The sequence below is a fragment of the Stegastes partitus genome, unplaced genomic scaffold (assembly GCF_000690725.1).
Source record: "Stegastes partitus isolate 25-593 unplaced genomic scaffold, Stegastes_partitus-1.0.2 Scaffold2829, whole genome shotgun sequence".
Taxonomy (NCBI): domain Eukaryota; kingdom Metazoa; phylum Chordata; class Actinopteri; family Pomacentridae; genus Stegastes; species Stegastes partitus.
In genome coordinates, this window is record NW_007580560.1 from 1 (window position 1) to 60339 (window position 60339).

The 60339-nt window shown below is 42.1% G+C and overlaps 4 protein-coding genes across 6 annotated transcripts in view; all 4 read right to left on the reverse strand.

Moving 5' to 3' along the window:
* Positions 1-562: 562 nt before the first annotated feature.
* Positions 563-14673, reverse strand: LOC103375731 (AFG3-like protein 1). Its single transcript, XM_008306046.1, has 17 exons — positions 14459-14673; positions 10779-10869; positions 10616-10675; positions 10411-10529; positions 9391-9540; positions 9228-9302; positions 8072-8196; positions 7331-7601; positions 7030-7167; positions 6684-6828; positions 6481-6588; positions 4326-4451; positions 4103-4213; positions 3500-3615; positions 3192-3392; positions 2807-3001; positions 563-2502 (listed from the first exon to the last, which is right to left on the reverse strand). Exons 1-17 carry the CDS (start codon positions 14576-14578, stop codon positions 2275-2277), a joined length of 2379 nt encoding a protein of 792 aa, XP_008304268.1. The 5' UTR covers positions 14579-14673; the 3' UTR covers positions 563-2274.
* A 1119-nt stretch (positions 14674-15792) lies between these two features.
* On the reverse strand, positions 15793-30316 carry def8 (differentially expressed in FDCP 8 homolog). 3 transcript variants are annotated; one of them, XM_008306049.1, is made up of 12 exons: positions 30198-30316; positions 28278-28400; positions 25837-25928; positions 25553-25702; positions 24312-24453; positions 23068-23232; positions 22021-22148; positions 20717-20830; positions 20399-20479; positions 18637-18777; positions 18293-18402; positions 15793-17275 (listed from the first exon to the last, which is right to left on the reverse strand). In XM_008306049.1, the coding sequence occupies exons 2-12, from the start codon at positions 28384-28386 to the stop codon at positions 17182-17184; spliced, it is 1326 nt and encodes a 441-aa protein (XP_008304271.1). In that variant the 5' UTR covers positions 28387-28400; positions 30198-30316; the 3' UTR covers positions 15793-17181. The 3 variants fall into 3 exon arrangements, with proteins under 3 accessions (XP_008304271.1, XP_008304270.1, XP_008304272.1); XM_008306048.1 differs by having other exon boundaries at positions 25837-25931; XM_008306050.1 differs by lacking the exon at positions 15793-17275 and having other exon boundaries at positions 18317-18402; positions 18603-18777; positions 25837-25931.
* Positions 30317-38874: 8558 nt separating this feature from the next.
* On the reverse strand, positions 38875-40811 carry mc1r (melanocortin 1 receptor). Its single transcript, XM_008306051.1, has one exon. It carries the CDS (start codon positions 40264-40266, stop codon positions 39289-39291), a length of 978 nt encoding a protein of 325 aa, XP_008304273.1. The 5' UTR covers positions 40267-40811; the 3' UTR covers positions 38875-39288.
* A 4204-nt stretch (positions 40812-45015) lies between these two features.
* The window catches only part of tcf25 (TCF25 ribosome quality control complex subunit), a 23587-nt gene continuing 8263 nt past the window's right edge, over positions 45016-60339 (reverse strand). The window contains exons 8-18 of the mRNA XM_008306052.1: positions 59540-59770; positions 57437-57530; positions 57227-57319; positions 53754-53859; positions 53497-53656; positions 53222-53309; positions 51831-51989; positions 51512-51602; positions 50903-50982; positions 50731-50806; positions 45016-46072 (exon numbers count right to left, since the gene is read on the reverse strand). Coding sequence (XP_008304274.1) covers positions 45905-46072; positions 50731-50806; positions 50903-50982; positions 51512-51602; positions 51831-51989; positions 53222-53309; positions 53497-53656; positions 53754-53859; positions 57227-57319; positions 57437-57530; positions 59540-59770 — 1346 coding nt within the window. The 3' untranslated portion in view covers positions 45016-45904. The remainder of the gene's footprint in view (positions 46073-50730; positions 50807-50902; positions 50983-51511; positions 51603-51830; positions 51990-53221; positions 53310-53496; positions 53657-53753; positions 53860-57226; positions 57320-57436; positions 57531-59539; positions 59771-60339) is intronic.

Here is a 60339-nt window from a genome sequence, read left to right on the forward strand (position 1 = left end):
CAGGATGTAGTATATAGTGGGAAAAGTGTCCTGAATGTGTTTAAAGACAGCTTAGGAAGGTACTTCCTTAAAAATGGCACATTATGTATTTGCACCCTTTGGTGCTCGGACCCTAATTAATCTCAACATGTTTTTGGACTGTGGGAGGAAGCCGGAGAACCCAGAGAGAACCCACGCTGCACGGGGGAGAACATTCGAACTCCACGCAGAAAGATCCCGGGTGCCCCCACCGGGACGCGAACCGGCGACCTTCTTGCTGCGAGGCAACAGTGCTACCAACTGCACCACCCTGCAGCTCACTTTTATACTATGTTAAATAAATTTTCTGATAAGTTGACGTATTTTTGGTTCCAAATGCATGACAAACGTTCCTCTTTTTAGATTTAAAAAAAAATCTTCAAAAATAATAAAACAATACCTGTCACCTAAACCAAATGGCCTGAGGTCCACAAGACCCCAAATGTCCTGAATAAGGTTAAAACAGTACCTACAGTATGCTTGCATTTGTAGAAACTGTTCCTGAAGAGAAGCTGACCGAGCACTGAAATGAAAACAACACACATCAGCGGAGTATAAAAACTGTTTATTGCTGTCGTGAGCCACAACAGCCTCACATTTCATTTGTCTTCACATCTCAATAAAATCAATACTCATCACTGACACGTAAAAAGAAATATTCATCAATCAGAAACAGAACACCGTCAAACATATACATCGATACGCAGCCAGCACGCTCCTCATCTACTGATGTTCGTCATCATCCGGATGCCGTGCTGGTTGTAAGTGTTACTGGAAATCCTGAGTAAAAATTCTACAAGAGTCCACACTGCTTACATTGCAAGGCATCAATTCAAGTTTAAAATAAACCTATTTACCGAGCAGAGGAGCCACTGGCATGTTTTAAACACCATTAGATAACAGATAACCCCTGTAGGGAGCGGTTCTCATAAACATGAAGCGGCAAGATTTCTTGGCTCACAGTAAAGAAAACAATCGACGCACAGTTGGCTGGAAAAAAAAGAAAGATTTCCTCAATAACCACAATTTGTTGTCATGTTAATAAATGTTCAGAGAGAGTTTAAAGGTGTTGGGATGGAGAAAGCCACACAACCTGTTTTAAGTCTGTTAGTCACACTCAGTAAAAGCACAATGACCTGCACACAAGACATTTTAAAAGTATTATGAGAGAGTGAAGTTTAAACTGAAGCAATATGTGATTTTGTTAAGCTTGTATTTCATTCACGCTGAGCTCATTTGTTCCCAGCGTTAAGGGCAAATTAAAAATAGCTGCCTTTACTGATGAATAAGAGACAACCAGGTTTAGGGAGGTTGAGGTTTGCAGGAAGACTGAAATGGGTTCAAATGTGAGACAAGGCTTCCTTATGCACAATAGTGTGAAGAAACATCTAAACAGTCAGAAAGTATACTCAGAGTAATGTGACTGTTAAACATCTGAAAAAGAACAGAAAACAAGAAAAAAAAACCCCAAAGGAAGTCACATTTAGTCACCAACACAATGGATTAATGGCTGGAAACACGCAGACTACACTGCAAATCATCTGGGACTTGCCAAGCTTTAAAATCTTATTTTTTTTGTTAGACACGACAGATAATTTTGGCTTGTTTTAAAAGTTATTTACTCATTTTTAGTCCTTGATGTTACAGTACAATCTTAAATTGAGCATTAAATATCAAGTAGAATTTACTTGCTGCATGAACAGATAATTTCACTTGTTTCAAGTCATTTTCTTCTCAAAGTTGGTGTTTATATCTTATATTTGGGCTACACTTTCTTGCAGTGTAAATGTATTTATCAAACTGAAATGGAGTCAAACATAACAAGAATAAAACTGGACTCATGTCCCTGCTTCTGACACGAGCACAGCATGCCGGCTATTACACAAACAACCCAGAAATCTTTTGTTCTTTCTTCACTGTGAGCTTATTACCTTCACAAACCAAGACTACTGATCTAGTCGTTGCACTCATGGATCAGAGTGTGGAAGAAAAAGGCCGTGGAAGGCACCGCCAGCAAGAAGACAGAAACCGCAACTTCACGTTAAAAACTACAATAAAAAAAAATAAATTGCACATTGCATTATCTCGGCCATGAAAGACCCGTGCAGCGCGCCACCGTCCTTCGTGTGGAGGCTGTCAGCGAGACGCGCCTCTATCAGAACCCCCAACAGGCTGCAGTCTGGACCAGATGGTGCGGCACTTCGGCAAAAAAAAAATGGCTGCACTGGAATATTTACCTCAAAGCCACATGTCCACTTACAGGTAAAAGGTTGATTTGTTCTGTCGGTTTTGCGGATACTTTTCACCTCCTTTGTTTCTATTCCAGTTCTTCAGCCCTTCGGGAAGCGAGGTGTCCTCTTCAAAGTCACCCAAGCCTTCGACTAACTCCTCATACGAGGACTTCTCTTGAAAGGGACGAGGTCCCAGCAGCTCCAGCATGTCGGCTCTGTCCAGCATCTCTTTTTCTAGAAGACGTTTTGCGACCTACGACACATGAGCAAAAATATTAAACAACAAGCATTTTAATCAGGACATTAGAGCAGCGATGCATCTCTGATTGTTTCATATTCAAACATCAAACAGTTGTGGAGCAGTAGTGTTAACAATTACAGTGACTACGATTATAATATCACAACCAGCAGCTTAACTTGATTTAGTTGAGGTTAACCATCTTATTCACAATTCTTTCTAAAAATATTCATATCAAAGTAGTGTCATAAACTTCAGTGAGCTGATTTGCTGTCCCCATCTCTGAGACAACTCTCTGCAAAGACAAAACAGTTCACACCTTCTCCACCATTTCCTTTTTGTCGACGACGAGCTCAAGCGTTCGTTTGAAGGCAGTGTCTATGAGCGAGCGGACCTCCTGGTCTATAAGCTCGGCCGTAGATTCGCTGTAGGGTTTCTCGGTGACTATGTTGCCCGGCTGAGGGAGGTCAAAAGAAACCTGGCCCACGGCCTCGTTCATTCCAAACTGTACAACCTGACACATGAAGAGAAATGACAAAGCAAACATTTAGAGTCAATGAAAATATTCAGTGTTTTCATTTGTAGTTTATCCTCTAGTAGTTCAATCATTTCTGTTTCAGCGACGGTTCTGTTTCTCATTTTCTGAGCAACATCTGGTTCGGTTAAGTTCTTTGTACGAGCTTATTCTGGTGTGTGGTGATTACCTGTGCATATGCAGACTGAGTGACCTTCCTGAGGTCGTCTTGTGCCCCGGTGGTGATTTGACGAAAGAAAACCTGCTCAGCCACTCGACCACCCAGCATCACGCACATCCTGTCAAACAGCTGTTCCCGGGTGAACAGGTACTGCTCCTTAGGTAGATACTGCGCATAACCCAAACCTTTCCCTCTAGGAACAATGGACACCTGTTGGAGTACGTTATAATTAATATGGGAAGATCCTACTTTGATTATAGAAAGCAAAGAAAAAGAGAGACACATTCTTGTTGCAGCATTTACACAGACAGTGATACCTTCAGCAGTGGGTCTGCATGTTCGAGGAACCAGCCGGTGACAGCATGCCCAGCCTCATGATACGCCACGGTGGTCTTCTCTGGACGCTGCAGCACCTGACTCTTCTTCTCCAGACCTGAGAGCAAGTAGGATGTCCTATCAGACTACACTGTGAGCATTCTGTACAGCAGACGGAGCTAAAAACATCCTTAAATTGGTGCACGACAGACGTTATCAGAGTCCAGTCAACGATTCTCTATATCAGGGGTGCCCAATCCTGGTCCTCGAGAGCCACAGTCCTGCATGTTTTAGATGTTTCCCTCTTCCAACACACCTGATTCAAATGATCAGCTCATCATCAAGCTCTGCAGAAGCCTGATAACCATCCTGATCATCAGGTGTGTTGGAAGAGGGAAGCATCTAAAACATGCTGGATAGGGGCTCTCGAGGACCAGGATTGGGCACCCCTGCTCTATATGGTCTCACCGAATGTAAAATTATTACGATAACATCCTGACAGAATAAAGCCAGATCAATAATTTCCTGGCTTCATTGAGGTGCATCACACTGAGCAAACCCAACTGATGCCAGATTACTTAGACGTGCACAAATGTGCTTGTTACCTCCAACAACTCTCTCAACCGCCTGCTCAAAGTGCTTCATATCGATGTGATGGTTGAGGTGACGAGCAGCGATCAGGGCGGCCTCGTTACACACACTCGCAATGTCGGCCCCTGAGACAAACCAGGAGAGATCAGAAGCTCGTTAGACTGTGATGTAACGGAAAAAGCATCTGCAAGGAAGTCAAACCATAGGTGACACTGAACATACATCTGTTGTTCTTACCAGTAAAACCTGGGGTTAGTGCCGCTAACTTCCTGGCCAAAGCCTGTGCATCGATGCTGGAGTCCAACTTCAGAGGTCTCAAATGCACCTTAAAGATGGACGCCCTGCCTTTTAAATCTGGTGCGCCTGAAGAGGAGAAGAAACAAGAACGCCATCATTTTTTTTTTTACAGGACATCGAGCATGCAGCCGTGGTTTGTTAAACATCTCTTTGTCGACTCTGACCTACATTACAATGCTGTATTTACGGACCTTACAGAAGATAATGGAGCTCATCATTTTGCCTTTTTCTTTTGCCAATGAGCTACTAAAAGTTGTTTACAGCCAGTTCACATTGAGAGAAACAAAGGCTGTCTGTGCACTTTGGATTGCTTTAAGTCAAACCGCAGAGATGCAAAAGCAAAGGTCAAACTTGTTAAGCGAGAAGCACAATCGATTATTCATGAAAACTACATCCACGCTTGTTTTCCTTTTATCGATATCAAAACATTATGATGTAACCAGTTACATAACTAATTACTGATCAAATTAGTTGTTTGAAGCAGCTTCATCTGCCTGTTAACTGTTTACCTGGGACAGCAGCCAGACTAAAGGACAGGAAACCAGAGGAAATAAATGTGTTCTGTCCCCTCGTGCTGGCCTCCAGTTATCTAATCCTTCCTTTATAGAAAACCGGCTCTGTCATTTTGACCCTGTTTTCTTTGTCAGAGAGAAAACTGCTCTGTGCACCCACCCCGCAGTGCTGACGACAAGCAAATTAGATCTTCGCAGGCAAAACCAGATCATCCGTTTTAATAAAAGATTAAAGCGCCACAGTATGCAACTGATGCTTTTGATGACATAACAGGTGAGCAGGCTGGAAAAAAACAGACGCACATTTAAGAGACTTGTTTTTCATGGAAACAGCTGGTCCAAGATATGAACCTAAATAAGGTTAAGCTTAGCACCTGGTCTGAAGCAGGCAAACAAAGTAACAGAGTTAAGTCTGCATGCATATTAGAGCCAGTTTGTCGCATAGTGTCTGGTTGTAAACAACTGAGGGGGTAAAAAATTCATGCATCAACAAAACACTTTGGAAAACACTCAAGGGAGGTCCAAAGCAACACAAACTCCATCACAGAAAAAGGAAAAATCAGAAAATATATAATATATATTGGAATAAAAGTAAGAATTTGAATTTATCTCAGTTTAGACAATGATAAAAATGTTGATACATTTACAGGAATGTTGAAAGACAAACTCGACAACCTTGAATGTCATAACTGAGGACGTGTGTAAAAGTGAATACAGCGTGACTCGATAATCCGACCCTTAACAATCCTAAACCTTGCTATCCGACAGGTTTTTAGGAAAAACCAACGGAACCCATTAAAAACAGCCTTAACATACCGACAGCCTTGGATTCTGACTCCAACATGACATTTAATGTCACCAATCAGGATAACAGCGTATTATCTGACTGAACAATCCCACAGATTGGCTACGTTCACACTGCAGGACTTGATGCTCAATGAGGATTTTTCTGTGAAATCCGATTTTTTTCGTTCCCATTTCTAGTTAAATGCGACTTGTATGTGATCTGCTGTGTGAACTTCATACGACCCAAACTGAGCGTGCTCAGTGTTTATGGAAGTAAACATGGATGGTAACGGTGGAGCGTATCTGCCACTCCCCCGCCACCGCCGATGGTGGAAACAGAAGTGTGAGCGCTAACTAAACTAGCATCAGCAGCCAGGTACTGCCTGTACGTTCTGACCACTTCCACCCCGTCGGAGCGCTGCCCCGAGGTGGAAGTGTCCCCCGACCGGGACAAATATTCATCATTAATTTGTACCTGAATATCCGGAGACCAGAAAGTGCTATTCAGACCAGCCCTACTAGTTATTATAACAACTATGAAGAATAAATCTTAACAACAAATGAGCCTTCCAGCATCAAGCCTCCTCATATCGCGACCTCCGTCTTGACAATCCGACAGCCTTGATATCCGACATAAAGGAAGGTTTTACATTTAGTGTTGGATTATCGAGTCACGACTGTAGTTACAAACTGAAACCAGCTATCAGACATTCATGTAGGAGCAGGAAATTGACTGAAAAAAAATAGAAATGCGCAATACAAAAGAGGTAGAGCTCAGATGAGTGCGTATATTTTACCCATGTATATGTGTCGATCAAAGCGTCCAGGCCTCATCAGAGCTGGATCCAGGACATCAGCTCGATTTGTGCCAGCCAAAACCACGATGTCAGTGCTGCTGTTGAAACCTGTGGAGACATTCAGCACACGAAGAGCTCGTGAAACATGGCACCAAGAACAGGACAGTGGCATGAGCGTTGTTAAAGATGACATAATCGCCCACCGTCCATCTCCACAAGCAGCTGGTTGAGGGTGTTTTCCTGCTCGCTATGACCACCGAAGCCTCTCTTCCGGCCGATTGCATCGATCTCGTCAATAAAAAGGATGCAAGGGGCAACTTTCCGAGCTGTGGCAAACATATCCCTTATCTGATCCAGGGCAGAGAAACGAGAGCTCACATGAATAATCCTAACACAATTATAAATCAGAACTCATTCACTCCCTGCAGCGCTAAAATTAAACCGACTTCTATTTTTGTATCTTCAATCTGCAACAATTAAGAATCCAAAGAATTATTGTGTTCACAGCTGATGGGGCCAAACAGGGAGAGCATTCAGCTCAGCTCTTACCCTGGCTGGGCCAACGCCAACAAAAATCTCCTGGAACTCGGAGCCGTTGACTGTGATGAAAGGGACGTTGGCCTCTCCCGCAGTGGCCTTAGCTAGCAAGGTCTTCCCGGTGCCAGGTGGACCCGATAACACTGCACCCTGTAAACAAAGAGTGCTCTTTAAATAAGGTAGCACATGTAACGTTTGCTCTCTGCCCTCAGGGGGTTTTCATTACAGTGTGTGAGCTCAGATTATGACTGACCCCCTAATGGCCATGAAACATCTGCAGGAGGCTACAGTTAGGGTTGATTCTATTACAAACCTTGGGGATCTTGGCTCCCAGGCTGTGGTACTGACGTGGGTTCTTCAGGTAGTTGACAAACTCTAGGATCTCGACTTTGGCCTCCTCGCAGCCTGCAACATCCTTGAAACGCACACTGATGTTGTCTTTAACTATTTTGGCTTTGGATGTACTCATGCCGAAGAGATTTCCTATCCCCCCGCCGCCGCCTTCACCCATTGGTGCATGCCGTGAGGCAAAAAGAAAAAAGCCAACCAGGAGGAGCGCTGGGAGAGCGCTGTAAAAGAGTGACCTGTGGGTATAAAAGAGAATCCTAATTAGAACATGATCCACATGGGAACATCCATTCATCCATTATCTATACACCGCTTAATCCTCACTGGGGTCATGGGGGGCTGGAGTCTATCCCAGCTGACTCAGGGTGAAGGCAGGTTCACCTGGACAGGTCACCAGTCTATCACAGGGCTACACTTAGAGACAGACAACCAAGCACACTGACATTCACACCTACGGACAATTTAGAATCACCAATTAACCTCAACATGTTTTTGGACAGTGTGGGAGGAAGCTGGAGAACCCGGAGAGAACCCACGCTGCACGGGGAGAACATGGAGACTCCATGCAGAAAGATCCCGGGTGTCCTCACCGGGACGCAAACCAACGACCTTCTTGCTGTGAGGCAACGGTGCTAACCACTGCTCCACCTTGCAGCCCCACATGGGCAAATCCAATATGAATAAAAGTCAAGTTGCATATTCTCACCCATCAGTCTCACTGCTGTACAGAACGGATATTTTCTGTGTGGCTTCCAGACCGATTTCCTGCTGAGCCAACTCCAGGTTGTACTCAAATGCGTTCACACTGCCAATGTAGAACCACAGATAGTTCTGAAACATAAAGGACAAAAGAAAACATATAATATGCAGCATATGCTTGTGTACTATTCTATTACTTTAATGACTCCCCAACTGGACTGCAGCTGTTCTGAAGGAGCCCTCAGCTGTGGTAGGTGGGGTGCACATAACGAGGGATGTCAAGTAAAGCTACAGTGCCTATAAAAAGCATCAGCTCCTTTTGTCCTTTCATTGCTGTTCAACATTTAATCAGTCAATACAATTTTTGAAAAGAAGTTATACACAAAGATTTTTTTAATGTCACAGCAGAATTCTACAAAGTAAATGTCAAAATCTAAAATGTCAAATAAGCGGCAGCATGTAAGTCACATAATGAGTGAAATGGAAATCATCTGAGTGCAGTGAACGTGTCCCAGGTAATTGTAGTATAAAGACACCTGTATTAGTCACGTTGGTCTGAAGCACGGCGGTGGCAGCATCATTATATGCACAGGCTCAATGCTGGGATTAAAACCACTTATTTTATCTGGATTATTTTTAGTTGCTGACAGTATTTTGAGGAAATCTGTTTTCAGTTTGACATGAAAAGGTAATCTTAGTAAATTCTTAGATTAAATTGACCATGACTCAATGTTGAAGGAAGGGTAATAAAAGGGTCAGACTTCCAAGGCTGAGAATACTTTTTATCGGCACTGCAACTCTATTAATGGATGAACCGCATGCGACTAATTACTGGAAAAGTTTGATGAAGCGTTATTAGCAGCCCATGTGCTTTTCTTGTGGCAACTCAAATGCGTACAGTACATCATGTTCTTCGTTCGGATTTATGTGAAAACAATGAACAAGTGCTCAGACGCCAGCAAGACAATCAAGACTTTATGTTAGCGAGCTATATGTGAGGAGAGTGGAGAAAAGCAACGCAAGCAAACACATCGGATGAGTCCAACATGTAAAGACTTGCTAAGATTTGGGTCTTTTAGGACTAAAGCTCTTGGATTTTCAGGAAAGCAAGAAACATGCGGCGTTAAAACAGAAAGCAAAAAGGGGATTTTTACGTGACTAACCGCTTCTGATGTGTTCACTCCTTGGACGGGGAATACTTTGACATACTGGTTGTTGACGACCTCCAGGTAACTCACCTGCGTAGAGAGCACAAGAACTAATGAGTTCACAGGGCTGCAAACACAGAGAGACAAAGATACCACGACAACAAAGTCTGCCTCTCACCAAGCCTCTGTTCAAGTAGTAATGCACAAAGTCCTTCCAGGAGATCTGGACCCCCTTCTCTCTTACGTTCAAGTAAAGAAGAACTGATGCCATGCCGGATACACCGATCCCAAGGTTCAAAACGGTTTTTCTATCCAAAGGAAAATCCTCCTGTGAGATAAAGAAATGTTGTAAGAGAGAGAACGACTGATTGATTTCCACTAACCTTGAACCCGCATTCTGCAGCCTGGAAAAATAACTACGAGCTCCCATTTAATAGCAGTACGACTATTACAGCAACTTGTGTTTTAAGTTAAATTTTTTGATTTATGGAAACACACACACGATCTATATACATAGACATGATAAAAATGAAAATCCATTAAATGTCATAACTAAAGGAAGATATGCAGTAAAATGAGACATATTGCAGTGAAGAGTGGAAAAAGATCCAACTCTACTTATGAGACCATCCATCCATCCATCTATAGACCGCCTAATCCTCACTAGGGTCGCGGGGGGCTGGAGTCTATCCCAGCCGACTTAGGGCGAAGGCAGGGGACACCCTGGACAGGTCAGCAGTCTATCACAGGGCTACACTTAGAGACAGACAACCAAGCACACTCACATTCACACCTACGGACAATTTAGAATCACCAGTTAACCTCAACATGTTTTTGGACTGTGTGGGAGGAAGCCGGAGAACCCGGAGAGAACCCACACTGCACGGGGAGAACATGCAAACTCCACGCAGAGAGATTCCGGTGCCCCCACCGGGACGTGAACCGGCGACCTTCTTGCAACAGTGCTACCAACTGTGCCACCTTGCAGCCCCCTTATGAGACCATTTTAATAATATTATAGCACTTAGCATATTATAGATGGGAACTTTCATATCAAAGGATGCCCACAAAAGGATGTAATATAGAAAATGTTACTTCAACATGCACTAATGACTGAAGTCAGTCTTCTCTTTTACATTTAAAGACCCCAGACACCAGCATTTTAGAAATACTATCTGAACGTGGCCATGTTTCCCACCTGAAAGCGTGTCCACCAGTGAGACTCCTCCTCTTTCCTTCCTCTTCGTCGTTCCTCCTCATCATCACTTGTGTTCTGCCCTTCCCTTCCAGGAGACTCTTCCTCTTTGGCATTTTCATCTAAGCAGCAAAAACAAAACACTCATCCACTGACAGCAGAACTAAGGACACAGGAAGTAGGCACATGCTCGCTCCACTTTTCTCACCTTTAAGTGATTTGTTGACGCCGGCGCTTTCTTCCCTCTTTGGGAAAAACTTTTCGAAACCTAAACCGAGAAGAAAACAGTTATGTGCCTGACACTGACCTAAAAGATTAAGGTCACTGTGTGCACTTGTTTAACTTGTAATAGCATTAGCGGGTTATGCTACCTTTTGGTGGTTTGTTTGAGCTGAGTGACCGAGCGAATGGGAAGCTGTGTTGACGTAATCCTCCACATCTCCTTTGGATGAGTGACGCCCTCTGAAATCAAGATATCGTATAATGAACCAAAAAAACATCTGAGACCGAGATGTACAGCGCAGAGGCCTTAAACCAGCATGTTCCTCGTAATCCACTTCATAAAAAATATAAACACATGAATTCAAGTTTTTATGTAAATAGGAGAAATCTGCTTGGCTGCATGTTTGTTTCCAAACAACACTGTTTACAGGATTACTGAAATCTTATTATAACCTCTGCGCTGTGTCACACTTAACCCTAATGCTATAAACAGATAACTCACTTATTCACAACACTGACCAGTTGCTAGAAAGCTCACATGGCATTTACTTACATATCTTCCCTTATAGTGCACATTAAAAGATGATTCAATTATTCTTGAAGGTAAAAAACAACTTTGGATTCGACCAGAATGACTCCTGCTGGTCAAATCAGTGTTTGATGGCGGAGACGTTTGTCAGATATCCTAAAATTGCTTCATATTTGACTAAAGAAAAGTTTGTGGCTGAGACAAACAAGTGATGTAACTTTCAGAAGGTCACACATTTGCCCCCCTTAAAAAAATCACGTCCCCACGGCATCTTTTAGTCTGAAGAGATCAAAACACTACAAATGCGGTTAATTTCCTCATGACTGTGTAACTCCTGGGTGTATGGCTGTTCTAAATGGACTGTTTTGCTTTTAAAAGCAATGAACCGCTGCTGTTCTCCTCCCTTTGGTTAGTTCTGTGTTACGTAGCACCTGGGTCGCATTCTCACTGGCTTATAAAGGTGGGAGGCAACCGGCAGTGGAGCAGTCGGGGAATGGCAGAAGTAAACCTGCTCATATCTTTTACATTGTTCAGATATTTTATACCTCCAAACCACAAAACACAATAAAAAAGGAATTTTACTATACGTGACTGCTGCAGTGCTCGGAGCACTAACACAACATAAAATATGAAGCCTATGATCCTCATGTGAGGAGCCGCGGAGCACTGGGTTCATTGGAACAAAAGCTGGGTTTGGACGAGTTCCCAGAGTGCGTGGAGATCACTAACCCGCTTGACAGAGGCCAACATGAGGGCTGTTTGGAACGAAAGCACCTTCAGATCTACCTGATCTAAGGGTTTGACTGAATACCACAATAAATAGAACAAAATGGCTGCAGTACTGCCAATAGTCTTTATTTGTTTCAGTACATTTTAATGACACCTAAGTGTCTACTTTAAGGTTTACTCTATAAGCAACCAGCTTTATGTTACTAAATGAGGGAACACCAGCAGCCCATGATGTTTACTGCAGCCCCATTTGTGCTGACTGACAACTAAAATCATTTAAAAATGAGACATTTATATATTTATTTTTCAGTTCATTCTAATTTTCTATTTCAGTTTGAGCAGCTTCTATATACAAAAAAGCATACATAACTCGTCAACTCCTCTCCTCTTCTTCCGTCTATTTTGGGGGAAAAATGCACAATTTACTGTTATTTTATAGATTTTCCCTGTTTTGTTAAAGTACAGATAATTTATAAAATCACAGAAAAAAGTAATAATTTGCACGTTAAATGTAAAAAAGGAGGTCCAAAATTATAAATGATCAAAAATCTGTATTTTCACAGACAGTGATTCACTGTTTTACTAAGTTTACCTGTAAAATTACACAAGTTACGGAGGCGCCCCTAAACCTCACCTAGATGAGCAGGCGACCCATAAATAGGGGCGACATGTCTGTGAAGATTCTCAGCCATCCAGGTCATGGTTATTCTGGTAGATTAATCGTAGCAGCTGGACTTGCTTGAGTTCCTTGAAGACGTTTCATCCAAGAGGCTTCATCAGTTCTGACTGACTAGTTGGGAGATCCAGATACTTATATCCTTAATGAGCCGTTAACCTCTCAGCTTTGAGAGAGGGGTGAAAGAAGTCGTCTGTGTCAAACTAGAAAGACCATCCCTCAACAGAGGTGGAGGTCTGAGGCGTCACCTCTCAGCGGTTTACAATTCAGTGTTAAGATCTCTCCCCAGGAAGATGAAACCTCATTCACACGTCGCCACAAAAGACCCTAACGAACCCCACTGTGGCAGGAGGAGCACTAACGACTCAATAACGAGGAGGAGGAGGAGCAACAAACCCCCAATTGAAACCAAAACTCAGGTGTTAGTGGCTCCTTTAGGATATAAGTATGTGGAACTCCCAACTAGTCAGTCAGAACTGATGAAGCCTCTTGGATGAGAGGTGGAACGTCTTCAAGGAACTCAAGCAAGTCCAGTTGCTACGATTAATCCACCAGAACAACAGGGGCTTTAGTTCCAGTGGTCGTGGGTTCGACTCCCGCTCACGCTCTTATCCCCCTTTCCTGTCTGTCTCTACTGCTCTAAAATAAAGGCAAAAAAGCCCAAACAATATATTTAAAAAATAAAAAATAAACAATTTACCTTCATTAACATCAACTAAAGATGTTATTAATTGGCAGATATATGCTGTTTTTTCAACAAAAAAAGACAAAAAAATGATTAATTAAACTGTCATTTTACAGATTTTCAATGTTTTATAATAACATAGTAACAACATAATAACTCATAAATCATCTACCATTTATTAGGCACTTTTAAAGTCTGATTTTTCATGTTTTTACAGTTTTGTGTTACGGTAGGTTACTGGTTCTGAACTTATTTTTTTTCTTTTGCTGCTAGATTTTCTTTTTTTCTTTTATGTGACAGTATTTTACCAGTAGGGATATACCCTAGCTTTGACTTTCTTTTATTTTCTGCTCACATTAACCTTTTCCACACACCTTTCATTAACCCCCTGTATCCACTGGGTCGGTACATCACATACAGTCTCTCTCCTATATAACACCAGACCCCTCCCTTGGAGACCAGCATCACCACTGGCAGCCAATTGCGTGTTGCGTAATGAAACTGGAGCTTCTGGGGGGCGTTTACGTGAAATACGGAGCGAATGGTATAGATGCATGATGAGGAACACAATGTTCAGTTATGTAAAAGCTCCTCATCTGGTTAAAAAAAAAAATCCTGCAAAAGCAGCCTGTGCATAACGTGCATGTTGAGTTTACTGATGCACAGAGTTGATCAGAAATCCATTGAGGCAAATCTAAATTAAAACATATGAACCTAGATATGAATTAAATCTTAGTTTGAAGAAATAAAAAAAAATCAGTCACCCAGTTTAATAAATGCACAACTTTCACATGTGCAGTCCCATGCCCAGATGCGTTTAAGTTGTTTTAAATAATAAACGCATGTGTATGAATGAACATGTGCTGCTGTTGCCACATAACACAGACACACCCCCTCCACAAAGAACATCGTGGACAGAGGAAACCGGCCCATAATCCGTATTATCAGACGGACATGGCGGCCCGTGAGAGCGTAAACAGGCCAGGAGGACACATAAACAGAGCCGCAGCTTGTTTGTTTGGAGGCCTTACAGGATTATTGGCTTCAAACTCTTGTTCCCACGACGGGACTTTTACACAGTTACACACATTAAAGTCCAAACACCAACACAGGAGAGAGAAATAAAAAAAAATACAAGAAAAAGTTCATTAATTTGGAGAAAAATCACTCAAGGTCTTACACAACAACAAAAACAACAGCGTCACCGTACCGACTTTGGAGCCCCGCAGTGGCGAAAAGTCGCAGAGATCGTGGACAAGTCTCGGCTCCACGTCCGGACCGTCCGAACCCGGTTCCGAAAGGGTCCGACGCTCACAGAAAGGAGACCCATCCTGTCGGTTTCTACGAGGAGGACTCAGCGCTGCAGGATCCAGTCCGTCTGACAGTCCTCCGGCCCATGAGCACACAACCGAGCACCCAGGAACTGCGAAATCTCGCGAGATTTCGGTTACAAAATTGGTGCTGCGTAGAAGCGGGGTTACAAAATTGCAGCCTCCCTGCACACAGGGCTCAGAATTTAGCTCAAAAGAAAGATTTTTCTGTTGTATTTGTGAGCGTGTGGGGTGATTTGCACACGAGAGTTTCCTTTTTTCTTTTTAGACTTTTGCACTACAAGACACAAGGGAGCATTTATATGACTGTCTGTGAGGGTCATCTACTGGATTTGACAAAATATCTGATCAGCAAATAATATACTTGAAATGCAGTGCATCTCCAACATTGTGACCAAAAAGTTACTAATGCATCAAAACGACTTAACTAATAAGGTTATATTGTTGTCTATAGGAAATTGGAAAAACAATTGACCAGGTCAGTCTTTTTAAAGAGGTTTCGATCTCAACGGGTCTCTTATCTGGTTAAATAAAAGTAAAACAAAAATAAAAATGTGTTCACTAAAATTACTTTCTGCTGATGAAATAGTCCTTATTTCTACAGTCTGATCAGTGCAATATCATATTGTACCATATTTTATTTATCTGTTATTTTAAACCATAGTATCAATTATATGGATCTATAATGTAGATATATATATATACATATATATATATATATATATAGTGTGTGTTGTATTGTATTGCATTTCTCAGCTCTTCCTATTTATAGTTTATGTGCTCTTTCCTGGATCTGTACTCCTGCAACAAGTGAGTTTCCTCATTGGTGGTGAAGAATAAAGTGCAATCTAACCTTTTTAAAGATATATTTTTGGGCTTTTCCACCTTTAATGATAGTTTGACAGTGCAGACAGACAGAGAAACATGAGGAGGAGAGTGGGGGAATGACATGCAACAAATGAGCTGCGCCCAAGTGCAATCTAATCTTAACTAATCAGTGAGCCCTGACCTGACTGGACAAGGGCGTCCAACCCTCAGAAATCCCTCTTAACACGTCTAAGATTGCATAACTAAACAGGCCAAAAGGGTCGAGGTGGAATTGTTCTTGAGGTCAACTCCAAGGCCAAGGAGCTCCTCAGGCAGGTCCTGTGTCTGAGATCTAAGTCAAAGGGCTCAGAAAGGCTCATCAACAGGTGAAATCTGACGACGCAGCTTCAATGCATTTCATTATTTTATTCATGCTCATGTTTCACAACAGGGCACGGCTTTGACCGGCACCACGTATGTCCATTAGTTTGAAAAAAAAACAAAATATACAGTACATCATGCTGTTAAAGGATAACACAGCCATAAGTCATTATTTTAAAACAAATACTTTAGATCAACATTTACACATCGCCAAAGTTGCCACTTAACACGTTTGTAATCTCTGGACGTAATGTGCTATAATAGGTAGAGCTGGAGACGACACGTGATGGTACGACGACGTTTGGATAACAGCTGTAGGTAACCTGACAGTCTTAGGCACACGATGTTCATGAGTATCCACGGCTAGTTGCTACGCTGCACTGAACAGAACTGGATCGAACACACGGCAAACTGTACGACATGAGTTCACAGTTTTTGCATGAAAAGAAAGCGTGTTTCACAAAACCCACCCCCCACACGTTATGTTTCTTTTCCGCACTGCATGCTTTGATTATATATCCGTCGCCAAGATATGTGTATTGCAAATTATGGCTTCAAGTGACTATTGATAACCTCAGAGCTGGCCTACACTGGATAGTATAGTATAGTAGTGTTTATTTCTTCTATGATGCTGGAAAGAAATTGGTTTAAGACTTGGCTAACCACATCAATAGAGAGAGAAAATGTGTCAAAAGGGCAAAAAGAAAAGCTGCAGTGACCTAAATCTGTTGAACTCTGACAGATTTAATCCAGATCCTACTGACGACTAATTAATGCATGTTTAGTTGTTATACAAAGAGATGCTTAGAAACGGCAGCTCAGTGAAAAGTACTTAAGCACAGTTTTAGTTTTAAGACATACAACCGGAAAGGCAGATTTCTGGTTAATACAATTTTAGATTTTGTCATCAGAAGCTCGCTGTTATATTCCTTAAAAGTCCAAACCGTTTAACAATATGGCAACCTTAAAGTTTATCGTGTTGCAGAGTTGGCAGTAAAAGTTGAGGCTTTTAAGTTCTTATACAGCCCCCGCATGCACGAGCACCTACTGATGAGGTGGCTTTACTCTATAGGGCGTTTATTTGTACATTTATACAAGCAGACACTCGCACACACACACACGCTAACGTTAAACATACATACACAGTGTTCAGTACATCCAACTTCAGTACGAATGCAAAAGTTTGATAAAAATATATATATATATATGTATGTATATATATATTAACTTCCAGGTGGGCTTGTAAATACCCTGTTTCATTCTGTAGTGCACATGAAAATAAAGACACGATAGCATCGACACAGAACAACTCAAAGACAAAGACGAGAAGCTACTTTTAACACTACGGTCAGACGTCCTTGATCTTTCGGCAAAGTGCAACATCCAGTAGCATCGGCTGGTCCTTCGTTTAGAGCTACGCTTCCTTCACGTCCGGCTCGTCGTCTTGTTTGCGTTCAGTCATTCGAGCACATCGAGGACAAGTCGTGGAGTTGTCATAGTAACAATCTCTAAAAGAGGCAGAGCAAACATCAACATGTTGGTTACATAACGTGTCATAATGACGGTATCCAACTGGGAATGGTGTCGTATTTTAAAATGACAGACAAACACAGAGCAGCCTGTTTTATTTCTCTGAATGCAGTTTATAAGTATGTTAATGTGATGCTAGATTAGCTCAGTGCAGTCGTCCTCAAATGTATTCATAGCCTCCGATTAAAGAAGGAAAAAAACAACAGCTGAAATAAGTTGAAATTGACAAAAGTATGAAAAAATAAAGATTGAATGAAAATGACGACATTGCTTTTGAATTGTGGTTCAACAGAAATATATATATTAAAACAGGGATCTCCAACTCCGGTACTCGTGAGCTACTGTCCTGCAGGTTTTAGATGTTTCCATACTGACCAAATTCTACACAAGTCTGTTAATGATCCATTAATGTGAGTCAGATGTGCTGCAGCACGGAAACGTCTAAAACCTGCAGGACAGTAGCTTACGAGGACCAGAGTTGGAGATCTCTGTATTTTAAAAAAAACACAAAAAACCACAAAAAACAAGCAGACAAGCATGATGGGACCCTTAAACTAGTATTTAGTTGAACAACCCTTTGAGCCAATCACTGCAATCAGGTGTTTTCTGTAACTCTCAGTCAGACTTCTGCACCTGTTCACAGGTATTTTTGCTCTAATTTTTCCAGGCAATTTTTTTTGCACCACAATTCAAAAGCAATGTCTGATTTCGCTAAATTATAATTTAGCAAATTTTTATTTATTATTACTTTTTCCAGTTTCTAGTTATTTGAGTGACTATTGTGAATTTTCCCTTTTCTTTAATGGAGGGGGATGAATACATTTGAGGGCTGGACATCTCAGTAGCTCCACTCAAAACATCTGCAGTGCTGTGAGCTTGATTTAATTTGTTCTTGTACCTGGCATTTCAAAATCACAATCACAAGCAATGTGAAACATTTCAGCCATCAGATAGTTGGCTATGATCTTCAGTGTGACTGGTTGGCGGTGACTAACCTGTGGAAGACAGCGGAGCAGTCGTGGCACACTGAGGTGTGACTGTCAAAAGGGAAGAGGATGTCTCCCTCCTTACAAAGCTCACACACAAATCCTTTGGCCTGACAACGCTGCGTACACGTACACACACACACACACACACATGCACAGCACAGACAGCACAGTGGAGAAAGACACGGTTTCAGAAAGGTTCTCATTTGTTTCTCTGAAAAATGGTGCATTTGCAAGTACGTATCCTACCAACTAGTTCTGAATAGACAGAATATATGAGTGCACACTACAAGATGAGGTGATCCAAAGACAGCCTTACCGACAAAGAGAATTCAAGTGTCATCAGCGCTCACCTCACAGTCTAGTTTGATGTGCTTTGCAAATGTGGTGTGGATCTCTGTGAGGGAACAGCTGAGTCTGCCGCTGGAGATGTCAATCAAATCCTGTAGTGAGTACATGTCATCGTTCTCCACGAAGTGCTGCCGGTCTTGTAGCTGGAGGATACAAACAGTGACATTTATAAAAATAAAAATGATTCAGTGTAGGGCTGAGCAATACTGGAAAAAAACAGCTTTGTATTATTCAGTTTTTTCTTATTCTTAGACTCCATCTGAGAATAATTATTCATTTTACAATGATTAGACTAGATTAGGGAGTGCGTCTGTGTAGAGCAGAGGTTCTCAGACTGTTTGAGCCACGACCCCCAAGATAACATCAGTTTGCGTTTGTGACGCCCCAGTTTGAATTTTTAATAAATCATGAGTAATAACTGTGTTGTTCATGTATTAATGCGATGAAAATTAATGTGTTCATTCCACAGATTAATCTCTTTACATTAACACGTTAATTTTCTTTTAAATGAATTGAATATATTTCAAACAAATGAAAGGGAGAAAAAAGGAAAAACAAAATAATTTTAAAAAGAGCATTAAAAAAGAGCAAAAAAAAAATAATAATATTGCATATTCAAATCATGATAAGTTCGAAAAAGGAGTGGGAAGAAGTATACACTTTTAATTTTGACCGCCCTAATACACATTTATCTGATAAATATAGGCTTTATTTTTATTTATTTATTTTTTTTTTTACAATGATCTGGCGACCCCCTGAAATTATCTTGGGACCCTCATGGGGGTCCCAAGCCCCAGTTTGACAACCACTGGTGTAGAATATGGAAATAACGGTGTATTGTCAGAAAGTATAAGGAGCAGAAATATAAATAGAATGAAAATAATAGTGACAGAATAATATATGAAATATTGCATCTTAACTAATTAGCAGCAGTGACTGAAATATTGCACAGATAAATAACAGTCCGGGGAAGTGGGGGGTGTTCTTAAAAAACAGTCCGGGGTTATTTAAGCTAAAAGTAAACCTCAGTGTAACCAGAAAGCACTGAATTGGTGTAAACTGTGTTCCATCAGACAGACTTGTTTTATGGATCAGTCAGGGCTGTGGATGAGGTTGCAGCCTGATAGATTACTTTGCATTTCATTGTCATGGAAGGTGACCACTGAGCACGTGTACATCATAATGTTGATGATATATTTTGCAGTCTTTGCTCAGTGCATCATAAAACATGCAGACAACCTGAATACCATTAGCCTCAATTCTGGTGAAAAAATAGATTATTTAAGTATTTGATATGGTAGCAGTCAACAAGCAGCAGCAACAATAAGGTTGAGGCATTTTTTAAAACCTTCTGTGAACACATTTGACTTTTTTTGCCTACTGGAAGGTATTTTTAATTATTTATTGTGGACACGTGGCCAAGTTAGAAAGCTTTGTGGAAAAATATAAAACAATTTAAGGTGATACTGAATTTGCACCAAGTTGATTTATTGAGGCGATCTACTCACATAGAGTGTATGAATAAGCTGTACATCAGCAACCAGTTTTTATAAACTCAGGGCAAGCTCCCTGCTTCTACCACATGCTGGTGCTGTTGCAACACATTACTTCCTCAAACCAGACAAATCTGCCACAACAATAAAACCACCTGCATAAAACTGTGTCGGTGCCCTTCCAGCTGCCCAGGAGTAACTAACACTTGACCTGCACATTGCAAAGTCACTTCTATATTTGGTGTATAGGTGGTGTAAAAAGTTATCCAACCTGTAATAGCAGCCGAGCTTCCATCGCCTCCTTGCAGGTAATAAAATAAGGTTTCATCAACAGAATATCTTGACGAAGTTTCTGCGAAGAAAAAACACAAACACACACGCTGCTGTGAGTCTCATTGAATGCACAGAGCTGCTGTTTATTTTCTCTCTCAGCCCATGAGCTAGCAATATTTGAAACAAAAGCAGTTTTAGTTTAATTCAATAAATCGCCTGCGTGCAAAAATGAAGACAAAGTGTGAGGAGAAGCTGGGTGATGAGACAAGTGTAAGTACGATCAGGGACAAACTATTCTAAAAGTGAATCCACCCACCCTGATCTCCACCAGCTCCTCCACAAAGTTAAAAAGCAGCGGGTTGATTTCTTTCAGCCTCAGCACAGGTCGCGGCATCATCAGTGCCAGGTAGCGCATTGAGGAGCGACAAACCTGAAAAAGAGACGCAGGTCAGATCACAAACACCAAACACACGGAAACCTGTTTTCATCTTAAAACTGTGACCTGGGTTAACCCCGCACTGGTGGACAGAAAGAAAGCATCCTGTGAGCTCTGACATGGATTGAAGTTGAAGGTGGGTCAGATGACGCCTGGCTTTCGTAAACAGATGCTGTGTTGTGTTGGGAGACACAGGAATTACATTTTCTTGGTACTGATGTTTAAACAGAATCAGTCTGACATCCATCCAGTTATTTTCCTAAACCTGACAAAGCTCCTTCAGAGCCACAGAGAGCAACACCAGAAAACACACTCATGGCGAGTAAACTGACTTCCTTGTTGGTGAGGGCACAACTTTTGTTGATGCTTCTGTAACTCAAGTCTGTTTAACCTGATGTTTAGCAGTAGCAAGTGCAACACAAGAATCTTACCAATACAGTTGTGGATGTGAGTCTCTTTGAAAAGGGACTAAGAATAAAATACGTCATGTTTTAGTAAAGTCATTCATTTATCGCAGACTGATTTATATAAGACGAAGACATACGTTTGCATGTTTAGTGTATTTTTTGCGTGACCGTTGAGGCAGGCCTCCCCGCATCCACGGTCAAACGTCTGCAGATGACCCAGAATGCAGCAGCACGTCTGGTTTTCAACCAGCCCAAAGCAGCACACGTCACCTCGCTGTTCAGATCGCTTCACTGGCTTCCAGTTGAATTCAAACCCTGACACTTGCTTACAAAACCACAACAAGAACGGCTCCCTCCTACCTGAACGCTCTCATTCAGATCTATACTCGATCAACAAAAACCTCCTGATCCAACCATCACAACAGGGCCCGAGGTCGATAGTCTTCTCCTCTGTGGTTCCCCTGGTGGTGGAACAAGTTACCAAACTGTGTTCAGTCTGCTGACTCCCTCTCAGTCTTTAAGAAAAAACTAAAGACCAGCTCTTCACTGAACACCTTTGCACCTGACTGCCCAAAAACAAACAAAAGAAGAAGAAAAAAATTCCTATGACCTCCCTACAGCCTGCTATTGGCATCAGCACCCTATCACACCTGAACCTGCTCTATGGCTCTTATCCAGATTGTTTTCTCCTGACTCGATCCTTGCTTGTATCTGCTCTCAGATGTACGTCGCTTTGGATTAAAGCGTCTGCTCAATGAAGCTGTAGAACTGTAGTACCTTGCGTGGTTCAAATTCCCAGTTGTGGATGACGCGAGCCGGGATGATGGCTGTGTCATTCCAGTGGCATGTGCTGCAGTAATACTGGCCCGTGTAGTCACACTGTCTGGCCTCACTGGGGACACCTCCTGCAAATAAATAGAAGCAACATGTACCTCTCACCAAAAATACATTTAAAACAGTCTGAGTACAGATTTCATTATGAGCCTTGGCTCTAAAGTCACTGTAAACTCTGTGCTGTGCAAATGTTTATTTATAGAACACTGACTGACAGGTTGGTTCAAAGAAAGGCAGAACCAAAGATACTGGCTTTTTTTTTTTTTTTATTGAAAGCCTGGTGCTTGTATTTTCCACAATGCAACTAAACTGTCAACACTAAACTGGGACACCGGACGCTAAATCTGGCATCTTTACTGCAACCTGTGATTGTATGTTCATAAATACACACTGTCCCGTCCAAATAAATAAATAGAGAGAAACTGTCAACAGTTCAGTAAGAATCGTGTTGGGTTTTTTAAGTTATTTTTTTGGTCTTTTTTGCCTTTATTGGATAGGGCAGTCAAGTGAGAGAGACAGGACAGAGGGGGAGAAGAATGGTGGAAGAACTTGCAGGAAAGGGCCACAAGTGGGACTCGAACCCATGACCGCTGTGACTATAGCCCCTGAACATGGGTCCCAGCTCAACCAGTTGAGCTATCGCAGCGATCAGAATCGTTTTTTTTATGCTACTGTTGGATAATGTGGCCTTTAGTAGCTAGTCTCAAGCAGAAAAGTTCACTTCTATAACTAAACCAGAGATCTCCAACTCCGGTCCTCGTGAGCTACTGTCCTGCAGGTTTTAGACGTTTCTGTACTGCAACACATCTGACTCACATTATTGGATCATTAACAGACTTGTGTAGAACTTGACAACAAGCTGTTGGAGATCCATTCATTTGAGTCAGGTGTGGTGCAGTACGGAAACGTCTAAAACCTGCAGGACAGTAGCTCACGAGGACCAGATTTGGAGATCCCTGAACTAAACACCGCCAGCACATTTGTACTCACTCAGAGAAATAGGAGTGCGACATTCTGCACAGCGGTAGTCCTGCCGGTCTAGTCCTATTTCAGGGCAGATGCTGAGCTCGTACTCTGACTGGTGGCTGACCTTCGACCTGACGCAGGGCTTGGTGATCAGGTTCATACACTTGCTATGGCAACGATAGTAGCATCCTGAAACAAGAAAGTGATAATTACATTCATGACAATTACATTCATGACAAAGACAACTGAATTTAAAAATGAATCAGAGTTCTAAGTGGTGATCAGATTATTTGGACTTGAATAGAAATTCATTTTAACCCCAAAGTGTGGAGCTTTACGAGAACAAGCGAGACAGTCTCATTTAAGTTCGGTCTCAATTTTAAACAAACAAAAATGTGCCATTTTTTATTCTTTCTGTTGCATCATTGTGGTACAAACATCTCTACAGCGCTGCTATCAGCTACACTCCACAGTAGGGCTGGGCCGTATCATACCGTGCACGGTAATACTGGTATAATGTTAGGGGATGATATGAAACTGAAATAAAATAAAATAAAATTTGAGTGAAACACCCATGTGCAGTGCCGCTGTTTTCGTCCGGTCTAATGCACATGGAGCGAGAAGCACGACGGCTACCGAGGAGGAAGGAGAATGCAGCGCATTGACCGACACAGTCGGGCTGGACCTGAATATTGGAATAATCAGTCGTTGAGGTGGTGTCTGGATAGCAATTTTGAGATCTGAATATTCACCCTCCTCCACCACCGCCGCCACCACCACCCGATGGTGAAAACAGAACTGTGACCGCTATCCTAAACTGGCATTAGAAACCAAGTACTGCCTGTGCATCCCGCCCACTGCCACCCCGTCGGTCCATATACTGACCCACCGCTACCACCCCCCATTTCCAATTGAAATGCCTTTTGATTAAACAAATTGTCAGCAAGCAATTTACAACTTATGCACTATTGATTTTGGTACATTATAGCTTTAATGCACATCAAAAACAGCTGCTTGTTAAATGGAAAAGAAAATGTTTTTTTTTTTTTTAATTTGCACCAATAAAGTTGTGCAGGTTTGAAGTATTTTCTATAGCGTCAATTATATCGTCAGTTACATCGTTATCGCAAATTTTCTCATTCATATCGTGATAAAGCGCTATGAGACGACTTGTTGTTGTAAATATGCGCTATACAAATAAAATTGAATTGAATTGAATTAAATATTTCTGGCCATATCCCCCTGCCCTGCTCCATAGTGTGTCTCACCTGTGCAGGTGTACCAGGTCTGGATAAGGCCCCAGATGATAGTGCTACACTTGTCGCAGGTCTGTTTCACGCTTTTGCTCTTTTCCTTGGAAAAGCGATGCTCGAGAAGTACTCTCAGATTTGGCTCATCCTCCTCTGGGTCCTTTTAAAGGGAATAGAACAGAATAGAATGCCTTTATCGTCACTATACACATGTACAATGAGATTAAGAGCAGCTCCTTCAGTGCAACATAGAATAAAGAACAAAATAAAGAGCAAAAAAATAAAATAGACAAGAGGGCAAAGCAAAGGTCAAACATCCACATGACCTCCAACATGGCTGCAACACAGTTCATGTACAGTTGAACAGGACATGGATAACGGCAAAACATGCGCATTTTAATCTACTCTGACTTAAACAAGCAGCATTTCTTCACTTATGGTCTCGCCATATGATCTTCCCCGAAGCATAAAGGATAACACATTTCTATTTTCCAGACAAAACTTGTCTGTTCAATTTGATCAGATGGCGATACAGCTGCCCTTGTTAGATAACACAGAGCGCTCTGGGTAAATTCCTTATAATTTACAGTACGAGACATAACCCTGAGCTGCTTCACATGATACGGTTCAAAATGACAAAAAAACACTTTATGAAAGAGGATGTGAATGTTTCGCCAGTTCCCAGCAACACTGCGAGCAAGTCACCTAGACAGCTTTATCAGTGACATCAGAGAGACTACAAAGGCGCAGACACTGCTGAGCAACAAGAACGGGCCTGGGAGTAAATGAACACACACAAAAACAAAGCACACAGCTCCAAAGACACACAGACAAGCACTATCTTTTCTATAAAACATATTTAACTGGTTTATTTACTTGAGTGCCATTCAAGATTGGTAATATTGTGCCGTCTTCGGTTTTAAATAATCTCAAGCTACTGTTTTAAACATGAATAAGTTTGAGGAAGTTTCAGATCTCCACAAACTTGTTTATCAACTCATCAGTCTCAGCATTGGGGAAGATGCCAAAAGTGCCAAAAGCTTTTATTTAGGCTGTGTTATAAGCACAGCAGGCTTTCTTACAGTTGTCCCAATTATCTGTCTCATACTGATCCCCACCCATAGGCATCACTTCTCAGCTACAACTACAATTGCTATTAGAATTTCCCCCTAAAATTTCTGCTAAATTTCTATTATTTTCCAAATGCCTTCGAATGCAGCATCAGTTTCAGGAAATGTCTCTTCATAAAAGTCTCCAACCTTGAGTTCCTGCAGTTTGAGACGCAGGTGAATAAGTTTCACCACAGTGTCCTTTTGTCTCTCTGAATGCTCCGGCAGCTCCAAGATCAGCTTCTTGCATTCCTCTATGGCCAGTTTCAGCTGTTCGATGTCTGACGCCACAAAGGAACCCTGTCACAGCAAGTGTAAACAGACAGGGAAGTAAAAAGAGAAAGTATGCACCTTCAGTTTTGAAAGATGACACAGTTTGATTTGTTGTGAAGCATTAGTTTTGATTTGGGCTGAAAAAAAAAAGCATCACTTACCACAGGCCTTGAGAAGTGATCCTCAGCTAGACCGAGGTCCATGGTCCGATCCGAACTGTGGGTTCTGGTCCCCGAGAACAGCTCAGGTCTTGCTTCTGAAAAGAGGGGAATGCAGCATAAAGCGCTGTTCTTCCTGTTAGCGTACAGACTATGCCTCGGCAAGTGCACTCAGTCACGCGTGGTAATTTCATACACATGACTACGGTCATTCAGGACCGATCTGACACACTGACTCACTGCTCAAGAATTCCTGAAGAAGGACAACAGCAGACAATGTGGACAACTGAGGAACACAGAGGTAATCGTCTTATCGGAGCTGGTAATGTGTAACCGGAGCCAGCTGACAAGACATCTGCGTAATATGTCATTAAAACTCACTAGTCAGAATGAACTTTGAAGTGCTGGCCATGGTTCCTCTACATGTTTACAACCAGCCTGTTTCAAAATTATTCATTATTTTTGGTTAGATCTATTATAGATGTGTCTTGACATAATTGTATGGTCATTTTCTAGGGTTACTATGAAACAAAATTCAAAGCTATCCATCCATCCATCCATTATCTATACACCGCTTAATCCTCACTATGGTCGCGGAGGGCTGGAGTCTATCCCAGCTGACTCAGGGTGAAGAGACAGACAACCAAGCACGCTCATGGACAATTTAGAATCACCAATTAACCTCAACATGTTTTTGGACCTGGTGGGAGGAAGCTGGAGAACCCAGAGAGAACCCACGCTGCATGGGGAGAACATGCACATTCCACCCAGAGGGGACAGTACTAACCACCGAGCCACCTTGCAGCAAATTCAAAACTAGCAAAACTTTCCCAACACACAAAATCTGATCAGCCTCTATTCTTTATGCAAATTAGTTTCCTTGTTGGAGAGTACACCTTGTTAGGTTCTGGTTATCGATGTAAAATATGAAAGGAGAAAAAAGAAAGGTTAAAAATGGTAAAACAATATGCAGTACAGGGCTCAGATTGCACATCAAATAAAAGCTTTGCTAAATGAATACCTGAAAGAACCTGTGATCGTACCGACTGGCATCAAGAGTGAAATCTGAAATTATTGGCAATGAAGTAAAAATCAAAGCAACACAGAACAGAGGAATCTAAATGGAGCAAAGTTTGAAAAGATAGAGAAAACACAGGTTTAACTCTTCAAATGACACATTCTAAACTTCACCATCACATCATTTAACAAACCGTCTCTCCATCTTACTACAAAAGTGCACATAACTGCAGTCATTACCTGCGTCCACCTCTAAACAAGACACGTTGAGTGAATCCATCTCGTCAGTGCCACACAAAGAGACAATACTGAAGCAGGGAAACACCAGCAGAACCAGCACAGCTAACTGTGAGTCATACGTGTCTGTCAGAAGGGTTGTAATCACACCAAAAGTATTCGATTCCCAAATCCTAAAATACAGGAAGTGTTACTAAAGCATTGCGTACACTTATGCTTTTCATTTCCTCTGGTTCAGCTGCAGCATTTCCAACTTCCTTTTCCATTAGCTCAGCGTTACTCACAGCAGACCTGTGTGCTTGTTCTTTAGGTTTTAGGATCTGAACATGAAAACACTTTAACTGGAATAAATAGTTTGTTAGTGATGGAGTCAAAGCTCTTCTGTACAGCAAGTAAGTCATACTGATGATGTGAAGTTTTGGCATTAAAAGTGAAGCAAGAAAACACCTCCCACTGTCATTTGTTTGATATTGTAAATATCACCAAAGTATATAATCTACATCAGGTGGTAGAGCGGTTGTCCTCTAATCACAAGGTTGGTGGTTCGATCCCCTGCCCCTCCACAGTCAAAAATGCTCCCAATGGCAGGCAGCAGCTTGCATGGCAGCTCTGTCGCCATTGGTGTGTGAATGGGTGAATGAGAAACACATTGCAAAGCGCTTTGAGTACCACTAAGGTAGAAAAGCGCTATATAAGTGCAGACCATTACCATTTAAGCCAGTAGATAACTAAAATATTTTGACTTTATCCTCATGTTCTTAAAGTAAACCACTCACAGAGAGCCGAGTATTTTACTGTCCTTAGGACAGACCAGAGTCCGGAAACATTTGCACCACAAGGGCTTTTAAAATCCTAAGCTAACCCAGTTGTTTTCCCAATCTACCAAACCAAGACGGACCAAACGCACTCCTTCGTCGAAGCCAATGATGATTAAGATTGAAGATGAAATGCATAATTCCTCTTCTGATGATGCATCAAAACTGAGTTCCCATAAATGACGTCTACGTGACTTTACACACCTCGGTTTGGTGGTTTAGTTAGAGAGTACACAAAACAAACTAAAAGCAAAAGTCCACCACTATCTTTTTCTTTCTTGAATGAAACTACAGGTGTGAAAACAGCCGTAAAGTGAAGTCATATTCCACACTTGAGATGTTTGTGTCACGCTTGATAAACGGAGGAAAACTCACCGTGCTGCGGGGGCGTCTTCCCTCCTTGGGGACCATCTTCTTCCTCTCCACGATCGAATGGATTGAGGCGGGTTTGGCGGAAAAGTGCAAGTCTCTCATCATACTCCATTTTATTGGCTACATCTGAAGAAGACAAAAACACACCAAAGTCACACCGAGCAGTTTGGTAAACTGTCTTCTCTTGTGTTTATGAAGTGACGGAGGGACAGGGGCCTTGGCTGCCTTTTAATGGAAGCTGGTTAGCTCATGTGTCTGCTTGGATATTGCTTATTGTGCAGCGCGATCCCTGTTCAATTGTGCTGCTCTCGGCTATAGACCTAACAAGTTCCAAAAAATACATATATTTACAGGATACATACTGCATGCAAAGCAGTTCCTTATTTTAAGGTTGGTTGAAAGGAACCCGATATGCTCACTGCGCTGCTACAGCACCGAACAGAAAAACACCATCATACACTGTTCACATGGTTAAAATCTGCTCGTCCAACATAAGTTACGATTTAGTTTTGTACTTGGTGGATTTATGTGGTGTGAATGTGAGCCTGGCTTCGCCCTAAGTCAGCTGGGATCGGCGCCGACCCGAGTGAGGATTAAGCGGTGTATAGATTTATGTGGGTCACACGCTATAACAAAAGATAAGATCAACTTTACTGATCCTCACTGGATAGGCATGAAAAAAAGCAGGACAAGAATTACAAAAGTACAGCAAGACTAGAAAAAATAAACATATAATAATAATGATAAGGTCAAAATATCAGCAGCAAGTGGATTAGATATGCCAACCTATAGGGCAGGGGTGTCCAATCCTGGTCCTCGAGGGCCACAGTCCTGCATGTTCTAGATGTTCTCCTCTTCCAACACACCTGATTCAAATGATCAGGATCGTTATCAGGCTTCTGCAGAGCTTGATGATGAACTGATCATTTGAATCAGGTGTGTTGGAAGAGGGGAAACATCTAAAACATGCAGGATTGTGGCTCTCAAGGACCAGGATTGCCCACCCCTGCTATAGGGCCTACTCCCGGTCTTCTAAAATGCAATTCAGTTATACTTTTAATCAGGCCGATCCTGTTTGGTAAATGTCTACATCTTTCAAACTGCGTTGTATTCTTACAACCCTAACAAAGGAAAGCCTGAGTATGCTATCAGGGTTTCCTTGATAACACACTCAAAGACATCAAACAAACTCCCTTTGACAACTAAACTGCCTTTGACATGAAAAGTCTGCACAATCCTCAATGGGATCCTTTTGTTTTTTTGGGCTCCAAATGCTGAAGCTGAATAAAAAACTGTCATGTCAAGACTGTTTTTCATAAACACAGAAAGAAATATTTATTAAAAAGTTAATAATGGATCTCCAGCAAATAAAAAAGCCAAAAGATTCCCCCCAAAAAAGGCTAATTTGACTTCAAATGTGTGTTGATTCAAAGGCATCAAAACAAAAACCACATGAGCCCCAGTGATATCAAAGCACTGTATTTAAATGGTCAACAACATCCCTGTCTGCAGGCTGGAATTTGTAGATAATGATCTTAACAATCCCCACTTTATGCCTTTTTTTTATTTGAAGACTATTAAAGATCAGTAAATGGGGTCAAGAGAGGAAACACTACAAAGCGTGAGCAGCGCTAAGTTAAAGCCTCGCCTCACCAATTACAACCAATCAGGGCTGCTGTTGACAGTCTCCTCTCCAAAGCGCTACCCTTGATTATATTTCGCCTATTACTGCGAAATATGCAAAAAAAAAAAAAAAAAAAACCGGCACCAAGTACATTACAGCCACACAACAGAGCAAATCGATATCAACACACAGACGTTAACAAGCGGCTAACGCTAGCTAGCCGACTAGCTTTGAAACTAGCTGTTGTTTTGATGCTAACGTTGGCTAATTTTCCGCGCCCGTGTCTTTGAAGAGCTTACCCCGTTGTTCACCGTATTATCATCGGGGAACTATCAGCTGTAAAAGTGTATAGTGTGGTCGACGGTAATGGTAAATATGAGCGGCTCTCCCCGTGTTGTTTTGTCCCTGTCATCAGCAACATCACAAGGCAAAGCGGCGTCAAGTTAGCCGATGCTAAGCAGCGGTTTCCGGTTATGGTTTTCAAAATAAAACTACCCATTACGCTAATGAAGTCGTGTTATAGCGCTAGTATGCGGAACTGGGGGACATATAAAGATCGCGTTGAAATTGTACCTGCGTGTGAACATAATATAGCTCTTGTGAGAGTGCGTTGTATTACGCTTCATATTATTTTATATGGAAGCATTGTTTCATGCTTTTACTTTGAAAATCAATTTCATTCATTATTACCTTCCGAGCCATTTCCTCAGTGATGAAACCACTTTCAAAGTGTTGGCTGCATGTGTCAGTGGGACTTCTCTTTTTTGGTTCTTCACATTTCATCTTTTATTGAAGAGTTTTTCATTTGTTTTGTTTTTGTTTTTGTTTTTTTAGTTCTAACTGACTGATGAGGAGTCCCACATATGTTATCATCCCTAAGCACACAGGGGTCCATTTCAGTCAAACTGCCAGATTTCACAATAATATTTGCAGGGTAAGGGGTGACGCAAGATGTTAATGGAGGTAAAACCTTCTGGAGAGAGAACTCAAAACCGCAACAGAAGTATTGCATAAGCAGTGTCGTAGATGCCTTCTGCTTTATAGTGATGACATTACCAGTTTAACATTTTAACATTAATGGATTTCTTACCTCCTGCATCCGTCCATCTGCTCTTTCTGTCCAGAATGTGACCACTGTTGTCCTCAAAGGAATGTCCATTATCCTTTAGATGCACGTGGACCGCTGAGTTTTGTTCTGTGCTGAGCATTGTGAAGTGGTTGTTTTAGTCTCCCTTATGTATAGGTCTGTGCTGTCCTTGCTGCATTGGCCTGCATATCAGTGTTGCTCAGCTTGTGTGGTGGTGTTTTACCATTTCTCACAGTCTGTTTGGGTCAACAGTGCACTGGGTAAGTCGTGTTTGGAGACAATCCCTTTAGGTTTCCTCGACACACCAGATGCAAAGAGATGACGATCCAGGAAACTAGAAGACTGAGAATCTACGCAGATGCTCGTAGGCTTTCTTATCACTTTCCACTGCAGCTAGATCACAGATCAGTTGGGTTACAGTTTGCACCTATGATAAAAACCAAGAAGCAAGGTTTTTTTCTCCAACAAAAAAAAAAAAAAAGCAAGTCCCAAATTGGAACCAAAAGAAACCCCCCAAAAGGAATTTTGGGAATTTTTGGGAAGTTAATGTTTGCTTTCTCATTAGTTTATTTTTCCAAAAGCACTTGGTATGTAAGTAGCTTGTTGTCTGTCTGAAATTTACAAGATGAAGAGGCATTGAGTGCATCATCAGACATTTCAAATCAAACTGGTTCTTGCACGCTGTGAAGGACAAGGACTGTTAAGCTTTGGTGAGGAAACCGTAGGGTCACTCGGAGTGTCAATATTGAATTCCAACAAAGTGATGACTTAAATAAAAAACATAACAGTACTGTCGCTCTAAAAGCACATTTGCCTTTTTAAGCTTTCAAGAAAGTGGGCATTAGTCTCATTACTGCCGTTTAATTGTTCAATTGCATTAGCTAGACTGGTAAGGTCACAGACTTAGTAGATCATAAAGCAAATACAGTATGCATTGTTAATGGAAATACCATAACATTAAACCAGTTTGTCATATTGTCTGCTATGCTGTGTCTTTAGAAACATGATGCAATGAGACCATAGAAAGTAAACAGAAATTTAAGGACTCATTTAGGCAATATATGTATATATATATATATATATATATGTGTGTGTGTGTGTGTGTGTGTGTATCTACAGAGCCTTTTTATTGAGAACACTTAAGAGTTTAGACAACATTTCAGTGGAACTTTTTAATTTAGGTGCCTGAGCTGATGGTCTTCTGAGAACAGTATTCCAATGACGCCATCCATCATCTATACACCGCTCAATCCTCACTAGGGTCATGGGGGGCTGGAGTCTATCCCAGCTGACTCAGGGTGAAGGCAGGTTCACCTGGACAGGTAACCAGTCTATCACAGGGCTACACTTAGAGACAGACAACCAAGCACACTCACATTCACACCTACGGACAATTTAGAATCACCAATTAACCTCAACATGTTTCTGGACTGTGGGAGGAAGCCGGAGAACCCGGAGAGAACCCACGCTGCACTGGGAGAACATGCAAACTCCACGCAGAAAGATCCCAGGTGTTCTCACCGAGACACGAACCGGCGACCTTCTTGCTGCGAGGCAACAGTGCTAACCACCACTCCACCTTGCAATAACAGTTTTCCATAATCTGTATTTTTTTCACAGTGTTTTGACCACCAGTGTGGTTAAACATCAGAGCTACATAACATCTACACAGAAAAGACAACGCCTAAAAACTATTAAGATATAAACAAAATAGCTACTATTCAATGTAAAGATCATAAGTTTAGTCAGAGTAGTTCTAGAGGAACCACCTTTCCTACAGACGCTACATGTGAGACCAAATAGTGTCTCAAAGAGAGGAGGTGTCAGCCACCACAGTGAAGATGACTTCTTAAGCTACAGTGATATCTTTCTCGTCAAACATGGCAGTAGTCTTATCAGAATTTCTTTTACAGTAGGTGCCTGCTTTTCCAGCCTTGTGTTATGTGCCATTAGCTGGTGAATGAGCTCCTTTGTGCCAACTGAAAACATGTTGTACCACCAGGTGTAAAAAAAAGTTGAGGACACATATAGTGTAGCCTCGAGCAAACCAAAAGGTCTTTGCTCATAAGGGAAACATTGTGTAAAGAATACTGTTTGCTCGTTAATAAAAAGGTCTTCTGTTTAGCTTGCTAGGTCATTAATGACTGTGTTAAACAGGAGCATATGACCCCCTTTAGACACAGCAGTGGTTTTTGTATAATTTTTTTATAACAGTAATAAAAAAAATCTTGTTAAGAGAGCACTCCGTGTCAGTCATTTTCATACCCACTTAAAACTAACATCTTCATGCTCGTAGTCCATGTGGATACAGTCACATACATGAACACATCTTGTTTCTGTTGTGACAGCAGTCTTCACCCTTCATCCCAAACTGTGTTCCTGAGACGTTCTGCTGCAGGTTGGCCCAGAATGGGACGCAGTTGTCGTACTTTCAAGTGTGTTTTAATCACTATTTCCATATGGAACTCAGAATAAAACATGTGGTCTGAACTCCATCCATCCATCCATTATCTATACACCGCTTAATCCTCACTAGGGTCACGGGGGGCTGGAGTCTATCCCAGCCGACTCAAAGCAAAGGCAGGGGACACCTGGACAGGTAACCAGTCTATCACAGGGCTACACTTAGAGACAGACAACCAAGCACACTGTGGTCTGAACTTCACCACATAAATACCAAATCAGTTCTGAGGAGACGCCCTGCAGCTTCTAGCAGTGTCACCTTTAGAGCTGCATCATTAAAGGTTCCTCACAATTTGAACATGAACATAACAGAAAACAGCGATCTGTTCGATCAAGACATCATGGAATAACGGTCACACTGTCAATTCAGCCTTGCATGCATGTTTCAAGCAACTTAGTGCATGTGAGTCCGTCCCTTTGAAGCTGTTGGCCCACCGTGTGTCCATTAACCGACCTCGGCACTGTTAAAGTGGAAGTGCAGTCTGGAGTGTTCGGCCAGTGTCCCAAAAAACAAAGAATTTTTTGTGTTTCATTTCAGCTTGGTGCGACAGTCTCTACTGCTGTGTTACTGCTCTTCTCTGCAGCCTGTTTCACTGTGCATGTGTCTCCTCTGCTCTGTGTTCTGCTGAACTGGACACACACTCAATAAAGTGCATGAGAGACAGGTGACATGACAATAACTCCAGTAAGGTGGAAGCAGCTTGTAGTGGCCAGTTTAGGCTTGCAATTGATTTTTTTCTTTTCTTTTCTTTTCTTTTGACTGTCATGTAGCATTTTTGGTTGTAAATAAAACACTATCCAGTGGTTGTGAAAAGTCTTATAAATCACCTTTAAAAACTATGTGAGGAAAATAAACAAAACAAAAAAACACACCTACTGAAAGCATCTATGCCTCGAACTTCATTAGCCCAGATCAAAGATTATGTCCATCAACACAGCAACCCCTTTTCAATTAGACATTTACTCTTTCTAAGCAAATCTATGAGCATCCTAAACCCTGTTCTTGTCTTTCATGTGGTGGTTCTATTCACTATCTGAATGTGTTACAATGACCGCCAAGTATGAAACAAAAAGGGAACAGGCATCTGCACATAAGGAGCCCAATTGTCGTGTATGTATCTATGCACGTGCACGTTGTCGATCCAAGCAGGATTCAGCATTGAAAGCTCCAGAGAACAAAACTACGGTGGCCCAGAAGTGTCACAACACAACACAATAAGCCACAACACAACCAAATTAACCACAACGCTACAAAATTAGCCGCAACACAACAAAACAAAAACCACAACACAACACAATAAGCCACAACGCTACAAAATGAAACACAACACAACGGCTGCAATGGAAGTTGTTTTTTTTAACCCGGAAGTTATACTGTGAAGTGCGCAACGCCACACAAAGTGGGCAGAAGCCGGAGATTAATGGACACTATTTGCCATCAGTATTTTACTTTCTTTCGAGTTGTTTCCAACAATCTCCGGCTTCTGCCCACTTCGTGTGGTTGCGCGATTCACAGTATAACTTCCAGGTTAAAAAAAACAACTTCCGTTGCAGCCGTTGTGTTGTGTCGTGGCTTATTTTGTAGTGTTGCGGCTAATTGTTTTGTGTTGTGGCTTTTGTTTTGTTGTGACACTTCTAGGCAACCGTACAAAACAGAAGCAAGAAGATAACAAAGGCCAGTGCACAAGTAAACCTACTGCTATCTTTGAAAGAAGCTGCAACGGTGAACATGACATAAGGAGTCAATAGAACTCTGCAGCAGACAGGATGATGTCAAACAGTTAAAGAAACAGTCCAACATTTACTGATCACTGTAAGACCACAATTTTAAACCTTGTTTATTCAGTGTTTTCAGTCGTACGGCAGGCTGAGTTTGTATCTGGAGCATTTCTTTTTTTGGTTCTTGCCAAGTCGTTTAATGGGCAAAAACTTAAAAGAAACAAAACACATATACTTAATGGGTGTCCATCCCCTCAGGGTCAGAGATTTGGTGTGTAATGAGTAACACTAAATCATGGAGTGTTTGTGGTTTTGTTGGGAGCTGTGAAAATTTTTCTTTGCTGAAAACAGAGCTGTGGTTTGTGGATAAATGAAAGAAGAGCTCATAATACAAACTCTAAAACTATATACTGACTGCAGATTATCCAGCCACACATTTAGGCAATGATGCCTCCAGTCGAACTGCACGTCTAACATACGTCTTCTTTATTCAAATATTATTGTCTTGATGGAAAATGATGGAAAGTCACAAAGAATTTCAATGAATCTTTCTATTTTCTTTTATTATGACAGAATGAGAGGTTTAACCAAGGTGGAGCAGGGCATGGTTACAGAGTGTTCATAATGAAAGTGATCATGTTCTTATGACAAGCGCATTGAGGAACAACATGTCTGCTTTTCGCTTTCATCTGTGAAGTCACTGGTGGCCGTCTGTCTAAGACACACCCAAAGCATCATATGATCAGTTACATGGACAGACAGAGCAACTGCAGTATGTTCTAAATATGAACTGTACAGTGACGTAAGGGAACATATCGTGCACGAATGCAACTCAAAACATTAATGCAAGTGAATACACAGCATAAAGGACCAAATGTGACCTGTTGTTGGGCCGCCTCACGTTGCCAGAACACTTTGAATGTGTCTTGATTCTGGAGGGATGCGTCACCATGTTTCTATCTCTAAAAGGCGTTCCTTCGCTTGGTGTTTTGATGGTCGTCGGAAGAACATTGTGTAACAAGTAATCTCCTATAGACGCTCGCTGAAGTCAGTCTGTGAGGGACAAAGCATATGATCGCGTCCCTTTCATGCTCATCAAACCTTTTCAGTGACCCCTCGGGGGGGCAGAGTCACCCCACTCCTATTAGGACAGACATGTTTTATCATAAGAAAGCCTCGATCACGCAGAGAGACTTTGTGTTGATTTGTTGTCCATAAGCATCAGAGCTGGATCACTGGGGCCTGAGATTGAGTTGGTAGTACAGATAGACAAATAGATAAACATATAAACCAATTTGTCAAAGCTATGGGACAATCTCCCCGCAGCGAAGACCATCTAGGAATTATGATCTGAGTAGAATTGTTCAAAAATCGTAGATAAAGATCAGTAAGCATGACACTGACTGTTAAACAGTTCAAAACAGAAGCAAACATTCAAATCTATGACAGAGTTTTTCATGATGCTTCCATTGTTTAGAAAAATAAACAAAATTTCCAAATCATCCCCTAATGAGTGACCTCAAACAGTTTATAGGATCATTTCAAACAATTTAGACGCCTAATTTCATCCTTGAGGACGGGATGCGGCTTTATGTCTGTTCCAACTGGAAATCCCCCGTTTCCCTCCATCCCAGTTATTTCCAGCACACCAGCTCAACTTGATCATGAGTTTAACAGCCGAGCCTTTTCAGAACACGCCTTTGTTTTACTGTACATCAATGGCCCCACTGTCTGCTGAGAGCAAATGTTGTCTTGCATATTTTTTTTTTTTAAATGTGAAGCAGGAAAAAAACTAAACACTTGTTTATGTGTGGTGTAAATTAGGTTAGGCTCAAAGGTGTCTAAACAGAGGTTTTCACATCCAAACTTATGCACAGCGGCCTTACTTTCATAACCTTTAGATGACATCTGTTGCCGTATTCGACATCTTTTGCGAAGATGGTGGTAGCATCTGCACAGTGGGAGGAATTGCAGAAGACTCGTCTGCACATCAAATAACAACATGTTGACCAAGCATGCAACGGTATGTACATGTAGGCAATAACAAGAGGACAAATAATAGGAAAAATATATTTGAGAGTCATCAAAAATAATACCACCGTCGGTATGCATTTACCAAGCTCTTGTTTCAGTCCCTTTATTTGGGACAAACATATAAACAACTTCAATGATTACAGGTAACACTCATTCCTTCTGTACAATAACTGAGCACTATGATGCTGCAGGGTACCACTTCTGAGTTTACATGGGAGGCAGGCTGCAGTTTCCTCAGTTACACCCACAGCATTACCAGTATGTGTTGAACCATGTTTATTTAAGGTGACATCCCTGAGCACAGAGTCTCGTCACCCTTCATAGAGGTTACGTCCCACAACATGAAGGAAAAACACAGATAATTAAATGACAGTGTTAAATACCATATGAGAAGAAATCAAAGGAAGAATACAAGGAGTTAGAAATAATAAAAAAAAAAAAACACCAGAAAAAAAAAGGCAAATATCAAGGATTAAAGGGTGGTCAGTGTATAAATCATAGTGATAACACTCAAATACTTTGGGAAGCGTTATTTAAAGTACCACAGTGTGTGACAGTTTACATTGTTGAGTCACATTCAGATTTCACTCTGCAGGCTCGTCTCACATGGACAGCTTGGTAACGGGACCTTTTTCCCTTCATTTGGAAATAAATGTCCTTTTTTAAAAAATGAAAATTTTTACTCCTCAGCAGTAAGTATGGAAAATAAATACTCTGAACAAATGCAAATATATATACATGACAGCACTCCAGTTTTTTGTAATAAAAATGCTAACAGTCTAAGATGTAGGCCCCATTTGCAACAACAGGTTCGGGAGGATTAGTTTGTTTTAATTCCATCAACTGAAATTGTTATTGAAGTATTTAAGGCAACAGTCAATGAAGTGTTTGTTAAAGGTTCCATCAGTGCCCCTTACAAAGGCAAAAAGGCCCAATAACAGAGCTTCTTTTCTTTCTTTCTTCTTTTTTTTTTAAATCTATACTTTATCAAAACTTGCCCACAGGCCATCTGGCCCAGTGCCTCGCTTGTTTGACCTACATCACTAAAAAGGCCCCAAATCTCTCTGTAGCTCCTTCTGTTTGGCACATTTCAGAGAACAACACCAACTTTCAGATATATAACTCTAATTCTCTCAGTCCAAACCCAAAGCCAGGGGGTTCATCTGATGCTTTTTCTTTTTCTTTTTTTTTTTTTCTTTGGAAGAGTTGCTCACATGAAGTGTTGCATGTCTCATATTTTATCCATTTGCGTCAAGCTTAAATCAACACGATCAATTCGTTGCTAAATGATGTTTTATCCACGGTTAACTTTAATCGAATGATATCGTTCGCATCACCATAAAGAAATTTTAATAAAATCGGGGCATGAGCAGCGTTAAAATAACGCCAGGAGGGGAAAAAAAAAGTCCCAGCGGCTGGCCACGACAATCATAGCAATTAGATTTCCATGACGCATCAAATTAACTGAGAAGTGAATGTCACAAAGCTCTTTGCTGTTGAGTAAAATGTATTTTTAAGTTAAGGTCTATTAAAAATTAGTTCCAAATTCTAATTTAATTTCGATGCTTCTTTTATTTTTATTTCCCCCGGTAAGTTAAAAGGGAGGGAACCTTTCATTTTCTTCCAGTTTTGTTAAAGTTTGGCACAAAAAAATGAGACAGGTCACATATTTCGGCACTTTATATATAAAACACATGATTTACAAAAAGAAAAAAATAAGAAAAATAAATGAACAGACACAAAAAGAAGCACGTCAGTTTACAATAATGTGATCCAGTGTTTGAAATCTCTCCAATTTTTTAAGAGAATCATTGGTCAGATGATTTATCCAGATTATTCAGTGCAGTGTAACACAACAATAAATAAACCCGCAACTAAAACTGAAGCCAATTCCATAAGAAAACAAGTCTTTGTGTAAAGACAGCTACAGTCTCAGAGCGGCTCGTAGGCCGACAGCGTGGCGCACGGTCACCATCTGCCAGTTCACACAAGATCTCAGTCACGGCTGTCATAATGTACATTCAGGAGAGGAGAACAGCGTCAATAACCTGATTTGCTCTTGTTCTCTTCCCTACATTTACATAACATCAAACGCCGAAGCACCAAGAGCAGAGGACCAGCTCCTGCAGGGTTTTACGCAGCTCCTGGCTCCGGTACGCGTAAATGAGCGGATCGATGAGCGAGTTGCAGATGATGAGGATGAGGAAAAGGTTAAAGTTTCGGAAGAAACAGTTGCAGAAGGGGCTGGTGGGGCAGGCGAGGATGAGGATGAGGTGGAGGAAGAAAGGGCCCCAGCATAAAATGAAGACCCCGAGCAGAATGGTGAGGGTGATCGCTCCCTTCATGCTCGTGGATTGGCGCCGGCTTTTGTGGAAAGCCATGATGCGCCGGGAATGCACGTGCGCCAGGAGAAACATGTGCAGGTAGAGCACCGCGTTGAACACCAGGGTGATGCAGAAGAACGTGACGAGGCACACGATGACCGCGTTGTCGGTGTGATACACGATGAAGAGGATGCTGGAGGTGATGCTGGCCAGCCACACCACCACGATGATGGTGATGGCGCGCTGCGTGGTCATGATGCTGTGATAGCGCAGCGCGTAAAAGATGGTGATGTAGCGGTCCGCGGCGATGGTGCACAGGAAGGAGAGCGACGACACCACGGAGCTGCAGATCATCACGTCGATGACGTTGTCCAGGTGGCGCAGCATGCCGGGGTGCACGTCCATGAGGCCGTGGTCGTTGAGGAGCATGAACATGGTCTCCACCACGTTGCTGACGCTCACCAGCATGTCGGACACGGCCAGGCAGCAGATGAAGTAGTACATGGGCGAGTGCAGGTTGCGGTTCCTGATGATGGCCAGAATCACCAGGATGTTCTCCACCAGGCTGATGACTCCCAGCGCCAGGAAGAGCTCCTGGGGGATGCGGATCTGAACGCAGCCCAGCAAGTTTTGATCACCGACCGTGGAGTTGGTTTCGTTGTCATCCATGAAGTCATTTAGCGGGCCGAGCTCCACGTGGAGGATGGAGGGGTAATGCACTGACCTGTTGGTCATCTCCATGTCCGAATCCTTGGTGATAGATGTGCAGGCTGTCTGTTGAACTTCAGAGTCAAACTTCAGGAAGTTTCATCAGTTGTCTCGGCAGGTAGGAGGATGCTTCGGCATCAGCTGTTCAGACTTTGCCGCTCAGCCAGAAGCAAAAATAAAAATAAAAAATCCAGACAGCTATTTGATTGTGAAGCCCATCAGGGCATTGACAGCTCACAAAGCGTCTCTAGCAGCTTTATGAAATGTAATTTACATTGATTTAAGTCATTAAAGAGTCCAGATAACTCTTCGTGGCTTGTGGGGAAAAGTCCAGTTTACGCAGCACAGCGGTCCGTGGAGAGATGGCGCGTCTCCTCACCCAAGTCTTCTTCTGTCTTATTCATGCACAACGTCCTGTCGGGAGATCAACGAAATGTGCTGCTCCATCAAAACGTAGCAGATGATGATTTTTTACTGTCATTCTGCTCCTAATCCGTCTGTCCGCAGCAGCTCACACTGTTCTGACCAACATGCTGAGATCCAACTAAGACTGCGGCACCTCGTGCGTTAGAGGGTGACTTTCTGGAGCAGTTCTCAAAGTGATGTTAGATTCTGAAGGACTTCAGGCGGCTCCTCCTCTCACACAAACGTCAGCTGGGCTGTGGTCCTGTCTTGCACAGTGTTAGAAAAAAAAAAAACACAAGGCACCGGGGAGCTGATTTCAGATGTTTTCTCCCTTTATGACAATCTTATAGCTTTATGAATGTGGTTTACATAATAGCAACGAGCAGCGTTAGATTGTCTCCACTTTGACGCACAAAGAGCAGCAGCACTTGATCATTCACTTTTTCTGTCCATTCTGTCTAAAGGATTAATCTCAAGAAATCCTGCATTTATTAAAGAATCCACATGTGCACTGAAAATGGTTTTAGTTGCTGCAAGTATTTAGTGTGAAACATTCCCATCTAAAGAAGGAATACCTGCTGAAAAATGACTTGAACATGAAGCCTGCAGTTTAAACTAGGTCATCGTTTCAGAGGCCATCTTTATGTTCAGAGCAGAACCACCTCTTTGTGTTTTCATGTTTACTTGCAGAGTCAAAAGGACAGCAACACTATCCACTTGACTCGTTAAACCCAGATGGCCGAAGCCTTAACATGAACCTCGGCTGAAGTTTGGAATGCATCTTTAACACAAATCAAGGCCCGAGCGTTGCCTCCATCCCTTACACTGAAAATACCAGCGTGTTAGTGGCAATTACAGAGAAGGAATCACAGTCATACTTTTTAGGTTTACATTGAGGCGTATCAATGCAGCTCTTAAACCAACACAAAAATATGAACACAGGGTTCAATTTAACTCCAGATTTCCGCGTTTTTACTCAAACAGCTCTTAGCAGTGATCTGAAAAATCTGTAATTCATGTCGACACTTCCTTCCCTGAGGCACTCGGCACTTCAAGGCACTGACAATAAAGCCGTTTGTGACTTGGACGGAGGGAAGAAGCTGAAGCGAGCGCAGCATCCATACATGAAGCTTTCAAACCTTGTGACAAATGAAGTGTAATTGACCTCTGAAAAAAAAAAAAATGTAAGTGGAACGACCTACTTGGCTATTTTTCATCTGTTGCTCAAGGGCTGGATCAGAGAGCAGACTAGTTTGCAAATCCTTTTTTTTTTTTTTTTTCTTATCATGAATCAGTGTTTAACCAACAACAGTTCATAGATCACAGCCAAGTTTAAGCAGTATATTTAAAAAGTTCTTTAAATAAGTTAGACAATGAAAAACAATCACTTTAAACTATGAACTAGTTTTAACTTCAGCAGCTAGATGTCGTTAGACTCGAGATGTGATGGCACGGCACATGGAGACCGACAGCAGAGTTTGAGGAGATCTTTAAAAGCGATCTGTTAAATAAAAGCTTACAAATTGTGGGCTGCACGGTGGAGCAGTTGGTAGCACTGTTTCCTCGCTGCAAGAAGGTCGCTGGTTCGCGTCCCGGTGAGGACACCCAGGATCTTTCTGCGTGGAGTCTCCATGTTCTCCCCGTGCAGCGTGGGTTCTCTCCAGGTTCTCCAGCTTCCTCCCACAAAGTCCAAAAACATGTTGAGGTTAATTGGTGATTCTAAATTGTCCGTAGGTGTGAATGTGAGTGTGCTTGGTTGTCTGTCTCTAAGTGTAGCCCTGTGATAGACTGGTGACCTGTCCAGGTGAACCTGTCTTCACCCTGAGTCAGCTGGGATAGACTCCAGCCCCCCATGACCCCAGTGAGGATTAAGCGGTGTATAGATAATGGATGGATGACTTTCAAATTGTACTTGGAGGTGCTATTTTTTCTTTTTTTTTTCAGATGTAGACCAAAGACTTTATTTAGAAGTTACGGAGTTTGCAAAAAATGCATCATGGGGAACTAGTTTAATCATCAAAGAATGTACAAAGAGTTATTTTTAAGCAAAAAGATCAAGCTTTTTCTTTTTTTTTCTTTTTAAAGCCACATTCTGCTACAACCAGATACACTTTGGGCTCTGAAAACTTGCACTGGGCTGTTTTTGCAAACTGTTCTCTAGATTATTAATATAATGAAATACTAAAACAATCATCAGTTGCAGGCCTACGTTTATCTTCACCTGTTTACATCTTTTTATCATCGTGCTTTTTTAAAAACATTTTTTATTATATATAAGCTAGCTAAAAAAACACCAAAAATTCTTTTAATGTAGTTGAGGAGGATAATTGTATTCAGTCGATTTAGTAACCGCTGACATTTTGATGACCAGTACGGTCTTGACTAATCGTCTGCGAGGCTGACTGGAGTCACAGCATCTGAGGCACGGATCTAAAAGCCTTTCTATACAGCAGCGGGATCACATGAAGACATCTCACAACCTCAACCATAGCTCCAGGTGATTTAGAAACAATGACCTCGTTTGACCATCGAGCACAGTCACGGCCATCATGTGGCTCGCTGAGCAACAAAGTCAGTGTATGGCAGCTGCAGTATGTGTTGAGGGTGATCGATATCTCCAGAGTTTATGTTCCCCTTTCAGCTGTGAAGTTGGCCTTGATGTTGGCTCTTTATTATTTAGCACTTTGAGTGACTACAATAGTTTTAATTGTGAACAGAAAATGGGTGCATAAAAAAATAGGCTGCATATGATGTCGTTGTGGGATTTTTAGTTTAAGAGGCTTGACAGTAAGATGAAAATAGGAAGCAGCACCACAGAGATGATCATCTGGTAAAAGACGAGCGAAACGCTTGGATGACGGTGCAAAATAATAAGCGTAGGTTAGAAAAGCGAATATTTCCTCGGTGCCAGCACAGTTAAGAGACTCAGCGTGAAGCGAATGAGCCACCGCTGAGGGAAGTCACGAGTGTCTGAGTGAGAGAGAGCAGAGGAACAATTCAGTTAGAAAATATCTGCCATGCTCTTGGGCCCAATATAACGTGATGGACAGCAGCAGACTTCTGGAAAAAGTTTTAGCCAATTTTCTGCGCTGCTTTATAAGGTTGCCACGAGTAACTGAATAGTGGCACGTCAAATGAAACTGAAATGTTGGAATCTGTCCCCAGCAGAGCGAGACAGGGAGAGAGCATAGCAGAGCAGAAAAACAGCAGAAATGCTGTATTTGGACATGATTAAAATAATGATTGAGCTCAGGAAATGCCTCAATTATCAAAGGTGAAGACTGAACATAAATCAGATTTATGGGAAATAAAACCTGAATGAATCCTGAAGGGGGCTGCAAGGTGGACCAGTGGTTAGCATCGTTGCCTCGCAGCAAGAAGGTCGCCAGTTCGCGTCCCGGTGAGGACACCCGGGATCTTTCTGTGTGGAGTTTGTATGTTCTCCCCGTGCAGCGTGGGTTCTCTCCAGGTTCTCCAGCTTCCTCCCACAAAGTCCAAAAACATGTTGAGGTTAATTGGTGATTCTAAATTGTCCGTAGGTGTGAATGTGAGTGTGCTTGGTTGTCTGTCTCTAAGTGTAGCCCTGTGATAGACTGGTGACCTGTCCAGGTGAACCTGTCTTCACCCTGAGTCAGCTGGGATAGACTCCAGCCCTCCATGACCCTAGTGAGGATTAAACGATCGATGGATGGATGGATGGATGGATGGATGGATAGATAGATAATCAGGGCACCTTCCACTCTTTTCTTAAATGCATCCACAATAGAAGCAGTTTCCAAAAGGATCTTAAGATTTAGTTAATATTTGTCCCATTTGGATTTAGCAGCTTTTTCTATCCATCCGTCCATCCATCATCTATACACCACTTAATCCTCACTAGGGTCATGGGGGGCTGGAGTCTATCCCAGCTGACTCAGGGTGAAGGCAGGGGACACCTGGACAGGTAACCAGTCTATCACAGGGCTACACTTAGCGACAGACAACCAAGCACACTCACATTCACACCTACGGACAATTTAGAATCACCAATTGACCTCAACATGTTTTGGACTGTGTGGGAGGAAGCTGGAGAACCTGGAGAGAACCCACGCTGCACGGGGAGAACATGGAGACTCCACGCAGAAAGATCCCGGTCAGCTTTTTCTAATTGAGTTCATTGCATCATTTTTTTTAGCAGTCAGATAATTCATGTTTTAGGTGCACAGTCACTATAAAGTGCTGTAGTGGAACCTTCCTGTATTTTGAAACCTTCTTTGCTAAGTCGGTAGAAAAGTCTGACAAGTGAAAAGCTTCACATGAATTGATTTTTAACTGATTCTCTTTACTTAACATGTATTTTTTATTATTATTTTTTTTTACATTGCAGTAAAGTTTGTACAAGATGATGATGATTACAGCAAACCTGCAAAAATACGTTTCTTTACAAATGCATCTCTCCTGAACGTTTGGGAGGATGTGAGTCAGCAGCAGGTCATAAATTAACGACTCGTTTTCTGTGAAGATAATAAAAGACCTGAAGGCAGGTTCGACTTACCGAATGCGTGTCACAACAAAACAGGCTGATATTCAATTTGGAAAAACGGGATTACCGGATTTTTAAAAAGCCTTTCTGGGCTGTGTATTAAACAATTACACATTTTCATATTCAAGTAAAGCAACAAGCGTGTTCAACGTAATAGTTAAAGGCTTCATTTTTACCCTTTGCACTTCAATGCACTGATTTTCCCAAAGATGTGTTTTAAGCGACAGGAGTCAATAAAAACATTTGTTTTTTGCTGATTCTGTGGCAAAAAAAACCCCGATTTGTACTAAAGTGCTGCCAAAGCAAGGTTTTGGATTCGTGATAAACAACTTCTATTGAACATAAGAACAGTTTGAACCTCATAAAGCTGTCCACGGTGTGAACATGAAAAACTCAGTTAGAAAAACCAGAGAAAGACGAGTAACACTCACTGATGTTACCTCACGATGGCTTGAGATGCTGGAACTAATAAAACTGTCGACCCTGGAGACCAAACTGACTGTTTTCTGACAATGGAATGAAGCTACTCGTGTTCACAAGTGTCTGGATTGCAGAATATTTCCCAGAACTTTTTTTTTTTTTTTAATCAGTGAGTTTAGTATTCTGAAATTATGACAATTAAAAAAACACCATTCAGCCGTCCCACTTCACCTCCTCTCAATCAGGAACACCATTAAAGTTTCTTTGTCTATTTCATGTCGATCTTTTCAGCACTTATTCCACCTCTGCCTCTCCTCTCTCCTCTCAGTCCCATTCCTCCTCGTCTCTGTAGGGGTTGTCCTCCCTCGGTGGCTCCTGAAACCGGATGTTTGCCAGCATGTCCCTCATTGCCACCATTAGGCGATTCAGTTCCTGGTTGAGTTCCTGTCCGGCTCGAGCCACTTCCATGCCATCCTCCTGCCTGGGTGCACCCTTAAGGATGAAGGAGACGTAAATTCATTAAACATTTCTGGAGTCTATGCGCCGTCTACTTCAGCCGTCTCAAACAGACATTTCTTTCCGTTTGAATGCCCTTAACATTCTTACATCTGTGGAATCCGTTTAGGTTCTGGCTACCCAGCGCAGCAGTTACTGACTTCTGTGATCGTTTTTCTTATATTTGATTATCTTAAGTGGATTTTACGAAATTCAGCAACGCAGGCTCAACAGTCTCACCTCACTGGAAGCACTTAGCGGTGCCCTGACGTACTGAATGAGACAGAAATAACACATCAATACCAACTTAAAGCCGTGTTATGAAACTTAACATGACGTTGTTTTGTTGTGTATAACTGTATTTTAAGACTAAAAAGAACAATTTGGACGTAGATCTTTTGTCGTCTTAACTACGTTTCTTTTATCCTTACTGTATCTCTTCCTCTCCATAAGTGGATAACGTGATCAGGATGGATGGGACAGTCCTGATGGAAAGATGCCTCGGGCACATCTGTTTAACAATAAGCATGTGCCGTATGGCTGACTCACAGGACGCTCAGCTGTATGTGTGGCTGCACCTTATGCACGCATCTTAATGCAGCGGTGGCTGCTTTCTGAAGCGTCGATGATGACAAAATGTATTACGTTTATGATCCTCTGAGCACACACCGTTCCACGATAAGCACCTCAGTCATCGTAAAATTGTTAATGCCCTCTTGTTTAACCTTGTTTGGACAAAAAAACAGATTTATTCTGCGCTCGGCGTGGCACCTGCAACATCCTTTAACAGCATCAAGTCGGCCTCAAGTCTGTACATCAGCCACCCGTCATAACGTGGAACATGTCAGACTGTACGTACATTTAAATTTATTCCTCGGTTGAAGTTTTGTGTCTTGAAAAACAAAACAAACCGAAGTAAGTTCAGTCCTTTTGGTAAATGGTCTGCACTTATACAGCGCATTTCTACCTTTGCGGCACTCAAAGCGCTTTACAGTGTTTCTCATTCACCCATTCACACACACATTCATACACCAATGGCGACAGAGCTGCCATGCAAGGCGTTAATCTGCCATTGGGAGCCATTTGGGGTTCAGTGTCTTGCCCAAGGACACTTCAGCATGTGGGGGGAACCGGGGATCGAACCGCCAACCTTGCCATCAGTGGACAACCCGCTCTACCACCTGAGCCACAGCCGCCCATTTATTAAATAAATAAATCCTCAAATGCAGCTTTAAATGTGCAAAATAGCCCCTATATTATCTACAAGCTGTGAGGATTTGTACTTTCTGACGTCGTGTTAAACATTTTAACAAACACATCATGCATGAATCTGAGGGTCCAGAAGCTTCACATGAATGTTCTCACAGTTTCCTGGAGAAACTCGACGTTTGCACAGTTTTGATGATTTTTTCTGTCAGTCCTTTTGTTGCCCTCAGTGCATTCATCCAATCCCATCTTACTGTACATATACTGTACATCTCCTTTTGTTGATACCCTGAGATGGTTCACATGTCAACGCTTATCCAATTTTAACTGTCGTTTCAAAAAATTAGATCCACAATCTGATATTTCTACCCAATGATACTAAACCTTTTAGGTTGTAGCACAAAGCACATGAACTCATTTCATATCACGCTCATCCCAGCTTGCATGAATACCAGGCTGTGTGTGAAGCGGTGCACGGCCTCTTCATTTAGACGGTTGGTGAAACCACCGACTCTTCACACAGCTTCCTATTGTGTCAGAAGAACACGTCAGAACCAAACCACTGTGGGAGAATGCATATTCACATCGCTCTTTATTTCTAAATCCCTTAAGCACTGAAGCTCTTGTCCATTTTGCTGCACTTCCTTCTGTCGTTTCTGACATCAGCTCAGTGTTGGTTTATTTTACTGTTAGAGCGAAACTTGACAAAAATGCAGATCAGTTGATGTTCAACAGGTCCACAGTCTTGAAGGAAGTTTATTTTTTATTATCAGTCATCTATATAATTGAGGTTGGCCTATAATAAGGTTAAAAATCGCCCTCTTCTTACGCTGCAGTTGCTCCTCCGCTACAACCACTTGGTAGGATTTAGTCAGACTTCAGCTGATGCATAAAATCCTTCAAAGATAATTTCTATTCAGGAAATGTAATGAAAGTCTTATTAGTGTCAAATAAAAGTGCGTGTCTAATTTTAGACAAATGCCAACGGTGATAATAACAATAAAACTGCTTTGCTCAGTGAAGAAGCAGCGAGAATTAATGTGTTGTGATGAAACGCCGTAAAATGCATGTTAACAGTTACCGGCGGGGAGAGCTATCAGCGCTGTGTTTGTCGGTCTGAAAGGAACACTTCACGTTCCATTAGACCTGGACCTGAAAATGATAACAGTGCGTCTCGGCGTTCTGCACCACCATCAACATGTGTTTGTCGCCATATGGTCTTTCTGTACATTGCTCTCTTTCACACAATCTCGGCCAAATCACAGTCTATTCTGAGGGCACAAGGAGAAAGCAAATATTGTGAAATAAATGAGCGGAAAGGGCAAACACTCATTTGTTGCCGAGGACGGCGCGACTCAAGGAGGGTTAAGGATTATCCTCATGACGGAAGATTGCTGTTTCATTTATGTAATAAAGCCGTCTGACACTTGAAACGATTTCAAAATCAAACTCTAATTAACCAAACAAGTTCCAGAAACACTTTCTCACTAATGTCTGCTCCAGTAAAACTTCTCCCAAGTTCAGGAGGATAAACACTGCACGCTGCACATCATGCCGTCTGTGTCTTTCGCATGCAGATTGCTTCCCTTCAGCATTTCTAAATGTAGTTTATGCTGCAGGGTGAACTGCACAGTGAGGCAGTTGTTGATCTCAAAGGTTGGGTGTGAGCAGAAAAATGGAACACGCTCAACTAGCACTAGACATGTTCCAAACATGTTGCTCTTGTGACGACAAGGGACATTCGAAATGTGCAACAATCATCATGGGAGCGCGAAACCATGGACTCGCTTCTATAAATTGACCCTGCAAATCAATATTGAATGACTAGAAGCATGAAACGACATCATCGTTATGATTAGCAAAGAAAAAGCAAAGCCACTGACAACTTTACACTTTGTGAACGTTGTTTTCTTCTGAGCGGACACTGTGGGAAATGGCAAACAGAATGAACTGTAACAGGGTCATATGCCTTCTTTGATATTTTTCAGTTACATGGCCTTGGGGGTAACCATGAGTCCTTGGAGGAAATATTCCATCTGCCACGGATGTGTTAAGTTGTTTTCCTCGATCTTTTACCAGTTCAGATCTTTCCCAGCAAGCCTGCAGGGCGCTGCTACTAAATGGGTGTATCTGTGTGTTATTTTAGTAGCAGCTGAATAGAAAACCAGGATATGAAATGACTGTGTCTGCCTTCGGGTGGGGGGGCGTTGAACTGAACCGTGTTACATGACCACGCCTCCAGCTCTGGAGGTCAAACAATTGTCATAAAAACCTGTCAGAGCCTAATGTCAGCCAACTTTATCAAGCTACTGCCGCCACTGATGAACCTACGATTTGTTAAAAGGTTTTGTCTGTAGGGCTGACACATGGCGTCTCCACATGCACACCATGGGTTCGTTAATAGTGCTTTTCTGTTATTCGCCATCTGTGCAGACGTCTTCGTGACACCAGTAGACTTTGCTCTTCAGCTTTGTTCAGATTATTCAGGTTTAAAGTGCATTTGCTCTCTGAAGATTTAAAGCAACTGTAGTACAGTCGTGACTCGATAATCCGACCCTTAACAATCCTAAACCTTGCTATCCGACAGGCTTTTAGGAAAAACCAACAGAACCCATAAAAAACAGCCTTAACATACCGACAGCCTTGGATTCAGATTCCAACATGACATTTAATGTCACCAATCAAGATAACGGCGTATTATCTGACTGAACAATCCCACAGATTGGCTACGTTCACACTGCAGGACTTGATGTTCAGTTTGGATTTTCTTGTGAAATCTGATTTTTTTGTGAGTTTGTTCACATTTCCAGTTAAATGCGACTTGTATGTGATCTGCTGTGTGAACTTCATACGACGCAAAAGTGTCCCACATGCACAGAAGAGGACACGACGACGTCACACGCAGCGAGCGTGCTCAGTGTTTACGGAAGTAAACATGGATGGTAACGGTGGAGCGTATCTGCCACTCCCCCGCCGCCACCGATGGTGGAAACAGAAGTGTGAGCGCTAGCTAAACTAGCATCAGCAGCCAAGTACTGCCTGTGCGTTCCACCCTGGGGGAGCACTCTGATGGGGTGAAAGTGTCCCCCGACCGCGCCGAATGTTCGGATATTCATCATTAATTGGGCCTGAACATCCAGAGACCAGAAAGTGCTATTGGGACCAGCCCTACTAGTTATTATAACAACTATAAACAACAAATATTAACAACTAATGAGCCTTCCAGCACCAAGCCCTCCTCGTATCTCAACCTCCGTCTTGACAATCCGACAGCCTTGCTATCCGACATAGAAGAAGGTTTTACATTTAGAGTCAGATTATTGAGTCACAACTGTACTCGCTTGGTACAAGTACGTCTTTTCGTAAAACTAACCCAGAACTCTTGTTTTGCACCATAGAACCCTAAATTAATTAATTGTCCCTACCAGACCTATTTCCATGTCACTCACCTGAAGGTTGAAGTTTGGCAGCAAAGACCGGAGAAACAGTGATAACGTGCTCTCATTGGACGCGCCAGCATGCTGCCTAAACGTGGAGAACACAATGAACCAAAATGTCTTTATGTTTGAGGTTATGAAGCATGTTTTTAACAGCTGAATGTTCCAGCGGGCCTTTCATTACCTCTCTGGACGGGTATATGACATCACTGAGTCCAGAGGAGGCAGAGGGTCAAAACTCATCACGGGTTGAGTGGTCACCTCCTGAAGGCATCAAACAAACATATGAGTTCAGAATTACTTCCACATAGATGCACGAGTTCAGAGACACATCATTAATACAGAAGTGTGGAGCATAAAAACCAGATATGGAACCAAGTTATCTGGGGAACTTTGCTGTCCCAACATAAGAAATGAAACACTCTGGACAATATGTGAGGTACAATCAATTTCTGATCATCAGATTTGTTAGGAAGGATGATTTTGTTAACATCCAGGATTGGTTGACTGCTGATGCTGTTACTAATATATTTTGCCACCTAATTTCAGACAATATTCGACCACTTATTGTCGTGTAATTAATGTATTACTATGCCTACTGTTATTGTGATGGCACGCTGGCAGGTGCAGAAATAAAACACAACACTTTTCAAATGTACAGTGTCACTACACAGCAACATTTTCATCCTGTCTGCCTGTCAAAGTCCACACAAATGATGATGCTGAGGTCCCCCTTATCTGCTGTGTGAAAGAGAGAAAATGGAAAAGTGCGTTTTCTGTCGTCTTTTCTTACTAGAGGCAGACTTGAGGTGGCTTCTTTGATCTCAGAGAGGAGGACGTGGCGATGGATGTTCCTCGGTGCACTCTGGTACCTCTGCTTTCTCCTAGAACAAAGTTGTCAAGGTGAAAGCTGCAATCCAGTTTTCTCAACAGCATGTGAAGCATCAGCCCCTATCACATCTACACCAGCAGCTCCATATGCTAGCACGTTTGGTTCATGTATCGTTTTTAGTTTGCTCATCGTTGTCATTAAAGAACTCTTCTGTTGCCCACAATGTAAAATTTGGCAAAAACGTGACTGATGGCATCGGAGCAGATTGGTAACGTCTTACTTGTTTTGGCAGTCTTCAACTAGAGGATCTTTGGCATCAACTCGACACAGCACCTCCTTCACAGACTCTTCCAACCAAAGCATTACTGCTGCCTCCCTCCACAGGTTGTACGTTCTGCCAACGTACAGAGCTGTGAGTTCAGCCAGAGCTGGGGGCTGCCTAGAAACAAGGAGGAAGTAAAATGAGCATTAAAATTAGGTTAGAAGAGGAGGAGGAGGAGAAAAACATTTCAGAAAAACAAAATTGACACAGATATGCACTAACATTAAAAGGCCAATGAAAGATTTATAGAAATTGTACAATTTTGTTTTAGATAATTGTTGCACGTTCAGACAGAAAGACAAATTATAATAGGATATTTTAATTTTTAAAAAGAGTCCATTTTTATGGAAAAATGCCACCTTATGCAGTTCAGTCATGACTCGATAATCCGACACTAAATGTAAAACCTTCCTTTATGTCGGATAGCAAGGCTGTCGGATTGTCAAGACGGAGGTCGAGATACAAGGAGGGCTTGATGCTTGAAGGATCATTTGTTGTTAATATTTATTGTTCATAGTTGTTATAATAACTAGTGTATTGTTAGAACACTACGCATCGCTGGGTTTCAGCCTAATTGACCGGTGTGATTGTGCACAGGCCGTCGGTTGACATCAAAGGTAAATACGTTCAGACAGCAGGCTGAAGTGACCCAAATCCGATTTTCTTTCTCCTATGCGACCTGTATCTGATCTTCTCATTACAGTTTGAACAACACAGATCTGATTAATGATGACAATCTGAATATTCTGCGGGGTTGGGGGGATCACTTCCCCCCCGGGGGAGCGCTCTGATGGGGTGGAAGTGGCCGGAACACACAGGCAGTACTTGGCTGCTGATGCTAGTTTAGTTAGTGGTCACACTTCTGTTTCCTCCATCGGTGGCGGCGGGGGAGTGGCAGATACACTCCACCGTTACCATCCATGTTTACTTCCGTAAGCACTGAGCACGCTCGCCGTGTGTGACGTCGTCGTGTCCTCTTCTGCGCATGCGGGACACTTTTGCGTCATATGAAGTTCACACAGCAGATCACATACAAGTTGCATTTAATTGGAAATGTGAGCGAACTCACAAAGAAATCAGATTTCATGGAAAAATCCTCATTGAGCATGAAGTCCTGCAGTGTGAACGTAGCCAATCTGTGGGATTGTTCAGTCAGATAATACGCCGTTATCTTGATTGGTGACATAAAATGTCATGTCGGAGTCGGAATCCAAGGCTGTCGGTATGTTAAGGCTGTTTTTAATGGGTTCTGTTGGTTTTTCCTAAAAACCTGTCGGATAGCAAAGTTTTCAGATTGTTAAGGGTCAATTATCGACTGTACTTTAGAAACCAAAGAGAGCACAACTCACCCTAACTGACTCTTTGGGCCAAAGAAGCTGTGAGCGGTGACTGTTGCATCTGGCTGCACGGTGCACAGATCCAGTAAAGGCATCAAGACTGTACAAGACAAAATTTGCAGAAACATAAGGAGGTGAAAACACAAACATACAGTGTGCTGTGAAGGTTAACAATCCCTGCTATAGTATAGACATTATTTTATTATGCCTTTAACTATGTGAAGAAGTGGCTAAGGCACTCTTATAACCACATATTTCTATACTAGTGGCAGCAGTTCATTTCCAACCTCCAGGAAACATGATGAGAGCATCCTGCAGCATGAGGTCAGCTTTCTGTCTTTGTTTTTCACTTTCTTCAGTGTCCATATCTTCCTGCTGACTGAGATGGAAATGGCAAAGTGCAGAGGAGAACGCAAAGTTTGGCAGCTGAGACAGATTTCTGTGCTCCTGAAAAGCAAAAGCAAAGAATTGTCAGACCAGAATTAGAGGCAGCATACTAAAATGCACACATTGCAAATAACTGGCACATGAAGCCACACTTTACCTCCCAGTCCTGGTACAACTGAAGGAGAGACTGGTACTCTCGAGAGCGCAGCGTCAGGAAATCAATGAGCAGGAGCATGCACAGTGGGTCGGAGTCTGGGTCCAAGCTGGTAAGAGTGAGACAAAACCACCGGGATTGTGAATACGTGACCAAAAGGATGCTCAAACTAAGTAGAATGAAACACTTCAGGGTGGAACACTAAAAACAATACTCTGGCTTCACAAAGCAGCGCTGCTTATCGCTAACATTTAGCTTCAACACAAATCTTCACACTTTTGGATTAAATAAATAAGACATCAGAAACCAGATAGAGCCAAAACACCACTCCTCTGCTATTTGCTTTCAGAACGAACTGTGAAGCTTCAGCAGCTGAAATAACCATTCAGTGGCTCCAAGTTCTCAGTCTGCTGCACACAATGACATTTAAATGAGCACTTTTTTTATTTTTTTAGGTTTCCTTCAAAACTCAGGACAACATGTTTCTCACTATTTATTCATTTGTGATGATAACGAATACAGTTTGTAAAGGGAGTTTCATTGTAGTTAAACAGTGATTTACTCACTGCTGGTGGGAGAGGGACAGTCATCGGTTGCTATTTCCATACTCCTACTTTACAACGGACCAGAACAACATAGTTGTCATAAAGTCAGGAAGCCGGAGTTTGATGAAAATCATAGATAAACACTGACCGGTACACGCCAGGCAGTGAAGCTGAAGCTAAGCTCACGCAGTCTAACGGCAGCAGTGTGTGGGAACAGCTTTTATGTAAGTGATATCTTTACTGGGGGTTGTATGTTATGTAATGACACATAAACACATACACTGATTGTTTTTGGATTAAATTACCGTGTAAATGATTTTTATCACGTGTGTGATCTCGGTCAAACGCATCACCCTACATTAGACCACAGTGCACACACTACTCATGCTATATGGTTGTTTTTGTGTTTCAAACTTAGTTCAGTACAGTACGTTATCATTTCAACATTTAAACACAGTTTAACGGTTTCTTTTCCTTTTTCTCAGCTGTATATGTTTTTGTTTGTTTAAAAAAAAAAAAAAAAACCCTCCATAGACGATAACAATTGAAGAGAGTCGTGGCAGTTATAACAAATAAATAGACGATGTCCCGTTTAGACTGTAAGGCTATAAAAACAAATCATAGTCAGAGGCAGGACGGCGCTGTGTCGCTGATAGAAAAGATTATTGCAACAATAAGGGTAGCATCGACTCCCATCTTTTAGTAAAGATGGTTTCCTGAAGTTTCCTGGAGGGACTATGTCTCCCAGCTTGCCTGGGAACGCCTAGGGGTCCCCCCGGAAGAGCTGGGGGAGGTGTGTGCGGATCGGGAAGTCTGGGCGGCTTTGCTAAGGCTGCTGCCTCTGCGACCCGACTCTGGATAAGCGGGAGAAGATGGATGGATGGATGGATGGTTTCCTGAAGTCTTAGTGAGAATGTGATCTGCTCCATTTGATAAATATCCCAGACGTCTTGAATCCATGTGTTGTGTGAGGGAGGTTCTGGTTTCAACCATCTGATGGTTGTGGACTTTAAGTGGTTTGGACATTCAAAAGGTATTTATCTGCCCTCCTGTCCAGACCCTCAGGTATTACCCCCAGCACCGCCACTGCAAGATTTTGCGGGATGCTCATTTTACAAACCTCCTTCAGGGTTTTGAAAACCTCCCTCCACAATACACACTGAACTTCAGACAGAGCCAAAATTTCCATCCATAATCTATACACCACTTAATCCTCACTAGGGTCGCGGGGGGCTGGAGTCTATCCCAGCTGACTCAGGGTGAAGGCAGGTTCACCTGGACAGGTAACCAGTCTATCACAGGGCTACACTTAGAGACAGACAACCAAGCACACTCACATTCACACCTACGGACAATTTAGAATCACCAATTAACCTCAACATGTTTGTGGACTGTGTGGGAGGAAGCCGGAGAACCCAGAGAGAACCCACGCTGCACGGGGAGAACATGCAAGAAAGATTCCGGTGCCCCCACTGGGACGCGAACCGGCAACCTTCTTGCTGCGAGACAACAGTGCTACCAACTGCGCCACCCTGCAGCCCGAGCCAAAATATGTGGGTGTGATGAGCTATATGGGCTCCACAGTTCCTCCAGCATGAACCGGGATATTGTGGACCCATCCTGGACTCTATTGCTGGAGTTCTAAAATATCTAGTCATTATTTTCCATTTGAATTCTGTCCATGGGTCAGAATTTGTAACCAGACGGGCCTCGGTACATACATCCTGAGATATGTCCACGTTGGCCTCCCCCTTATCTCTGATGAGTTGTTTTGATTCATAGATAAGAGTATATTGTATAGTTTGGAAATTATTTTCATGCTCTATAATCACTTTAAACCTTAATAAATGGGCAAAAGTGTTGGTAAGTCTTTAAAACGCCACAACATCAGTGAAGAAGCACCGATAAGACGTGTGGAAATCGGCTCTATTTTATTTGATAAAACATTTTGAGGGGAACATCTTTGATGAGTAGAAATCCTCACCACATTGAAATAAATAAAAAGGAACCGAATAGAGCTGGTGGTAGCAGAATAATAATAATAAAAAAATTAATACTTGAGTTAACGGTCCTTGAAGAATATCTTGTGGTGGAAACTTTATTCAGGAAAATAAAGTTCTTTTTGTTTAGCGAGTACGCCATGTGATCATCACGTAATATTTTCAATTTCTTGACAAATAAAGAAGCTAAAGAGACAACCGAGACACACTAAAATTTCCACCTTCCTTGTTTCTGTAGAAATAGACTGCTAAACAGACGTGAACAGAGTAGTTAGTCAGTAGAAGACCAGCCGTGTCATGACCGTAACTAACACCTGACTCACGCTGCAGGAGTTCAGCATCATAACACGTTCTGAAAAATTGGCTTGAACAAGGAGGAGCTTCACAGATGTTCATGGTTCTAATGTCAGACATGCACGCCACAAGATTGGAAGATAACAGTGGATCACGCACGGCAGGATGTTAATGAGACGATCACGGCAGAGGTGCAATCAGTGAGCAGCGTATCAGCTAACGGGGAAGCAAATGTACAGAAAATGGAGACTGTGGTGCAACAACTGGCTGTAATGCTAACAGTAATGAGGAAAAAAAGCAAAAGGATAAATGAGTCTGGATGAGAAGATGGTTGGGAAGATGTTGTTAAACATGGTCTGCCTGTTCTTCAGTGAGAACAGGATGGGCGATTTTAACGTTAGCCTCAAGAGCTAGAATGGCTGCTGTTGCCCATCAACAGTGTCTGCTGGTCCAGGCCATAGCGTGACAATCATACCCATCGCGATTTAAACTCGTAAATATCAAACATATTCGAATCTATCTGGGCGAACCCAGTTTTCTGACTGGATCTCCTCACATCACTGAACAATCTGGGCCAAATACTGGTCAGGTCTCTGAAAACTTGTGTCCCCCAACGCTCAACCTTCTGTCTCAGTACCTCAGGATTAGTTTGCAGTACTCCAAAGCCGTCCGCGGGCATCCTCTCTTCTCCAGGAACATCATGTGCTTGTAAAGAGCCAGATAAAATGCTCTGCAAACAAGGATTATTGAATCACTGAATGCCGAGGCCATAAAACATAATTTAAGTGAGTCTAGAATCCGACTGATGCGTTACAAAAACGAGACGCGTAGTAAAGAAACCACCAACCTGTTTTCTGGTCTCAGATAATCCAGTCTGCTGGCCCCTGATGTCAGACTGAATAACGGATGAAAAGCACACTCAAAGCTGTACAGGGCCCTCTCTGGAGAAAAAACACAAAGGAATCAGTTTTTATGTACATGTGCAACAACAGAGAATAAAACAATGTTACTGGGGAAACGGTATAAAGTGTGCAGGTGCTTTGTCAGTAATGTTGTTTTCACATAAAATCCACTCATCAGCAAGGGTCTGAATTCTAAAAATACAACAACTAAACACCACTGTTCCCCTTGGCTTTTAATAATGAATCATTCACAGAGGGATGTAGAGACAAATGGCCTTTGTAGAATGACCCCTCTGGTCTTCTGCATACACTGTTTTAGATAACTGGTTTAGGAACACGCCTGTGATAATAAACATAGCATTGTACTTTGTCTGAACCATGATCGTTGTTAACAGTGGTGGGTTTGTTGATTCACAGTTTCCAAAGCACATAATAAGCACTAAAATAACTACATTTAATAAGCTTCATAATAACAAAAAGAAAAAGGGATCAGCAATGATTTGACAACACTTTTGGCTCAAGTCATTCTAAGAAGTCCTCTGCTGTAGCAACATGCTGGAAAACAAAGTCACCGAAACATAATAGAAAGTAGCTGCCCATTGAACAACAAATCTAATATGAGATTGGCTTAAATGCTTTAAATAATCAACTTATTTTTTGCTGATTTTACAGATAATTTCTCTGTTAAACATCAAGGATGCCTGATCACACATATCAACATGTAATGAAGTTCAGTCGCGACTCAATAATCTGTCTAAATAAAAAAACCTTCTTTTATGTCGGATAGCAAGGCTGTCGGATTGTCAAGACGGAGGTCGAGATACGAGGAGGGCTTGATGCTGGAAGGCTCATTTGTTGTTAACATTTATTGTTTGTAGTTGTTATAATAACTGGTGTATTGTTAGAACACTACACCATTGGATTTCACGCCTAACTGACCAGTGCGCTTGTGCACGTTCTGGCCACTTCTACCCCGGGGGAAGCGCTCCGACGGGGTGGAAGTGGTCGTAACGCACAGGCAGTACTTGGCTGCTGATGCAAGTTTAGTTAGCGCTCACACTTCTGTTTCCACCATCGGTGGCAGCAGGGGGAGTGGCAGATACGCTCCACCGTTACCATCCATGTTTACTTCCGCTCACTGAGTGTGACGTCGTCGTGTCCTCTTCTGCGCATGCGGGACACTTTTGGGTCGTATGAAGTTCACACAGCAGATCACATACAAGTCGCATTTAATTGGAAATGTGAACGAAATCTGAATTGAGCATTAAGTCCTGCAGTGTGAACGTAGCCAATCTGTTGGATTGTTCAGTCAGATAATACGCCGTTATCCTGATTGGTGATGTCATGTTGGATTCAGAATCCAAGGCTGTCGGTATGTTAAGGCTGTTTTTAATGGGTTCTGTTGGTTTTTCCTAAAAACCTGTCATATAGCAAGGTTTTCAGATTGTTAAGGGTCGGATCATCGAGTCACGACTGTATAATGATTATGGCTGGGTGAATGTGCATTGGTATGTACCTGATATTCAATATAGATACTGACATGACTAAATACATTCTTGATCGAAATCATGTTGACTCTGTGGCAGTTAATATTAACAAATGTATAGAATATCCCCGGTATAGTCAGCAATGATAAAAAACAGACGTGTACATAAAAGCACAACTTTGTCTGCAGAGAGAGACTGTGTTATTTCATGTGTGCGCCAAAATCTGTTGCCTATAAACACAACAAAATTGGAACAGAAGGAGCTGGTTTATTAAGTCAGCCAAAACAGAAAAGCCTGGCTGACTACGCTTGAGCACAAACTGGTACGTTTCTATTTCAGTCGGGAAAACCTCTGCGTTCCGGCTGCGCGAGTGACTTTGAAGCAAACCTTTTCTGGGTGTAATTTTTGATAATAGCAAAAAATATCAGAATAAATCATCATCTACTGGCACGCTGTCAGTTTGCCCTTAAGCTACATAGAAACACAAACTGTGGCTGCATGTGGTGGATCCCTGGGTAGTCCTGCTTAAAACACCGCCTAATAATTTGGCACGATCCTCACCGATGAGGTCCCTGGCCATCTCCTGATCCTCCTGTATGCGGCAGACGTCAGAAAGTTGGAGCAAGGAATCGATGTGGTAGGGGTTGAGCTGCAGCAGGGCCTGAAGAGAAAAGAGGAGGAGACAACGGTCAAACTGACTGACATGGACAAAGGCGTGGGGTTCTGTTTTTGTAAACCCAGTCGTGGTGGTGCAGATCGTGGTCACGCTTGGCCTGCTCAGTGACAAGCGCACTATTTCTGTGGCCGGTCTTGCCTGGCATTACTGCTGCTTTCCTGGAAACTAAGTGGGAGCAGAGAGAAGACGTCTTCAAACACTAGAGGTGGGCGTGTTAGAGATTCAGAAGATCTGGTGATGATCTTTTATTTAAGCTGGATTCATTTTGGATACATTCGAGGGCTTTCATGTTCTCCGTGTCCGTCACAATGAAAATCCATCAACATTTGCAGCTACGTACCACCATAATGACAATTTCATCTCATTTTTTTCTTGTGGTGTTTGATGAATGAATAATTAAAATGACCACAGATTTCATTCTGTGTCAAGAACATTCGACATGAGAAAGCTGTTGCTGAAAATTGGGTCGAGGAAAACAAACTTTTAGGTTCTTAAAGATGTATCGCATCTCAATTGAAAGGGCTCAGAACAGAAGAAGCCTCTTGGATGAGAAGCGAAACATCTTCAACATCCTAAAAGAGAAGTCCAGAAAAAGTTGCCTGCTTCATCTTTTTATTGCAAAACACATGTAATCCTGGTAATGACACACACACATTTTTGTTCTTTTAAATACAGTCGTGACTCG

Excerpts from the sequence above, each read along its gene's own strand:
- def8 (XM_008306048.1), bottom strand. The coding sequence starts at position 28,386 with ATGGAGTATGATGAGAGACTTGCACTTTTCCGCCAAACCCGCCTCAAT. Across the intron at positions 25,703-25,836 it reads ATCACTTCTCAAGGCCTGTG|GGTTCCTTTGTGGCGTCAGA; the intron begins GTAAGTGATGCT and ends TTGCTGTGACAG. Across the intron at positions 18,778-20,398 it reads AAGCTCGGCTGCTATTACAG|CTACAAGACCGGCAGCACTT; the intron begins GTTGGATAACTT and ends TGTATCCTCCAG.
- LOC103375731 (XM_008306046.1), bottom strand. The coding sequence starts at position 14,578 with ATGGGTCTCCTTTCTGTGAGCGTCGGACCCTTTCGGAACCGGGTTCGG. Across the intron at positions 9,541-10,410 it reads ACTGGTGGACACGCTTTCAG|GAGGATTTTCCTTTGGATAG; the intron begins GTGGGAAACATG and ends TTTATCTCACAG. Across the intron at positions 6,589-6,683 it reads GCTGCTTGTGGAGATGGACG|GTTTCAACAGCAGCACTGAC; the intron begins GTGGGCGATTAT and ends ATGTCTCCACAG.
- mc1r (XM_008306051.1), bottom strand. The coding sequence starts at position 40,266 with ATGGAGATGACCAACAGGTCAGTGCATTACCCCTCCATCCTCCACGTG.